The following is a 67,992-nucleotide window of genomic DNA, read 5'->3' on the forward strand; positions in this document are numbered from 1 at the left end:
TATTCTGTTGTTACTCTAGTAATTTCCCCAGCAACACCAGTCAGACGCTTGGTAACACTATTGCTAACAATATTGATAATGCCACAAGGGTAATGTGTTTAAAGACAGTGACTCAGCAGGTATATTTTATGACTCAACACGTATTCAACAATTGTTACAAAAAAATGGAAATTACCTAAGGTGCTTTTAAGACAATTTAAAGGCCTACTGAAATGAGATTTTCTTATTCAAACGGGGATAACAGGTCCATTCTATGTGTCATACATGATCATTTCGTGATATTACCATATTTTTGCTGAAAGGATTTAGTAGAGAACATCGACGATAAAGTTTGCAACTTTTGGAGCTGATAAAAAAGCCTCGCCTTTACCGGAAGTCGCAGACGATGACGTCACAAAGGGTTAGGGCTGCTCACGTCCTCACATTGTTTTTAACGGGAGCCTCCAGCAGCAAGAGCTGTTCGGACCGAGAAAACAACAATTTCCTCATTAATTTGAGCGTGGATGAAAGATTTGTGGATGATGATATTGATAGCAAAGGACAAGAATTTTTTTTTTTTTTAAATAAAATAAAAAACGACGCCTCCGGGCCGCGGCAGTGTGAGTGTTTCAGATGTAATTAGACATATTTACTAGGATAATTCTGGAAGATCTCTTATCTGCTTATTGTTTTAATAGTGTTTTAGTGAGATTGTAAAGACATACCTCGAGGTCGGATGGCTGCGGTGAACACGAAATGTCTCAGAGAGAAGCCGAGGAGCCAAGCTCACAGCTGCCTTTTAAACAGGTACTGTAGGAGGACGAATAATCCAATGATGTCTCCGGAAAGATATATATCACAATTTTCCCATCCAAAAACATGCTGGTTGACATAGAGAAACATGTTCGCTTAACCGCTCTGTGTTAAAAACAAAGAAACACCGGCTGTGTCTCGGTGCTAAAGACAGCTGCAATACACCGCTTTCCACCAACAGCATTGTTATTTATAGTCTCCATTATTAATTGAACAAATTGCAAAATATTCAGCAACACAGATGTCCAAATTACTGTGTAACTATGCGATGAAAAGAGACGACTTTTAGCCGTAACTGGTGCTGGGCTAATATTTCCTGACAGTCCATGACGTCACGCGCACGCGTCATCGTTCCGCAACGTTTTTCAAAAAGAAACTCCGCGGGAAATTTAAAATTGCAATTTAGTAAACTAAACCGGCCGTATTGGCATGTGTTGCAATGTTAATATTTCATCATTGATATATAAACTGTCAGACTGCGTGGTCAGTAGTAGGTGGTTTCAGTAGGCCTTTAAAATAGCAAGGAATAGTTTAGGGAAACAACAAACACACCTTAGCACCTTAGCAAGACACTTTAACAAGAAACTAGACAAGTGTTTGTTACTCGGGAGTGTCAGACAGGTGTTGCTCACCTGTGAGTAAGCCAGGGCTCATGTCACATGTCTTGACCTGCTGGGCTCACATGCTCACAGCCTTGCGCAGGGATAAGAAAGTACAAAGACGGTATTTAGCATTCAAGGGGTTGGGCTACTTTGTTACATTGTGCACATTAAAATGAATTCAACCGGTGATTCTCAAACTCTTGATCTAGTGGATCACTAAATTAAATATTGTAATGTAACAGTTTTGATTTGCCACAGTAAAACACAGTGTTACAGTTTTCTGGGCGACTACACGATACTGTATTTTAATTATGGTTGTTACGGTGGTACTTGGAGAGCCTAACTGATTTCTAAGTAGTTACTTGGTGAAAAAAGTTTTAGAACAACTAAATAAACTCATCCAATGTAGGTCAATATACTGTATAGTATATATAATTCATCATTAAATTACAATTAGAAGAGCATACTAAATGATAACACTGACCTTCTTATATTATACAAACATTGTTTAAAAATGAACAATATTAACATCAAGTAAATTAACACATTCATTCAGGAAAATGATCATACTGGGTACCATTTTATTTAAATTAAATTAGAATAAACATACCAAAACTATCTAGCTAGCTGACTTGAGTAATTAAATTATGAACCAAATATAACATTTTACTAAAGTGTTTACAATGGTATCCTTTATTGTTAACATTAAAGTATAATTATATATATATATATGTATGTAGTGTGTATGTATGTATATATATGTACATACAATAATACTATATATATATATATATATATATATATATATATATATATATATACATCCATCCATCCATTTTTTACCGCCTGTCCCGCTCGGGGTCGAGGGGATGCTGGATCAAAACTCAGCTGCATTCAGGCAGAAGGCGGCGTACACCCTGGACAAATCGCCACCTCATCGCAAGGCCAACACAGATAGACAGACAACATTCGCACTCAGGCATGAGATGGTGACTTGTCCAGGGTGTATACCGCCTTCCTCCCGATTGTACCTCAGATAGGCACCAGCGCCCCCCGCGACCCCAAAGGGAATAAGCGGTAGAAAAATGGATGGTTGGATATATATATATATATATATATATATATATATATATATATATATATATATATATATATATATATAATAAATAAATAAATGATAAATGGGTTGTACCTGTATAGCGCTTTTCTATCTTCAAGGTACTCAAAGCGCTTTGACACTACTTCCACATTTACCCATTCACACACACATTCACACACTGATGGAGGGAGATGCCATGCAAGGCGCCAACCAGCACCCATCAGGAGCAAGGGTGAAGTGTCTTGCTCAGGACACAACGGACGTGACGAGGTTGGTACTAGGTGGGATTTGAACCAGGGACCCTCGGGTTGCGCACGGCCACTCTCCCACTGCGCCACGCCGTCCCATATATATAAAAAACGTTGGATAGTTTATGAACCAAATCCATATTTTACTCTATAGTGTTTACAATGGTACCTTTTGTTGTTGACATTAAGGTATAATGATAATAAATTGATAATGTATATATATATATATATATACATATATATATATATATATATATATTACTGTAAATCATATTTTATCTAAATTACATTAAAAGAACATACAGCTAGCTTTCTAACCTCAGTAGTCAAGCTATGCACCAAAATCAACATTTTACTACAGTGTTTACAATGGCATCTTTTGTTGTTCAAATTAAGATAGAATTCAAATGAATATTATTCATAGTATATTACATTATATTAAGATTAGACTGAGACGAACAAATCACAACCATCTAGCAAGATAATGTGGGTCGTTTAGCTATGAACCAAATGTAAGGTTTTATTAGTTTTGTTGTTGGCGTTTAGGTATTATGTAATTAATTGTATTCATTTTTTATTAGCATTTGTGTATCAGTAATGAATGTAGAAAGCAAATATATATTAAATTGTGCTTGTTGTTGTGGCGGGGCGACAAGTGGCGACCGTCAGCTCCTACCTGCTGCAGGTGTAATGTCCCTTACATGTTGCGTGAGACACTTCGGGAACTTTCGACAGCTGAGCCCCGCCCACCCGTGGGAGCTCAGCTGATGCAACCGATGCCTGCCGCTATAAAAACTCGCCGCTCTCTTCCTTGAGGACTCCATTGAGAACTCATCCGATACATGGACAGCTTAGCCGGTAACCGCTGGGAGGACACACGGGAGGTCTCCACACACGACCCGGGATGGCCTATACCATGGCTCTGCTTTTCGGACAAGGGGAGGAAAAAAGCCTCGTCGACATGATAGGAAAGTACTTCGTCGGGCGTCAAGAGCGGAGCTTCGTGAGACGAGGAAGCGTCGAAAGTTGCGAGGACATTTCGCCCCGTAAGTATGAAATGTTTTCACCATGCCTTCCGCTAGCACCTGACTCCCAGTGGGTGGAGGAACTACTTCATGCGGAAGGTTTGCTGATGAAGTGATGCGGTTATTGGATCAGCTGATGATTTGCTGAGTGGATGCGCGCTTGGGTCTGCTGACTCGGCAGTTTCACGGCTTTACCCAGTTTGTGGCGATTAGAAGAAATATACACCAATAAACGAAATAAGACATACTAGCGAGGTGCAATACCACTGATTCTTTTTCCCGATCTGACACCGAGTCAAATCCAGACTGGTATCGGCGATAACGACCCGATATTTTATCATAAAAGATTAAAAAGACTAGAGGTGGCTCCTGCGACCCCAAAAGGGACAAGCGGTATAAAATGGATGGATGGATTTTAGTAGAGAGAAAAAAATACTAACAGGTGACATTAACTATACTTGCATATACATATTTTTTTACTGGATTATTCTAAAAATTAGCATGGCAATTCTTAAATTAAGCATCCTCAGATGTTGCAGCATCTTTAAACTATTTGATAAATAATAAATAAATGATAAATGGGTTATACTTGTATAGCGCTTTTCTACCTTCAAGGTACTCAAAGCGCTTTGACACTACTTCCACATTTACCCATTCACACACACATTCACACACTGATGGAGGGAGCTGCCATGCAAGGCGCTAACCAGCACCCATCAGGAAGCAGGGTGAAGTGTCTTGCTCAGGACACAACGGACGTGACGAGGTTGGTTCTAGGTGGGATTTGAACCAGTGACCCTTGGGTTGCACACGGCCACTCTCCCACTGCGCCACGCCGTCCCTGTGTGTGTATCTTGATTGAAGTCACAGTTAAAGTACCACTTTAACTGTGAGCCTGTGTGGTATAATTACCCTCTGCATTTGACCCATCCCCTTGTTCCAGCCCCTGGGAGGTGAGGGGAGCAGTGAGCAGCAGCGGTGGCCGCACTCGGGGAATCGTTTTGGTGATTTTACCCCCAATTCCAACCCTTGATGTTGAATGCACAGTCTTTGGTTTGAACTCACGACCTACAGTTATTTTCTCAATTTTAACATTGTTAAACCATAATGGAAACTATAATCGTTTAACACTAAATTGGCCCTAGTGTGTGAATGTTGTCTATCTGTGTTGGCCCTGCGATGAGGTGGCAACTTGTCTAGGGTGTACACCACCTTCTGCCCGAATGCAGCTAAGATAGGCTCCAGCTACCCCAAAAGGGACAAGTGGTAGGAAATGGATGGATGCTCAAATGAATTGTAGTCAATGACCAAAATTAAGTAAATAGTTCTTATCCACTCAGTGGCCTGGTGGGTAGAGTGTCCGCCCTGAGAGAGTCATGAGTTCGAATCCCGGCTGAGTCATACCAAAGACTATATAATTGGGACCCATTACCTCCCTGCTTGGCACTCAGCATTAAGGGTTGGAATTGGGGGTTAAATCACCATAAATGATTCCCGGGTGCGGCACTGCTGCTGCTCACTGCTCCCCTCACCTCCCAGGGGGTGATCAAGGGTGATTGGTGAAATGCAGAAAATAATTTCGCCATATCTAGTGTGTGTGTGTGTGTGTGTGTGTGAGACACACAATCATTGGTACTTTAACTTTAACTTATAATTATAGCTATAAGTTAAAGTTATAACTAGAAATGTCCCTATAACTATAGGGACATTTCTATAAAATGTTAAATCCTGGCAAGTGGCAAATAATTAGTAGTGTGCCGAATAGCCTACTATTGAAAGATACGTATACTTACTGTTTTGCAACACTGACTCTTTAGAATTGCCAGTCATTTTCAAGCTTGTGATTCAGTTACCTAGGCGGCAGAAAAAGTAGTTCCCATCAATCTCGTTTCAGTCAGACACAATTGCAATGATATCAACTTACCACTGTGTTACTAATGATCCTAAGTAACATCGTTAGTTCAGTATTGATGCCTACATTATAATTTCACGTAAACTAAAGTTAATGCTGACCTTGTGGCCCTTGCCCCCCTCCCCACAGACCCCAACATGGATGCAGGTGTGGAGCAGGAGAAGCTCCTTCAACAGGATGTGACTCGCCACATCGAGCGCTGCCTGACCGAGGCCAAGGCGTCCGTCCTTCACTGCCAGGCGCTGCTGCTTCCTCGCCAGATGACCGCCAGGGTCGGCCGGGATGTGCTGAGCGCCGCCACAGACGAGCCGTGTGGGCTGCGGGGTGCCTCCATCAGGGTCTACGTGGAGACCAAAGACGGCGTCAAGTCTTTAGGGAACATCCGCCCCGACCCCGACGTCACGTCCACATTTGAACTTTCCTTGGTGCTGAAGGCGGACCAGGCGCACGGCTGGCCGCCACTCAAGAACATCTTTGACGGCAATAAAGTGATGAAGCTGAGACCAGAGTACAAGTTGGTGAAGAGGAAGCTCTACTCTTCGGCCAGTCCTGTCATCCACCAGTTTAACTAAAGCCTGTTGCACTCTTTTTTTTCTTCTTCCCCCTGGGACTTTGGAAAATGTTTCATTGTAGCAAACTTGAGCACTATTTTGCACAAATGTCTTAAAATGTGTTTATTTACTTGGATCCTTGTTGGCTTCAACAGAAGCTGTTATTCTTCCTGGAGTCTGCTGAAAGAAAAGACTTGTAATTATGCAGAACAAATTGTACACTTCATTATGTAACAAGTGGAGGCATCATGTCTGGAAGGGGCAGGTCTCATTCCTTAGACGTGCTGGTCAATAAAACCCTTTTTTACTAAATATGATTTGTTTCAAACATTTCCTGAAGCATTAAAGCAGGTGCCCAAAATGCGGCCTGGGGGCCATATGCGGCCCGTTCTAAAATTACAATTACAAAAAAAAAAAGAGCATACATCCATCCATACAGGTAAAATACATTGAACATAAGTTGCAATGCTGATTAATTACAAAACACTGCCATGCAGGCATTTTTTTTTAAAATATAAAATTAATGTTATCAATTAAAATATTTGAAGCTCCAATTACTTATCTTTTTCTAATGAAAATAATGCATATTTTGTTTGCCATTAAAAAAAAAACAAGTTTTGAATGACAGGAGCATAAAACCATGGAATCTTATATTTACATACCCATATAATTGATGGATGGATCTGAATTTGATCTAGATTGAAGCATTGAAAATAATAAAAAAAATAATGTACTTAATACTTTTGTGAGTAGGGCCCTTTTGAACCCCTGAAAGTTTTATCTAGATTTTATTTTCTTTTTTAACTAAGTTCAATTTAAGGTCCCGGCGATGCGACACACACACTAGGTGTAGTGAAATGATCTGCACTTGACCCATCCCCAGGTTCACCCCCTGGGAGGTGAAGGGAGCAATGAACAGCAGCGGAGGCTGTGCTCGAGAATAATTTTGGCGATTTAAACCCCAATTCCAACCCTTGATGCGTACTGCTAAAAAAGAAAAATGAATGCATATCAGTATTGTTATGACTAATTGACTAAAAGGCTCCAATTACTTCACATTATACATCCTACTTTGAATATTGTTTGAAGGAAAAGTTTGCAGGTTAAGTTTTTGCCACTAAAAAATAGGGTTGTTTTTTTAAACGAAGGGCCATACATATATATATATATATATATATATATAGATGATTTCATTTTCCAGCATGATCTGGCACCTGTCCACAGTGCCAAAACCACCAGTAACTGGTGTACTGACCATGGCATTACTGTCCTCCATTGGCCTGCCAACTCCCCTGACCTGAACCTCATAGAGAATGTGTGGGTTATTGTGAAGAAGCTGAAAGACACCAGGCCCAATAATGCAAATGAGCTAAAGGCCGCTATTGAAGCATCCTGGGCATCCATAACACCTCAGCAGAGTCACAGGCCGATTGCCTCCATGCCACACCGTATTGATGCAGTAATCCGTGCAAAAGGATTCCCAACCAAGTACTGAGTGCATTAATTGACATTTTCAAATGTTTGATTTTGTTTTACTGTTATAAATCTTTTTTTTTTACCTGGTCTGAGGAAATATTCTAATTTTTTTAGATAGTATTTTAAAGTTTTCTTAAGCTGTATGCCATGATCAGCAATATTAAAATAATAAAAGGCTTGCAATATTTCAGTTGATGTGTAATGAATCCAGAATGTATGGCATTTTCATGTTTTTAGTTGCATTACAGAAAATAAAAGGACTTTATCACAATATTCTAATTTTCTGAGACGGTCCTGTATATAGCAGGGCCCCTGTCCAAATTTTTTTAATCCAATGCGTCCCCCATATCCAAAAGTTTGGGGACACCTTATTTAAATTGTAAACAAACATAATTACAAGTAAAATCTGTGCACAAAAAAATAAAACAATACCCGATACATATATTTTCTTAACAAATACAAATTAGTTTATAAATACTTTCTGAATTATGTATGATAAATTCATCTAAAAGTATTTTTTTGATAGGGAAAAACAAGAAAGAGGGAATGACCACAGATTAGAACAAATCTTTTATTTAACAAATGTACAACAAAACATACACTATGATACATAAATCAGCTATGCAAACTCTTGATGGCCAATTACACGAGTAAAAAAAAAAAAAAAAAGGTGTTTTCTGACTTTCATCTAGAACACATTACACAAGCTGTCTGATGCTATCACGCCACACACTGGAGTCACCCTAAAAGTGATAGGTGGGGGACACATCGATACTACTTCAGCAACAACTGACTCGCCTTATTTTCCACTTTCCCCCCGCAAAGTGCACTATCAAGCACGTGATGCTAGCTTGAAAGGTTGGATTCGTTTTCAGACGTTCTCCTAGTCAAGTCATGGAAACGGTGATAAATCACTGACACGGAGAGATAAAAAGTGCAGCGATTTGTCATGATTAGCAACTTGTAAAAAACACCTCTAAATAAAATATATTAAAAAACTAAATAGCGGACATACAGAAACATGTTTGCATTGGTTGGTGGGAAAATGAAATGCCATTTAAAATTGAACACTTTCACATGTCAGTGAACGCACCATCAAAGAGATGCCTGAATACGATCCGAGGTCCTAACTGCAAACGAAAGAAGATGCAGCTCTAACATAACACATCATATCCGCACACGCAACGCTCATCTATAGCAAACAACAATTGCACTAGCACAGATGCTACCACGCTAGGCCCGCACACTGAACTCTCTACTCAAACACTACACCTCACTTCCACCTTCTCTGCTCCCAACGTTCTGCCTCCCGAGGGTCAAGTTTATTTCTTCATTTTCAGGTCGGCCTCCATTGCACTACGGCGACCCCTGGTGCCCCCATCCTATGGTGGAGAAAGAGGTGAGGGGGAGGAGAAAGAAGCGGGGTCAAACAGAAAAGAGCAAGAAAAATAATTAACATTTAAGTTGGGAAAGGTCAAGGGTTAGCTGGACAGAGTGAAGTGGTGACTGACGCCCTCACACGCATAAATAGCACAACAAAAAGGTCCACCTGACGCGGCTTCCTCCTCAAATGAAGAACAGAAAAAAATGATGATCACATGAAAATTCAACTGAAGAGAAGAAAATAAATTAGATCATGCCGACACACACAAAAACACAAGAAAGCATTATGAGTCTTTATCTGCTGAATGGGGTTACGTCACTGGAGCAAATTCCAAACCGTTTGTGGATATTTTTATGAGAAGAATCACAAGTTGTATGGCTCTACATGTTCTGGTGAGGGTGCAGTTACAACAGCACTGTGGATGACTTGTGATGGTCTTACAACAACTCTGCTTTTAGTTTAACTTGAATGCATTCCTGTTGCTGCTGCTTTTCAAAAGCGCAGAAAAAAACACAATCCCAATTGCACACCACCTCACTCTGAAAAATATCAAAGTGATGTTGAAGATTGTGAAACTTTTAGCAATGTGTGTGACATAGTGGACAGGAAATGGGTACATTTTCAATGGGAATTACCGTCGGGGTGCTAATTAATTTAAAACCTCTTCTCACTCCTGCGCTCACCAAAGGCATGCGGTAAAAGTAAGCATGCGCTAATTATTTTAAAACCTCTTCTCACTCCGGCACTTACCAAAGGTATGCAGTAAACATTTAAATGTGATGTAAGCTTGGACCTTAAATCTTACTGAATAGCTCTAAATCTTCTTCCCTTTATGCGATTTCAAATTACCGATATTGAAATCAACTTCCTTCATTTTGAAAATGATGACAGGGGAAATGTCACTCGTGACATCACGAGTTTGACCAGGCGGTAATACTAAGCAAGCGCTAATTATTTTGGGAAGCGAGTCTGACCCGGCAGTAATTCTATGCCCTGTGGCAATTCAAGGAAATACGGTACTTCGCTTTCACATGCAATAAAACTGTGTTCTACTTACAGATGGCCTATACAGCCTAAAATCTACATGATATATATACACTGCAGCCTCCTGCGATAACGATATATATCACATTAAATTTTTTATATGTACCGGTTATTTCGGACTATAAGTCGCAGTTTTTTTTCATTGTTTGGCTGGGGGTGCGACTTATACTCAGGAGCGACTTATGTGTAAAATTATTAACACATTACCGTAAAACATCAAATAAAAATATTTAGCTCATTCACGTAAGAGACTTGACGTATAAGATTTCATCGGATTTAGCAATTAGGAGTGACAGATTGTTTGGTAAACGTATAGCATGTTCTATATGTTATAGATATTTGAATGACTTTTACCATAATAGGTTACCGTATTTCCTTGAATTGCCGCCGGGGCGCTAATTAATTTAAAACCTGTTCTCACTCCTGCGCTTACCAAAGGCATGCGGTAAAAGTAAGCATGCGCTAATTATTTTAAAACCTCTTCTCACTCCGGCACTTACCAAAGGTATGCAGTAAAAATTTGAGTGTGATGTAAGCTTGGACCTTAAATCCTAATGAATAGCTCTTAATATTCTTCCCTTTATGCGATTTCAAATTACCGGTATTGAAATCAGCCTCCTCTATTTTGAAAATGATGACAGGGGAAATGTCACTCGTGATGTCACGAGTTTGACCAGGCGGTAATACTAAGCATGGGCTAATTATTTTGGGAAGCGAGTCTGACCCGGCAGTAATTCTATGCCCTGTGGCAATTCAAGGAAATACGGTACTTCGCTTTCACATGCAATAAAACTATGTTCTACTTACAGATGGCCGATACAGCCTAAAATCTACATCATGATATATATATACACTGCAGCCTCCTGCGATAACGATATATATCACATTACATTTTTTATATGTACCGGTTATTTCGGACTATGAATCGCAGTTTTTTTTTCATAGTTTGGCTGGGGGTGCGACTTATACTCAGGAGTGACTTATGTGTTAAATTATTAACACATTACCGTAAAACATCAAATACAAATATTTAGCTCATTCACTTAAGAGACTTGACGTATAAGATTTCATTGGATTTAGCAATTAAGAGTGACAGATTGTTTGGTAAACGTATCGCATGTTCTATATGTTATAGTTATTTGAATGACTTTTACCATAATAGGTTACCGTATTTCCTTGAATTGCAGCCGGGGCGCTAATTCATTTAAAACCTCTTCTCACTCCTGCGCTTACCAAAGGCATGTGGTAAAAGTAAGCATGCGCTAATTATTTTAAAACCTCTTCTCACTCCGGCACTTACCAAAGGTATGCAGTAAAAATTTGAGTGTGATGTAAGCTTGGACCTTAAATCCTAATGAATAGCTCTTAATCTTCTTCCCTTTATGCGATTTCAAATTACCGGTATTGAAATCAGCCTCCTCTATTTTGAAAATGATGACAGGGGAAGTGTCACTCGTGACGTCACGAGTTTGACCAGGCGGTAATACTAAGCATGGGCTAATTATTTTGGGAAGCGAGTTTGACCCGGCAGTAATTCTATGCCCTGCGGCAATTCAAGGAAATACGGTACTTCGCTTTCACATGCAATAAAACTGTGTTCTACTTACAGATGGCCGATACAGCCTAAAATATACATCATGATATATATACACTGCAGCCTCCTGCGATAACGATATATATCACATTACATTTTTTTATATGTACCGTTTTTTTTGGACTATAAGTCGCAGTTTTTTTTCATAGTTTGGCCGGGGGTGCGACTTATACTCAGGAGCGACTTATGTGGGTAATTATTAACACATTACCGAAAAATATCCATCCATTTTCTACCGCTTATTCCCTTTCGGGGTCGCGGGGGGCGCTGGCGCCTATCTCAGCTACAACCGGATAATATTATTTAGCTCATTCACGTGAGAGACTAGACGTATAAGATTTCATCGGATTTAGCAATTAGGAGTGACAGATTGTTTGGTAAACGTATAGCATGTTCTATATGTTATAGTTATTTGACTGACTCTTAACATGTTACGTTAACATACCAGCCACCTTCTCAGTTGGTTATTTATGCGTCATATAATGTACACTTATTCAGCCTGTTGTTCACTATTCTTTATTTATTTTAAATTGCCTTTAAAATGTCTATTCTTGGTGTTGGGTTATATCAAATACATTTCCCCAAAAAATGTGACTTTTCCTCCAGTGCGACTTATATATATATATATTTTCTTCTTTATTATGCATTTTCGGCAGGTGCAACTTATACTCCGGAGCCACTTATACTCCAAAAAATACGGTGAATGATAATACAAGCATTTCAAAACGGGTTACAAAAGCTCATAATTTAGCTGCTGACATATGCGTTAACATATTGCATCATTTTCAGTTGTATTATTTTCTCAAAACAATTACTGGTATTACTTCTACCAGTTAATTTACAGTTACTGTCTGTTGTAACATTTTTTCATACTTCTGTTAAAATATAATAAGCACTTATTGTTCTGTAATTTCTATACTTAACATTAGTTTTGAGTGATACGACACATTTGGGTAATGATCCAATACCAACCAGGAGCAGTATTGCTCATACTAATATTTCTCAGAAATACAAATCAGGTAAAAACACAGAAATGTGGTGTCACAATATCAATAAAACATTTATGTAATTTCCTTATTCCCTTTTATTCCATGCAATATTTGGAGCAAAATAAAGTCAATAGAGCAAAAATAAGTCAAGAAAAGCAAAATATGTTGATCTGCTATTTTTTTCTGAGTTTGTTAAAAAAAAAAAAAAAAAAAAAAAGATTAAAAAAGCAATTTTGCAACCAAAAAAAAAATAAATTAAATTGCTGTCGTATCGACTTTCAACTAGTATCATACTTGGTATCAATACGAATCAGTATTTTTATCAATTCGCCCAAGCATGTTTGCATTCAAGAGTGCTAACTTAGAGGTCTTCTATGCTTTTTTGAATCCTTTCACACTGTGTAGTTTAGCATATTTAACGATTCCTTGTCCTTCAGTGATACGACAACTTGTAAAAAAATAGATTACTTCCCGCCATGGAGGCAGGGATTAGCGATTTGGGAACTGATTTGCACTGTAGAAAAATGTTAGCCGCGAGTGAGAATCCTACGTTAAGTTGCGGGCACGCTCGTTCTCCTGTTGCTGTCAAATTTGCTGGACACAACTTCCATGTGTCATTAACATGCATTATCATGATATAACGATAGTATTAAAAGCTCTATCTCAGGCAATTTTGTATAATTTTGATCGTATATCATCTACAAACCCCGTTTCCGTATGTGTTGGGAAATTGTGTTAGATGTAAATATAAACGGAATACAATGATTTGCAAATCCTTTCCAAGCCATATTCAGTTGAATATGCTACAAAGACAACATATTTGATGTTCAAACTGATAAACAATTTTTTTTTTGCAAATAATCATTAACTTTAGAATTTGATGCCAGCAACACGTGACAAAGAAGTTGGGAAAGGTGGCAATAAATACTGATAAAGTTTAGGAATGCTCATCAAACACTTATTTGGAACATACCACAAGTGTGCAGGCTAATTGGGAACAGGTGGGTGCCATGATTGGGTATAAAAGCAGCTTCCATGAAATGCTAAGTAGTTCACAAACAAGGATGGGGTGAGGGTCACCAATTTGTAAACAAATTGTTGAACAGTTTTAGAACAACATTTCTCAACGAGCTTTTGTAAGGAATTTAGGGATTTTACAATCTACAGTCCGTAAAATAATCAAAATGTTCAGAGAATGTGGAGAAATCACTGCACGTAAGCGATGATATTACGGACTTTCGATCCCTCAGGCGGTACTGCATCAAAAATCGACATCAGTGTGTAAATGATATCACCACATGGGCTCAGGAACACTTCAGAAAACCACTGTCAGTAACTACAGTTGGTCGCTACATCTGTAAGTGCAAGTTAAAACTCTACTATGCAAAGCAAAAGCCACTTCTCAACAACACCCAGGAACGCCGCCGGCTTTGCTGGGCCCGAGTTCATCTAAGATGGACTGATGCAAAGTGGAAAAGTGTTCTGTGGTCTGAAGAGTCCACATTTCAAATTATATTTGGAAACTGTGGAAGTGGTGTCTTCCGGAACAAAGAGGAAAATAAACATCCGGATTGCGCAAAGTTCAAAAGCCAGCATCTGTGATTGTATGGGGGTGCATCAGTGCCCAAGGCATGGGTAACTTACACATCTGTGAAGTCACCATTATTGCTGAATGGTCCATACAGGTTTTGGAGAAACCTGTATGGACATCCAAGCAACGTTATCATGGACGCCCCTGCTTATTTCAGCTAAACAATGCCAAGCCACATGTTACAACAGCGTGGCTTCGTAGTAAAAGAGTGCGGATACTTTCCTGGCCCGCCGGCAGTCCAGACCTGTCTCACATCGAAAATGTGTGGCACATTATGAAGCGTAAAATACGACAGCAGAGACCCCGGACTGTTGAACGACTTAAGCTCTATATAAAACAAGAATGGGAAAGAATTCCACTTTAAAAGCTTCAACGATTCGTTTCCTCAGTTCCCAAACATTTGAGTGTTGTTAAAAGGAAATGGTGATGTAACACAGTGGTGAACATGCCCTTTCCCAACTACTTTGTCACGTGTTGCAGCCATGAAATTCTAAGTTAATTATTATGTGCGAGGTGGCAACTTGTCCAGGCTGTATGCCGCCTTCCGCCCGATTGTAGCTGAGATAGGTACCAGGGCCCCCCGCGACCCCAATGGGAATAAGCGGTAGAAAATGGATGGATGGATGATTATTTGCAAAAAAAAATAATGTTTGGGAGTTTGAACATCAAATATCTTGTCTTTGTAGTGCATTCCCAATGGGAATAAGCGGTAGAAAATGGATGGATGGATGATTATTTGCAAAAAAAAATAATGTTTGGGAGTTTGAACATCAAATATCTTGTCTTTGTAGTGCATTCAATTGAATATGGGTTGAAATGGATTTGCAAATCATTGTATTCTGTTTATATTTACATCTAACACAATTTCCCGACTCATATGGAAACGGGGTTTGTATATTGCGCAACCCTAATTGTGCCTTTATTCTTTCTAACCGCCTCTAATTTACCTAACTGGAGAAATAACTTAAAAGCAAGGAACTCTCTTGTTGAGGTTCATTCATACAAATGTTTGAGTTAGGGTGTCCATTGATTGGTTGACAGAGAGTTTTTACCTTTGTGTTAAACATAGCACTTCCTCCAAGCAAAAAAAGATCAAACTAATGTGTACAGTTGTGATTAAAATCATTCTACCCCCACACGATTTTGGTGTTTTAGCAAGTTGGACATTCATTCCGTATTTTGTTTATAGTCATATCACATAAAGATGTGTCAAATAGACAAATGCAACTTTAATTGTAACACTGTATTTTACAAAGTACCAAAAAAGGACATTTTTCTTAATATCTCATTGACAAAATGATTCAACCCCCTAGTTACATGCGTCTTTAGTATTTAGTAGAACACCCTTTGGCAGTAATTACATCCTTCGAACGTGATAAATAACCGGACACAAGCTTCTTGCAACTATCTACAGGTATTTTAGCCCATTCCTCTTGGGCAAAGGCCTTCTTCAAGTCCCACCACAGGTTTTCTATAGGATTTAGGTCTGGCGACTGTGAAGGCCACTCCAGAGTCTTAAAACCATTCTTCTGCAACCACTCTGATGTTGATTTGGAGGTATGCTTGGGATCATTGTCCTGTTGGAAGGTCCAACGTCTCCCAAGCCTCAGCTTCGTCACTGACTTCATGACATTTGCAGCTAATATATCCTGGCAGGAAATATAATTCATAATGCCTTGAACGCGCTGGAGATTCCCGGTACCTGAGGCAGACAAACAGCCCCAGAGCATGATTGATCCCCCACCATGCTTAACAGTAGGCAAGGTGTTGTTCTCTTTGTAAGCTTCATTTTTTTCTCCTCCAGACATAACGTTGATTCATAGGCCCAAAGAGTTCCACTTTTGTCTCATCACTCCATACTGGAGTCTATTTTTCCTGTGCCTGGTAGTCAGAAGTGGGGTGAGCCTGGGAGTTCTGGCATAGATGCCTTCATCTCGTAGTGCGTGCCTTATTGTCTGGGACGAAACCTGCGTTCCCCCCTCTGCAATGTCCTGTTGTAGTTCCTCAGCTGTTACCCGGGGGTTTTTCACCTCTGTACGCTTCAAATACCGGACAGCAGTTGCACAGAGCATCCTCTTTCTACCACGCCCAGGTAGTGTTTCCACTGTGCCTTTAGCTTTAAACTTGCGAATTATGCTCCCAACTGTGTCTCTTGGAATGTGTAATGTCTTTGCTATTTTCTTATATCCATACCCTTTCTTATGAAGAGAAATTACCTCCTCTCTTGACTTTTTTGACCACTCCCTGGACTTCACCATGTTGCAAATACACCATTGACCATCTACAAGAAGCTGAGCGTCACAGTCTTTTTCAATCAGGTTAATTTGTTGCTCGTTATGGTTCGAATCACATCTACAGGTGTTTTCAACACCTGATTGAAAAGACCTTATTCAAATTCCGTTCTTAATGAGTTATGACCTTCAAGGGGTTGAATAATTTTGTCAATGAGATATTAAGAGAAATGACACTGTTTGGTATGTTACAAAATATAATGTTGTAATTCAAGTTGCATTTGTCTATTTAATGCATCTTTATTTTATATGACTATAAACAAAATACGGAATAAATGTCCAACTTGCTAAAACACCAAAATTGTGTGGGGGTTGAATAATTTTGATCACAACTGTACTTTGTAAATTTAAGTAAGTAGTTTATTTTAAAATTTACGGCTTTATCTAACATAAAGGCCTGTTTGTTAACCACAGCCTGCAGTGTTTCCAATGTAGTCATGTATTTAAGATGGGCTGCCAGCATTACAATTAGAGTGCCTAATTTAAAAAATATTTTTTTTTTTACTTTTAGATTGGCCCTTGCCTACTCTTCAGTGCTACGGTCGGTTTCTTTTCTCGCCATTCACCAAATGTTGTCTATATTGCTCACTCAATATGGGTTCAAAAAGCCAACAAACCAACCTGGAAAGAAGGGAGAATACGCGGTAGACTTAAAAATGACCATTTGCGAAGAGTAGTACGCTAATGGCGCACACATTGCTGATTTGCCTCGCAATTTCAACCATGGTAAACAAGAAGAATGTGTATATGGTTGCTGACTTTGTCAAAGCGGTAAAATATATTCGCAAGGACGGAGAGAAAGCGCAAGATCAAGTTCTAAAACTGTTGCTTGTGTGGACAGATGAAAAGCAGCCAGCAGGTGATAGCCTTTTGGAGGCATTCATTTGCGACGGAAGAACAATTTAAGGCAAGGGTGGTTCGAAAAGTTAATAAAGAGGACCAGCATCCACACACATTTGCCAACACAATTTTAAAATTATCATTAGAATTATATTTAACTATTGTAGCAACATGGTGGTTAACGTTTTGGACAGCACCAAATGGACTTAAGTGTTTATGCGCGCGTTGACAGTTACATTGTTGTGGTTTTTTATATATATATATATACATAGTATATACAGTAGAGCAAGAACGGATTAATATGGCCCCATTCCTGCGTGAGAGGAATGTGGGGGGTTAATCATTTTGCAATGCAGTCTGCTGAAAATTACGAAAAGCGCCAATCTATATAGCAACTGATGCTGTGGTCAAAGTTGGAATTGCCAAAGACACATTTTAAGATATTATGTGACCAAAATGGATGGTGCATCCCTCCAATTTGTCATGTTTCATGTGTCAGGTAAACTGCGATGAATGGGGCAATATGAATCCTATTCCTACTGTAGACACATTATATTGTCGTCAAAGGGTGCATTTTTTACTAAAATATGGATTTTTGATGAGGCTAAAACCAATTATACATGTTTATATCGTTTAAGCGGAACTCTGCTTTACTATACGCATTTTGATTTACGGACCATGTTCAAGACCAATTAAGTTCATTAATTGTCGATATTTAAATCAGTCCGCCCACCTTTGTTTACATTCATAAGCTATAGCGTGCAGTTAGCGGTTAACATATCCTCCTCTGGTGTGGAGTGTGGCATGTTTAGCTATTCTGTTGTCTGGGGTTAATACTTCCAAGTATGACACTTAGGAGGAGAGGATTGCTGAAATAGAAATGGCTTTTCGCCAGTCAAATTTGTGGGACAAAAAATGTATCAGCAACATGATTTATCCCGATGTAACGATAGTATTAAAAGCCAAAGTTGGTCAAATTGATATCATTTACATTGTTTACATCGCCCAACCCTAGCAAACAAGGTTTAAAAACATGTCATACATTTCTTATGACACAAACCAAAAAGGTCAGTGTTAACCGTTCACAGACAAACACTGTCCAGTTACACAAACTAGACTATTGTGTGGAACAGTGGCTACAATAAACTGATACGATGGGACACATTTAGGTGGACATCCTTTGGATTGAATGTCTCATATCCACAGAAACTGTTGTTGAAATGAAACATTTAATTTTATGTTAACTTGTGACTTTTGTCAGAGGTTTAAGAAGAATAAGCGATAACGAAGGATGTGTTTTAACATACTGTAAATCCATTTGTTGAGATCATTTTTCTCAATTTGTGCATTTTTTTTTTTTTGTTCCTTGTGGAATCCGGATGAGCTTGTACCTGTAGACAGGTTGTCAACATAGACAGGGTGAACTTACACGGGATCAAATGTACTTCCAATTGTCACCACTTTTACTTAGGTGATTCAAAGTGTCGTCTTCACAAAGCAAACACTGATAAGCAGTGAGGATAAAACAGACAAAATTTGCAACAAATACAAGTAGTGGTCGAAAGGTCATCGACTTATTAACTTCTGACCCTAACTTGGTCATCATGTGTCAGACATGCTGTATAATCAATGTGATTCTTTTTTGACATGAAGAAGGGCTGACAGTTTGAGGGTCACCTGAAAACTGGGATTAACTTGATTGACATTTAGTATTAGCTGTCTCTTATGACATCATGGAACACGACAACATCAGTTGAAAATTAATGACAAGAAACCGCAAAAATTGACAAAGGCTAGATATAAACTTCAAAACGTCATCTAGCGCTGACAAGAAACTTTTTTAAGGTCAAATCTTATATAGCCCCAATAGTATGTGGTGAACACTAATGTGTACGCATACCGCCTATGTATTCGGCAAGATTTTTGACTCTATTTAGCCACATAGCCACGTTATAGAATGGCTGTAAAGTGATCACTCCTCTTGGGTTTTTAATGATAAAACAACATTTGTGATATAAATCAAATACTCCACATAATATGAAAGTCACTTGTGTGTAACAAAGATGGGATTTAATTAATCTATAAATAAATGTCTTTTTTTTTTTAACTAAAAAAAAAAACTCTAGCAAGTAATTAATGACACAAATAATTTAGACGGCTCAAAATAGTCCAAAATAATAAGTTAGGGAATTGCAATAATGATGGGACAATCTAACGGGTAATAGCACAAAGGATCAGTGCGGTGAAGAATGGATGATTGCAAAGTTCTTCATTATCCTAAATAGTTTTTGACAACAGTCAAAGGATTTTGCCCAAAAGTACTTATTTCTTACACTTTATATTAGACTTGACAATTTCTAAATTAAAGATGAAATTACCCAAGCTTTCGTTTGCAACTCTGAAAATGGCATGTTGGGGTAAAAGTAGAGGTGGGATTCTTTGATCCGATTCCGATTCTTTGGGTGACGATTAAATTCCGAATCGATTCAATGCGATTCTCACAAAGTTTTACTTGTTTTATAATAAAACCTTTTCCAAACAAGTTCGAGGTTACAAAACCTTTTGATGGCTGACATATTCACGCAGTGAGTAGGCATGGGGATGGCTTAAAAATTTACTTTAAAAATTAAATTTCTAAAAAAAATAAATAAATACCTTTGTTCATCCACTTTTGGAAATTATGAAAAATTTAGAATCTGAATTGATTTTTTGAGCACCCCTAGATAATAGTACTCACTTTAAAACAATACCGGGGCAACAATTTTTGATCGGATTGATTGCATTAAAGCATTATTTGAATACGCTTTCATTCATCAAATGCATATCACTAGTACTTCTGTGACCCAATATGATCGTGATTAAGCCACAAATGTCCAACTGAAAAGAGAAGATGTGTGATGAGTTTGTTTCAATGACAAAATGCGTGCGCGGAGCCAGGCCAGCTTCTGCTGAAGTCTGACGGAGAACCTGCATACTTACAAAGAGAGAGAGAAGAAAAGCAGGAGAGGCCATTGGGACCATGTCCTGCAGGAGGACAAACATTGGAGTGAGAAAGAGAGAGGAATCTCACACACACACACACACACACACACACACACACACACACACACACACACACACACACACACACACGAAAGTGACAGTCATTGAAATCTGCGTCAAACTGGGAAGTGGAAGGGATGCGCGCCCAATCAGAAACATGTAGAGATGTACACAGCAACACAAAGACAGACATCATACAGTCATCTTGTACTGTCCATGCACAATGATGCAGGTAAAACTGAAGTAGGACATTAAAAGAACATGACACAACTGTCTTAGGACTTCCACGATAGACTATAGACAAGCCTCCAGCACAAACAACTCAACAATGACAAAACACTCAACATACAGTAAATAGTTGACAAATCGTCCGTGATTAACTACTACATAACTTTTAATGTTGTTAATATTTCAACGTTAGGGTTGTACTGAGCAGATCGATGGTGCCCAGTGAAATCAAAGATTGGTCGTAGTGTGCGCCAATTTACTCCACGACAATACAAACAGACAGAATTCTTGATGATTAAAGGTGCTGTTTGCAACTTACATACAGTAAAATTTCTCAAAGCAAAATACTTAGTTTTTTAACACAGTACATTTGTTTGACAATTGTCTGTTTTTCACAATTACAAAAAGCCTGAATAACATGATTGGTGTTTACGGCAGTCCCTCGCCCTGTCTCATCAATGTGTATGCGCATGAAGCAGTCCAAGAGAAGCAACACAAAATGTTCTGCTTGTTATGTTGCTGTTATGATAGAATATACATTCAATGACAGCTAAAACTAGCTATTTAAATTGCTATTATTAGCTAACAACACACATGTGCATGTGTTATGTACGTACGGTACGTGATTACGTCATTACGTACTAAAAGAGATATATAATATGTAAAATTCTTTGGAAAGTTGGCGCCCTTCAACCATGTGTGTAAATGTTGCAAACAGCTCCTTTACTGAGATATATCTATTCATTGGCCTATCTCTGGCAAGTACTGTAAAACCACAATTAACTGTCAAATAGTAATTTTCACCCAGTTTAATACCAATTCCACATTAGGAACATGTCAAAACTACATCTCCATGCTTAAACAAGCGACAGCTTAAATCTGTGCCAATCTAGACAGTTTTATGGTTATTTGAAACACTAAAGCGTGTACAGACTAACGTGAGGAGTTTCTGGCATCATCGTGACGTGGTTGAATAAAAGCTATTGCCAAAGCTGCTTTCGGTGTGAAAAATACTTCACAAACCCCTACAAAAAAGGATGCAAGCTCTACATTTTTATTGGTCCTTCAAATAGTGAACCAATAAGCACATAATAGAATATTCATGTAAAAGCAAAAAAACAGGAAGTTGAAGCGTCAATGGAACACAAACATCCAGACAGTCAGAGGTTAGTGAAGGGAGTCTGCATGCAGGAATCAGGTTAGTAAAGGACAATTGCTTGTTATTTTTTCATAAAGTGAAACCAGATGTGACCCAATGTGAAATGTGCACACTGATAAAAAGTTTGTATAGGTCAAAATTAAATACACTCACCCCGGGCATGAATTTTTTTTTGTTTTTATTTATTTGAACTGTTCCTTATCCAGGGTGGAATGATAATAAAACATGAATATCAATCAACTCAATAAAAGTGGTCAAACTAATCAAGCTAGAACTATTGCAGTAGTTATTGATTGCTACAAAAGTGCAGGAACCCAATTCTTGTTTTTAAAAAGGCACTAAAGTTGTATGTAGCACTATCATTGCAACCAGGATAAGAACTGTTCTAAAAGATTATTCAAAAACAAAACTACATTACATTAATGCCCATGATGAGCCTATGTGAACTTCTGGCCACAACATTACTAAAGTGGTCAACTTAACAGCCATACACAAACACTGAACAAAAAACCTCACAAGTGTGACATGCTAGGGAATATTCTATTTTATACTAAAGCACATTAGACTGGAAAATACTACTATTAGATCTTGGATAGATATTGGCAAAAAAGTCAGTCAGAATACTAGAAATAAACAGCAGAGACCCAGGTAGTATATTTTAAATGTGAGTACACCTGACATTTCTGCAAATATGTTATTTTTTCATGGGACAACACGGAATAAATGACACTTTATTGAATGATAAGAAGTCAGTGTACAACTTGGATTTGAGTTTTTTTTAAAATAACTGAACACAAATACATACAGTCTACTGTGGGCAACAAAAGTGCGTACACACCTGAGTGAAAATGCCCAGAGTATTTTGTGTGGCTATTATTTTCCATCACTGTCTTAACTCTCTTTGGAGTGGAGTTCATTTGAGCTTTACAGGATGCATCTGGAATCGTTTTCCACTCGACTACAATGTTAAAACATTGCATGAAAGAGGACGAGAGCGATAACACCAAATAAAACAAGTTCCTCATCCATATCGGAGACCTTGTAACCATGTCACATGATGCTGAAGGTGGAAAATGACCACTATTAGGTTCAATTTGACATTTTACCTCAGGCAGTTTTTCCCAATTTATACATTCTATTATACATTTGGACCGCCGCAATTAAATTTGGCACGCTTAGCGCTTGCTCATACACACATTTTATGTTTGGGACTGTCTGTGACTGCTGCTTGTTGTCACGGTGTACAGTCGATGGCATTGTAACTCTGCCTCTTAACAACTCATAAGCACAATTTGATGTCTTATTCGGGAGACCATCATGAAAGCACGTATGGCTCTCAATGAACAGCGGGTCTCAATAGCTCGCATGCACGCACGCACGCACACACGTTTTTAAATAAAAATGATCAAACTGCACATTAGACAATGTCAATAATCTGCTTTGATGTGGGTTTGCCGACTTTGTCTAATTTGCAAACTTTTATTTGTACTTTTACTTGAGTAGAGTTTAGGCACTTACTTGTATTTGTGCTTTTATACTCTGCAACCCAGTGCCACAAATATTTTGGCGTTCTTTGTGAAACACTGCTTCGGGGTTCACTAACTTTTGCTGCCGGGGGTTTAGACATGAATGGCTGTGTGTTGTTACTTATAGTGGACACTGATTATGCAAACTGTACACAGACTACTTTTAAAAAGTGTCATTTCTTCAGTGTTTAAGCTTGAAAAAACAAAATAAACCATTGGCAGAAATGTGAGGGGTGTGCTAATTTTTATAAAAGGTATACCTTATATATACACGGGTACGTACAAAGTAAGGAACACAGATGCTGAAGGCACATTTTGAGAACAAAAACAGATTTTAATCTGATACAGTTTAGTTCAAATTTAAATGTAATATTTCATAGGTTCCTATAACAATATTAATGCCATTATTAGTAATCATAATTGTAGTCATTGATCAACTTTACAAGACCGTGGGCATCAAAACTCATTAGTTTTATTAGGTCCAAGAACTTACATATAAAATATTAAGGCTAATTAGGCCATTTTAGAACTTAATAGAACCAAAAAATAATTAGCATGCATTTCAGTTATTTGCTCAATCTGAAACATATTTGAGTCCTGGTACACCTAAATAAATGCACCATTGCAGTTCAAACAACTGACTTAACATTGAAACATTGGAGGAACATTTACTTTTCCCCATTTAAGTTGCTCAACACACCTTCTCAGCTGGCTCGCCTGGTTTGCGATTTCCCTCTCTGCCACGGAGGCTCTTGGCAGAGATGGCACTCTCAGAGGTCTGCATAATGAGCTGGGTGGCCAGGAACTGCTGGACGTGCTCGAGGACATCACGCTGCATCTCTAGCGCCATATGGTATACGTCGTGGTCTGACGAGTTGTACATGACGGCATTCTGAAACATCAGCATGATGTCACGCTGGAATTCTGCCGTCGTACGGATCACACCGGATTCAATGTTTTTCTTTATTGCCGACAGGTCCATGGGTCTGAAACAGGAGCATGGTGGAGAACAGAGAGGTAAAGTTGAACTAATAAACTATGATTTACATTTGGAATTATCGGTATTAGATAATTTAGGGTATTAAGAAAAAGTGGGGATTCTGTTAAGACAGCCTCTGTATTATTGTCTTTGATGCATCAGTCAAGAGCACACTTTTGAAAGTCCAAAGTGTGGATTTCTGGGTAGATGTTCTGCCCCCAGCTTTTTTTTGACCACCAACTTTTTCTAAAAGTAAAATAAATTAATTAATAAAATATACATTGTATTATCATTTATTACAAAGCTAGCTTTGTCACCTATAACACAAAGCCAGGATTGAAATGTTTTTTTGCTCAGATAGTTAGGCAGATTTTGACCTAGAGTGGATAGGTTTGAGCATCCTTAAAGTACAATATGTGTCAAAGTCAACCAACATTCATTATTTTTGTAAAAAGTATTGACACCTCTAATTTAAAAGTTAATGTGAGTGTATGGACTGTTTGATTGTGAGAATGCACAGTGTAATCTCACCTGTGTACAATACTGTGGTAACCAGGGGCAATGTCGTCTGACACAGGCTGTAAAAAGACGCTGGCATACCTGAAAAAATATTTAATTCCAGAATTGACTAATGGGGAAGCACAATGTGACATGAGCTAGAATATTAGGTAGCTGTAGAGCTCCACCTGTGGTTAGCTGCGGCCCTCCACACCAGCATGATGGCTTTTTTCCAGATTTTCTGGGCCTGCACAGCCTCTTGGTCCTCACCACATGTAGACCTGGGGTGAAAAAAGAATGGCTGAAAAAACAATCAAAATTCACTTGAAAGACATTAGCACATCTGGCTGCTCACAGCTGGGAAGACGAGGCAGGGCTGCTCGCTAATGAATCCGCCGTGTAGCGTTGAGAGGACGGCCCATAGCCATCTTCACTCTCGCTGGCTGCTCGCTCCACCTCTGACAAATAGGGACCCTCCCCTTCGCCACACTCCTCTTTGAGCTCCATCCCTTCTTCAGGGTCACACTCACTCCCCACCTCCTCCTCCTTGACTTCCTGATGTCAACCAAATACAGCAATTACGTAAACGAAAGCATTTTTTTCCCCAAAAAACATTTAAGTGTGCAAAACGTATACACCTGGTACCTTAGACTCTTTGCCAGAGATAGAGCTGTCCTCAGAATCTGTGGATCAAAACCGTAGAATATTAAAACAACCAAAGCAAACATTTTAGTTTGTATGTAGTATGTTCACCTAGGTATGGTGGGTTTGTCTCAGGCTGGTTCCACTCTACTTCACTCTTCACGACTACATCAGTGTCCTCCTTCTCTGCAGTGCCCTCTTCTGTTACCTCACCAATAGCTGCAACATCCCCCGACGCTACCTCTCTTTCTGTCATAGCGCTGTCACAGTTGTCTTTGACCTCTTCCTTTGCGATTGTAGTTTCCGGTTGAGAATGTGTCTCCACGCCAACAGGGGTTGAGATGGACAAACTCGCCACATCACAAGGGTCCTGTATGTGGCCAGAGTCTTGGACTGTGGAAGTCTGGTCTGTTTCTTTTAATTCCTGAGTTTCCCAGGGACCCGGGAGTGTGTGTCCTTCTGAAACGGCCTCTTCACAGAGAGAGAGAGCTGCTTCCACTGCTGCTGCATCCAAAGCCTCCACCGAGTCATCAACCTTGGTAGCACAGCCAGAACCACTTCTTGTTAGACCTTATATAAGTAGCTGGGTAAAACTGTAGTTTGAAAAATGGGGTTAATTTGAGACACTTTTTTACTCAGTGCTCTACGTGTCAGTATGAATCACAAATCAGCTCTTGAGTAACACACAGTATCAAATATCTACCAGGGTTTCTCCCCTTAATGTAACTGAACGCCAAATCTTAAAATCATGGCCACACACCTTAAAACAAGATTTTGTTTTAGGTGAGAACAAATTAAATTAATATAATGCATTGTAGCCTCCAGAAGAAGTCAAAAGTCAGACCCTTGCTATTTTCAACTTTATTGAGATTCTTGTGATAACAGCCTCCCGTGCAAATGCTTTCGTCTACATGCTTCCCACGACACTCAACAACAATTCCTCATTCTCCGCCAATCTGCTTTCAGGCACGGATTTGAGATAATGGGAAATACAAACATCACATCAAAAACCAAACAAACATAAAACAATCACCACTAGCAGATTGTTACAGTATGAATAGATATATATAGCCTACTATGTGCGCACTATTTGATAGTGATGCACTGAAATGTGGCCGCCGAAAAAAGACTTTGATCATCGAAAACAGCGCTGTGATTTAAACGAGACACGCAAAATTGTCTGGAGTGTAATCAGCATGTCTGCAATGTGGACGTAACTTTAATATAGGGCTGCAACAACTAATCGATTAAATCGATTAAAATCGATTATAAAAATAGTTGGCGATTAAATTAGTCATCGATTCGTTGGATGTATGCAATGCGCATGTGCTGAGGCTCTTTTTTTTCCCCCCCGAACCTTTATTTATAAACTGCAACATTTACAAACAGCTGAGAAACAATAATCAAAATAAGTACAAAAACAGTACAAAACAGCGCCAGGGCGGCGCCTAAGCTACGTCTCATGGGGTAGCAGTAAGCCAGCCAATGATGTGTCATGTGCAGCTCACGTGACCACGCCGTATCCTTTGCAGTCGAAAAATGGCGGAGGAAAACAGGAGCGATAGTTCAGCGGAGAAACATCTTGAGGTTAATGCTTTAATGGAGAAAAGTGTACGACCGAAGTCGTCCAAAGTGTCGGAACACTTTACTTTAAAGACCTCAAGGAAGACGGTTTCCTGCAAAATGTGCAGCATGGGCATCGCGTGGCACGGAAGGATGTCGCTTCGGGAGCCTCTGTTACCTCACCACTGGCTCCCTTCATCCATGTGGGAGCCATGGATGAAGGGAAGAACTCACGGTACGTAACTTTAAGTCCACAGTCCGGATAAATTGATCCGTTGTGTCCGAGATTTTTTTTTAAGGCAGCGCTGCAGCAACTGTTGTGTAATAACTTTCAGAGTGTGAGGAACGTGTTGGAGAGTGGACGACTTCATTTTCTGTGTTGTTATGAGTGGCAACAGGCATTCTTGAGTTAAGCTCTTTTTTGTGAGTAACGTTAACATTATCCCTTTCTTGCAAAGTGGGGCTGATAATGTGTCTCCGGCACATTTGACTCCGTTTTGAGAGCAAAAACGCACGGGTAACAATTTGGAAATAAACATAACGGACAGAAATATCTCAGGTTCGTTTCATAATGGATCGATGTAGCCGGGCCCCAAAAAGCCATATAAATCTATTTAGATTTGAGTGACACTTTAGTATAATTAAACGTTATGAAGGTGCTGGAATATTTCATGCTATTATTCAGAGGCAGCCTAAAATGAATCCTTTATTATTCACAACAGAAACGTGTACAATATCTGACCCATTTCTGATCTGATGAGTTACATTTCTGTGTTGTTTTTAGTGTAATCTGCAGAACACCAGAAAAAGGTGCGAAATTTGTCATTTTTAATAAAGAAAGTCAGAAAAAGTCTGTAGACGGTTGAAAAATTCACAAGGTACAGTGCACAATAGGCTAAGTAGCAGCAATTGAAAATATAGCAAAGCCATATAATATCAAATATATTTTAATAGTGTTTAATAACATATTTGTTTTAATGTATGAACTGTATACAGTTTTGAGTCTATTTAAAGAAAATCATATTAACATAAGAAATTATGCAAATTATATGATGACGTCAAGGTGACCACGCCCCCACCAGCACAGATATCTTGGCAATATAGGGGAAACCCTGTCTACTATGTATATGTTGAGTGAGATACGTATTACTAAGGTTTTTCACAACCCATGTCTTGTTTGGGACATAAAACCGCGTAATTGTCATAAAAAATATAGACAAAGCAGAGACAGTGTGTACCTTCTCCTCGATGATGGCGATGATGTCTCCTACAGTCTCCAAATCTAGTTCATCTCCCATGTAAGATACAGCTACGATGTCCTCCTCAACTAACCCCGTCTCCTCACCAAGCTCTGCCTTCACTGCAGCTTCGAGTTCCCCTTCTGCAAATAAAGCAAGAATTTAAAACACATGTAGTAAATCACTGACCTTTGGCAAGGAAGAACAACATCAGTGAAAGAGGCCTCTCTTTTAGCTTAGAAGTTACTCTTCAGTCAACTTAAAATCTCCGAGCCGGTTAAAAAATGTAGGTGGTTACATTTTATAATGATACTGGTGCTAAATTTGTACTTTTGATTAAATAAAAAAACTACATATTTCCTTAGAAATAGAATACCTTTTTATTTTTTACAGAATTTTGTGAAATGCAGGTTCGACATAATAGTAATAGAAATCATTCAATAGTATAAATGAGGTGGCGACTTGTCCAGGGTGTACACAACCTTCCGTCCGATTGTAGCTGAGATAGGTACCAGCGCCCCCCGCTACCCCAAAGGGAATAAGCGGTAGAAAATGGATGGAGTATAAATACATTTATAACTAAGTAATACATTTGCACCTTGCTCACCATGACAGTGATTGGTACATAATGTTGTGTTGCTGTTGAAGTGAACAAAACAGAAAAACGTGCCAACGGTGAAATAAACACTGGTTGTATCATGTGATCACCTGCATCCCCAATATTAGCAAACCTTTACATGGAGGACATGGAAAAGAGAGCTCTGATTTCTTTTAAGGGAACAGCACCAAGTTATTGGTACAGCTATGTGGATGATACATGGGTGAAAATCAGAAACCAAGAAGTGTAAGCCTTCACTGAGCAAATTAACTCAGTGGACAAAAGCATCAAGTTAACATGTGAGGATGTCAAAGACAGTAGGTTGCCTTTTTAGGACTGATGTCCACATTGGAGATAACGGGGGCCTCCGTGTCGGGGTTTACCGTAAACCCACACATAGCGATTAATACCTACTTATTGACTCACACCACCCACTGGAACACAAACTGGGCATTATCAGAACCTGACAACACAGAGCTGATAATGTTCCTACCAGCCCACATAAAGAGAAAGAGCTTAGGCATTTGAGCTAAGCCCTCAAAACCTGTGATTACCTCAGCTGGTGGTTTGTGAAAAGTGCATCCAGAATTAAAAAGAACAGAGTGGATGAGGAGAAAAAAGGTGACAGTCGCAAAATTATTGTCATTCCATATGCATCAGGTCTATCTGAGAAACTCAGAATATTTTTTAACCAACACAACATTCCAGTATACTTCAAACCAAGCGACACCCTCAGACATACACTGGTGAATTCTAAAGACCAGACACCTCACACCCACAAAAAAAATCTAGTGTATGCTATCCAATAATGATGAATGCACCGATTCATATATTGGGGAAACAAAACAACCACGAAGCCGACGCATGGCACAGCATAGACGGGCAAACTCTTCAGGCCAAGACTAAGCGATCTACCAGCACCTCAGGGAGAAACACCATTCTTTTCAGAACAAAATTGCACAGAGTCTGGACAGGGAGGACAGATGGTACGAAAGAGGAGTGAGGGAAGCAATCTATGTCAAGGTTGAAAAACCATCTCTGAACAGTGGAGGTGGTCTGCGACATCACCTGTCCCCCACATAAATCACTGTCCTTTCAACTATTCCTAAAAGACTCTGCAATTTAGCCACCAGCAAATAACATGAGTTAAAAACCTTGTGGTCACAGAGGGTGACCAGAATGTCATTTGTTTACAACTAAATGGAATGCTTACGTGGGGGATTCTGACTATTTTTGACAGGTAAAATGTGACATCATGTATAATTAAAAAAATTAGGTGTCTTTAACATCATTGCTAACCAAGCAGACGAGAAAGAAACAGTATAAAAATACGTAAGCCTAGGCTGAAAGTGAGTTAAGCTAAGCTTGAGTTAAGTTTCATTGGGCATATTTACCTGTAAGGACATCATGGTCAGATGGTAATGGCATGGCGACGGCAGCAGCAGTCTGTAATCCATTGCTAAGGTTTCCAGAGGAGTCTCCGTCAGCAACCTGTAATAGCAAAACCGTGTTTTTATCCCATATAATTAAAAGCAGTTATGTAACTAAGTCTGCTGTAAATTGACAAATGAATATAGTGTGTCTGTTACTTTACACTCATATTGTACATAAACGTCTGTAAACATAATTATTGTACCGTATTTTTCGGACTATGAGTCGCAGTTTTTTTCATAGTTTGGCCGGGGGTGCGACTTATACTCAGGAGCGGCTAACGTGTGAAATAAATGATAAATGATAAATGGGTTGTACTTGTATAGTGCGCTTTGACATATGTTATAGTTATTTGAATGACTCCTACCATAATATGTTACGTCAACATAGTTCTCAGTTGGTTATTTATGTGTCATATAACGTACACTTATTCAGCCTGTTGTTCACTATTCTTTTTTTTTAAATTGCCTTTCAAATGTCTATTATTGATGTTGGGTTTTATCAAAAACATTTCCCCAAAAAAATGCGACTTATACTCCAGTGCGACTTATAAATGTTTTTTTCCTTCTTTATTATGCATTTTCGGCAGGTGCAACTTATATTCCGGAGCGACTTATACTCTGAAAAATACGGTAAGTAAGATACCGTCTGTTTAGTATGACTTCACATGATTCTCACATGCAATATAACCATGCAGGTAACTATAAAGTGCATTTAAATATTGGAGATGTAACTTTGCTTCATGAATTATGTGATGCTGATGATAAACAACTTTACATTAAAACTGCCCCAAACCTCTTCACTGTTATCCCTCAACTCCTGCCTTGAAGAAATCAAAGCATGGATGAACAACTCCTTTCAGCTGAACAGCAATAAAACGGAAGCACTCCTCATTGGTACCCCTCATCAGGTGCACTCCTCACCTATGTCACAACTTAAACTTCGACAGACAGGTCATTCTTCTCTCTTCCTCAGCAACAAACCTGGGAGTTTGGCTCGGCTCCTACCTGACTTTCAAGGACCACATAAAACATCCGTGCAAAACCTAATTTCACCACCTCTGCAATTTTTCAAGACTATCTCCCGCTTTATCTCTCCCAGAATCAGAACAATTGGTCCCTGCCTTTAATTATTCAAGGCTGGACTACTGTAACGGGCAATTTGCCAGAATACCCGGCAAGACAATACAGAAGCGACAATACAAAACAGCGCCGCCCTGTCCTGATGAGAGCCTATAAACACGAGCATATCATCCCCATTCTTCAATCACTGCACTGGCTCCCGGTCTCATCCCTGATAAACGATTAAATCTTGCTACAAACTTATGAATGCATCCATGGAAATGTACCTAATTACCTTCAATAACTCCTCACGCTACAGTTCACCACCTTCACACTCAGATCAACAAACACCCTGCTCCTACAAGTCCCCACCACCAGGCTCTCCACCGTGGGGGACAGAGCCTTCTGCATGGCCGCACCACGCCTTTGGAACAACCTCCCAATTCACCTGAGGGCTTTTCGGAGCCTGGAATCTTTTAAAATAGGCCTGAAAATCTGTTTATTCAGAAAGGCATACGGTTGCTGAATATCAATAAGATTTTAGTTCACTATCTGTGTTGGCCCTGCGATGAGAAAGCGATTTGTCCAGGGTGTAAGCCGCCTTCCGCTCGATTATAACTGAGATAGGCATCAGCGCCCCCCGCGACTCCTAAGGGGATATGCAGTAGAAAATGGATGGATGGATAGTAGGACTGCAAATCTTTAGGTGTCCCAGGATTCGATTCGATAATATATCTATTTTTTCGATTCAACGCGATTCTCGATTCAAAAACGATATTTTTTCGATTCAAAACGATTCTGTATTCATTCAATACATAGGATTTCAGCAGGATCTACCCCCGTCTGCTGACATGCTAACAGAGTAGATTTTTTTAAAATGCTTTTATAATTATAAAGGACAATGTTTTATCAACTGATTGCAATAATGTAAATGTTTTAACTATTAAACGAACCAAAAATATGACTTATTTTATCTTTGTGAAAACATTGTACACAGTGTGTTGTCAAGCTTATGAGATGTGATGCAAGTGTAAGCCACTGTGACACTATTGTTCTTTTTTTTTTTTTAACTGTCTAATGATAATGTAATGAGGGATTTTTAATCACTGCTATGCTGAAATTATAACTAATATTGATAATGTTGTTGATAATATTCATTTTTGTTTCAATACTTTTGGTTTGTTCTGTGTCGTGTTTGTTTCTCCTCTCGATTGTTCTGTTTATTACAGTTGTTGCTGGGTCAGGTTTGGTTTTGGAATTGGATTGCATTGTTATGGTATTGCTGTGTAGTGGTTTGTTGGATTGAAAAAAAAAAAAAAAAAGTTTAAAAAAAATATCGATTTAAAAAAAAAGAAGAGAATCGATTCTAAATCGCACAAAGTATTCGATTCAATTCGTATTCGAATCGATTATTCCCACACCCCTAATGTTTAGTCTCCTCCACCCTTTTTTTAACTGTGTAGCACTTTGCGTTCTAGCTTGATCAAAGGTTTATTATATATTAAATGTATTATTATTACTTAATGTTTATGAATGGTTTAATAAATAGAGGCTAAACTGGCTCTCACAAGGCGAGTGCTGGCCGAGATGTGGTTGCCTTTTTTCAGCAACTCTGAAAGGAGAGGAGAAGGTGGAGGTGTGGCCTTCTGTTGTAGGAGCCTCTTCTGTGGGGAGTCATCTATTAGAGAGGCCAGACCTCCATCTTTAGGACCTGGGCATGGACCCTCAGTCACCGGTAGAAAAATCCCTCCACCTTGGTCCTGGTAAAAACAGCAGAAGTAAAATGTTGTGTCACACAGAGATTAATACACTTTATGCAAGCATCTACTTACAGAGTGTGTACTAGTGTCATCTGAGGAAAGGCCTGTAGGGTTTAAAGGTGGCATGGGGACTGAGGAATCAGTCTGGGGCTCCATGCAGGGCGGGCTGGTACCCAGAGGGGATCGGACAGTGACACTGGGTAAACGCTTGGGGGTGTTTTTAATCGCCAGACGAGCTAGAAGACAAGACAGTTCATGAGTGGTATATCTAATAATATGACACCGATAAAACAAAATAACAACATGCAGCTGCTTCAGCAGCAGAACAAGTGGCCAACTTTTTGCAATCAAAGGGTGGTGGTTGTGGATGTCAACTACATCAACACATGCTAATGTCTTGTAGGAAGAATAATACCACGCCTGTAATCATCATTAAGTTAACCAACAAAAAAGTGGCTTTGCTGACGTAAAGAAGTATGCAGAAAAAAAAGTACCAAGTACTACCTCAAAAAACACTTGGTTCTACAAGTACCCCCATAATGACCAACATTAAAATACAGTAGCGTTGGCTTAATTATTTGTTAAAAAGAAGATATAAAATGTATTTTAATAAGTATATTTATATTTTTGGCCACTGTAACATTACACACAGTTTGAACATTAAACCTGTGTTTGAACACAGGAAAATAAAACACTGCTTAAATAATACAACAAATAAGATTAATTGCAAATAATTCAAAAATTCCTTGACGTACCACTAGATGGAGCCCGCGTGACACTAGTGGTACTTACATCACAGTTTGAGAATCACTGGTCTACATTAATGAGGGTCTATCCCAAAATTGCCAAGAGAGCGCACAACTTCAGCAGGACAAAATGCATCAACTGCAACGTTTTTTTACAAATCTACATGACATGAAGGAAAATGGACTTCGGAAAGAAGGCAAAGTACTTGTTGTTAAAGAATTCAAGGAACCAGACAAATATTAAAGATGGCCTCATCTCAACTGCAAGAAAATAAAATAGTCAACTCACAAAGATCTGATGAATATAATCAACTATAACAACTCTACAATAATGACATCTTAGGGTCGTCAAAAATATTGTTGTCTTGTTTCCTATGTGTACTTCTGCGGTACAGTTATTTTGCTGATGAATTGCGTTCTATTTTGAAGAGACAACGTGGCGTCCTTTGTTGTGTAATTTTCCCTTTTCTGTTTTTAAAAATGACAAACTGTTAGGCGGCGCGTGTGGACGCAGCGGCTACTCTCTCCCCGAGCGTGTATGAGAAATGGTTAGGGGGAGCGAGAAACTGTATTTGGATTTTTCTGTATGTCCTGCATGCATGGAGACGTTAACAATAAAACATTTTTGAACTCTTTGAAGTCAATTCCAACACACGAATAATCCATCCATCTATCCATTTTCTACCGCTTATTCCCTTTGGGGTCGCTGATGCCTATCTCAGCTACAATCGGGCGGAAGGCGGCGTACACCCTGGACAAGTCGCTGCCTCATTGCAGGGCCAATACAGATACACAGACAACATTCACACTCACATTCACACACTAGGGCAAATTTCCATCCATCCATGTTCTACCGCTTATTCCCTTTGGGGTCGCAGAGGGCGCTGGTGCCTATCTCAGCTACAATCGGGCGGAAGGTGGGGTTCACACTGGACAAGTCGCCATCTCATCGCAGGGCCAATACAGATAGACAGACAACATTCACACTCACATTCACACACTAGGGCAAATATAGTGTAGTGTTGCCAATCAACCTATCCCCAGGTGCATGTCTTTGGAAGTGGAAAGAAGCCGGAGTACCCGGAGGGAACCCACACAGTCACGGGGAGGACATGCAAACTCCACACAGAACCCAGGACTGCTCTGGACCTTGGTATTGTGAGGCAGACGCACTAACCCCTCTCCACCGTGCTGGCGCACACAAATAATGTGTATATATATATACAAACCCCGTTTCCATATGAGTTGGGAAATTGTGTTAGATGTAAATATAAACGGAATACAATGATTTGCAAATCATTTTCAACCCATATTCAGTTGAATATGCTACAAAGACAACATATTTGAGGTTCAAACTGAGAAACATTTTTATTTTTTTTGCAAATAATCATTAACTTTAGAATTTGATGCCAGCAACACGTGACAAAGAAGTTGGGAAAGATGGCAATAAATACTGATAATGTTCAGGAATGCTCATCAAAAACTTATTTGGAACATCTCACAGGTGTGCAAGCTAATGATTCCCGGGTGCGGCCACCGCTGCTGCCCCCTGCTCCCCTCACCTCCCAGGGGGTGATTAAGGGTGATAGCTCAAATGCAGAGAATAATTTCGCCATACCTAGTGTGTGTGTGACAATCATTGATACTTTAACTTAACTTTTTAACTTTAATATTGACCACAGCCCCACCACCACTTATATAATGGAAAACTAGGGGAAACCCTGAGAAGGAATCTGTATTGTATATTTAGCGACTCTGTTGCCATATTAAGTGAATTAAAAGTGAAAGAGAAAAGTGTGTCTTTGAATGAATGAATGAATGGTTTATTTTGAGCCATGCAAACAAAACAAGAGAATTAAATAAAATACAAAAGAAATATATAGATACATTATTTTTACACATACATTGACTACATTACATGTGACTAATCTTTTGTAGATGTCAAGATTGGCTCAAAAGGGAGTGGGAAGAAGTAAACTTATTAGGTCCCACCCCTATACATATACAATATATATATATATATATACAATATATAATACAATAATATATATAATATAATTCAATTCAGTGGTTGCTGCTATATATTGTCTATATAAAATACATTTAAATTCACACACACTTACATTTATACATATATACACACACACATATACAATTTATATATATATATATATATATATATATATATATACATATACACACACAATCACAAACATACGCACATGCATATACCCAAAATACACACATATCCATCACACACACACACACACACACACCTATATAAATACTATATATATAATAGTATATATAATATACACTTTTATCTAGACATTATTAACAGTTTATGGTGCCTATGGGAACAAGCTTTCATTTTGACTGTGATATTAGTGGTTAATAGTGGATCTGTGGCTGTGGAGCTATTGCCCCTGATCAACAGGACCTGAGGACCACTCTTGCTATGTGTCCTATGCTGTGCATTAAAAGAGACGAGGGGAGCCCCCTGCCAGAGGAGTTATCCACGAACATAAGATCCCCCACTCGCCTGCCCTGTACTCCAGATAGTGTACTTATGTGTCCTATGCTGTGCATTAAAAGAGACGAGGGGAGCCCCCTGCCAGAGGAGTTATCCACGAACATAAGATCCCCTACTCGCCTGCCCTGTACTCCAGATAGTGTACTTATGTGTCCTATGCTGTGCATTAAAAGAGACGAGGGGAGCCCCCTGCCAGAGGAGTTATCCACGAACATAAGATCCCCCACTCGCCTGCCCTTAGATTATGAACTCCTTCTCTGTGTTTGAAATGTATTTGAATATTGGCAGGTAGAACCTTTTTGTTTGCTTTAAATAATAATTGAGCTGTATTAAAATCAACTAGATCAGGCAGTTTTAATAATTTAGATTGTAAAAATAAAATATTTGTGTGGTCACAATACCCCACCTTGTGTAGAATTCTTATTGCACGTTTTTGGAGTGTTACCAGGGGATGTAGTGAAGTTTTGTAGTTGTTGCCCCAGATTTCTATGCAGTAATTTAGATATGGTAAGACCAATGAACAATATAATAAATGCAGAGCTGTGTAATTTAAGAAGAATTTGGATTTATTGATAATAGAGATGGTTTTGGAGATTTTGCTTTGTATATGTCTTATGTGTGGTTTCCAGCTTAATTTATTATCAATAGTGACTCCTAAGAATTAAATTTCTGACACCGTTTCTAGAATCACGCCATCTATATTTATTGCTGGTCCTGGATTGGAATAGCTGAATAACATAACTTTTGTTTTCTTTAAATTAAGGGATAATTTGTTTAAATTTAACCATGTTTTTAATTTTGCAAATACATTATTTAGGGTGGATACAAAATGTGTATAATTATCGTTAGAATAGAAAATATTAGTGTCGTCTGCAAATATGACTAATTTTAATACATTTGATACTGTAAATATGTCATTAATATATAAGTTAAATAACTTGGGACCAAGAACGGATCCTTGTGGAACCCCACAAGCAATGTCCAAATGCCCAGATGTGAACTCGCTCATCTTCACAAACTGCTGTCTTTGTGTTAAATAGCTCCTTATCCAAGTCAAAGCTACTCCCCTTATTCCATATCTGTATAATTTTTTCAGTAATATTTGATGATTAATGGTGTCAAATGCTATACTCAGATCCATGTAAATTCCAGCTGCATATTTCTTACTATCTAAGCTACTGGTTATCTCTTCTACTGCATCAATTATTGCCATAGATGTTGACCTTGCTGTCCTAAAACCGTATTGACTTTCATTAATTATCTTATGTTTATCTATAAATTTCTCTAATCTAGTGTTATATAATTTCTCTACGATTTTGGAAAACTGCGGGAGCAAAGAGACAGGTCGGTAGTTTGTGAAGATGTGTTTGTTCCAATTTCTATATATTGGTATTACCTTTGCGATTTTCATTTTATTAGGAAATTGTCCTGTTTGGAAGGACAGGTTAAATATATAAGTTAGTGGTTTGGTGATGGAATGTATGTTTTTTTTCACAAGTGTCATATCTATGTCAAAACAATCAGTAGATGTTTTATTTTTGCAATTATTAACATCCATCCATTTTCTACCGCTTATTCCCTTTCGGGGTCGCGGGGGGCGCTGGCGCCTATCTCAGCTACAATCGGGCGGAAGGCAGGGTACACCCTGGACAAGTCGCCACCTCATCGCAGGGCCAACACAGATAGACAGACAACATTCACACTCACATTCAAACACTAGGGCCAATTTAGTGTTGCCAATCAACCTATCCCCAGGTGCATATCTTTGGAAGTGGGAGGAAGCCGGAGTACCCGGAGGGAACCCACGCATTCACGGGGAGAACATGCAAACTCCACACAGAAAGATCCCGAGCCTGGATTTGAACCCAGGACTGCAGGAACTTCGTATTGTGAGGCAGACGCACTAACCCCTCTGCCACCGTGAAGCCCGCAATTATTAACAACATCTATTATTTCCTCTTCAGTTACTCCCAACAGACTCATTGGATTCATTTCAATCAGTGGCTCCATTTAATTTAATTTCGTATGCATTTTTTTTTGGTAATCAAAGAAAGCGGTGATGAAGGCAAAGTATTCACCACTTAAGTGAAAGCGGAGACCCGCCTCCACCAGCCTGGCAGGGAGTGTGAATGACCACCGCAAGCAAGGTATGCAAAAAAACCTCTACAACCTAGTTGTAACCCAAAATTCATCACCATCATAAGTGCTAAGAAGACAGAGCTTTGAGACACGTAAACCAGTGTTCATAGTGTGGCCTGGGCGCCATTTGCAGAACGCAACTCTTTTTGTAAGGCACAAAATAAAATTTTTTAAAAACAGCAAAACCTTTTAAAATCAGGGTACAAATGCATTAAATAAGGCTAAAGGCTAAAATATTGATACTAATAACCACAAATATTTTGTGGGGCAACATTACTTACCACACATGCATGGCTCGCCCAAACTAAGGAATACATGTCAGAATATTGTTTTAGTTTTAGTTAAGGAATAGTTAATCACAAAAGAAAAATAAATACCTCTGATTTACAAACACTTTTAAGACCTCTTAAAGTGAAAGATGAAAGTATTGTAAATATTTTACATTGCAACCAAACTCACCTTGATATGCCATTTCTGTTGCTTTCCTCTTCTGTTCTGCCTCCTCCTCTTCCTGCTTCTTTTTTCTGTAGTTGTAGATTTGCAGTTTAGTATATAAGGATGACAAAATATGAACATTAAAAACGGAGGGAACTAAGACATGTTGAACAAGTCATCTTACAGTGTGTTCTCTGCCCACAGCTCCTTCAGCTGGGGGTCCATGTGACCTGTCTGTATTAGATCCACCTCCTTCTTCAACTTTCTGCACAGGTCGATATTACAGGGTGTAAAAGTTCACCACACAAGTGGTTAAAGGGCTTCCTTTTAAGGATGCTGCTTACCTGTACTGCTCTTGTGTGTTTCGTAGTAGTTTTTTCAGCTCCTCTATTCTCTCAGTAGTCAGCCTGCGGACTATTACATCCTCAATGGTCTCAACTACCTCGCCCTTCTCACCGCGCTTACGCCTGGAACATAAAACAAATTTTCAACTAGTCTAAAGTAAACAAAATGTACCGCAAAGTTTCTTAAATTTGTTGGTATGACTGATAACTGACTTAGGAGCTTCTGTTGCTTCCAGCAGCTCGGAATATTGTGAGGCACAGTGCTGAAAAATAAAGACATGATTGAATCACAAACCTCACAACATCTCTGTAAAAACAGACGGAGTCTCTTACTTTCTGCGAGAACCAGTCAGGTGGGCGACCAGGCTCAGAAAAAGGCTTGATGGCTCTACTTACAGACACCCTACAATCATAAGAGGACCATTTACTTCACTTTCTTCAGAAAATCGTATACAGGGGAAGCTCGATTTACAAACCCTTTTTTTTGCCAACTTTTCAATTGACAAACTTTCCGGTTTGCTTAAGTATGCCTCTATGGCGACCCATATCTCTGTGTACCAACTTTTCATTCAGTCATTCCTTTTCGTGCTACAGGCAAAAACGCCCGGTGCATCATGGTAGCGAAGGCACAGCCTTCTACTCACTTCCTCCATAAGGCACACTCACTTCTCAGTGCTTTAGTTTGTGTGCCTTGTTTGTGTTTATACCGTTTGGACTAGTTTTGTCCACTTTTCTAACGCAATACGAGTCTCAAAAAGCAAACAGACCAGCGTGGGAAAAAAGACGCAATACCTGTGGGTTAAACAAAAAAAAAGACTATTTGCAAAGAGTAATGTACTGTACATTAATGGGGCTCGCAAGTATAATTCACAAAGATTGACGAAGCAGGCTCTGTGATCGTACCACAACAAGTTTTAATTGTGAAGACATCGGCCTTTTTTAGAAAAATATGCCAGAGCACACTTATTGCAAAGCAAGGATAAGATACGACAGGTACCAAGCACACACAGGATGGGGGTGCTCTTCTTGATGTTCGTAGATTTCACTTTTTTAAATGTTTATTGTTGCAGCAATAGGGTTGTTAAAGTTAAGGATGCATGATCGTTTGGGAGGGCACCATGGTGGCTTTTCTGTGTGTGCACGTGTAAGCAGAGCAGCTCATACAGCACAGTTCAAATTGTTTTTGAATAAAAAGTTGATCCATTGTTTGATATACAGTACTGTAATACAATGTATATTGTATTGTGTTCAAAGTCTACTAAAAGGCTGGAAACCAATATTCATATTTACTTAGCTTTAGGGCTGGGCGATATATCAAGTTTGTAAGATATATCGATATATTTTTAAACAAGATAAGAATTAGGAAAATATCTTAATATCGATATAATTTATTTCACGTTATACCAAACACCGCTTATATGTTGTGTTCCTTGTTCTCCCCTACTCCCACTCCATGGGCAACTAAACCCCTCCCCTTCCTCCTTCCAAGATCTGCTTGCACTATAAGAACATTTATATGGTTGGTTGTTTAAGATGGAGAGTCACAATTGGTTAGAGACAGGCCAATAGGAAGCAAGATAGGGCAGGTCAGCGCAACCAGGAAGGGAAATCACAAAGTGCCTGCCTGCAAATGTTTTTGTTTTTTTATCTGTGTATGATTCAATTTGTATTAGTTGCGCAGCTGTTTTATTTATTTTACGTATGAATAATATTTATTTTATTTTATTTATGTTATGTAATTCTGCATAACTTTGTTTATTTTCTTTGCTGTTAGTACCCATCTTGCCTAACTGGGTTAATAAAAGTGCCACTGACTGTTTACAGTGCAGTTGTCATTCACTTTAATTTCACTGAATATCGCTAAAAAATAAATATCATTATATGTATACTTTCACCGAAAAATATATACAGATATGTATCGAATATCGAGTTTAAGTAAAAATATTTTGATATATACTTTTTCATCCATATTGCCCAGCCCTACTTTGTTTCTTATGGGGAACTCTGCTTCACCATACCTAATTTTGGATTTACAAACTATGTTCAAGAAACAATGAAGTTTGAAAATCGCGAATCCACTGTACATTTATAATAATTATGGGTAAAAACACAGTACATTAAAAGGACATTAGTAACTATTAATCATGTATTGTTGTTTTAATTACCAGTTTTGGTCACCACTCCTCATAACAGAGGAGGCCAGGCACAGTTTTTCCCTGACCGACCAGGGTTCCGTTGGCCCCACATTCAGAATCTTATGTTCTGGAACACAGAGAAGAAACAAACAGCATAAAAAAACACGCCGAAAGGAATATCAATTCATACTGAAATAAATTGTATACGCAACACTATAAATGAAGGGTATAAGTCAAAAACTGCTTGCAGAACAGGAAAAATAATAGTGTAATACCAGGACAGAGAATGATTTTTGCATCCTAGTCATCAATCCATCCATCCATCCATTTTCTACCGCTTATTCCCTTTGGGGTTGCGGGGGGTGCTGCTGCCTATCTCAGCTACAATCGGGCGGAAGGCGGGGTACACCCTGGACAAGTCGCCACCTCAACGCAATGTCAACACAGATAGATCACATTCACACACTAGGGCCAATTTTAGTGTTGCCAATTAAACTATCCCCAGGTGCATGTATTTGGAAGTGGGAGGAAGCCGGAGTACCCGGAGGGAACCCACGCTTTCACGGGGAGAACATGCAAACTCCACATAGAAAGATCCCAAGCCCGGGATTGAACCCTGACTACTCAGGACCTTCGTATTGTGAGGCAGACGCACTAACCCCTCTGACACTGTGAAGCCCGCATCCTAGTCAGTAACTTTGAATTAATATTACACACTTTAAATGACAGATAAAGGAACAGAACATATGTAGTTAAGTTGGGGAGAGTGAACATTAAATATTTGCAGGTAACTATATCAGACTACTGCGATTAGGTGGCGACTTGTCCAGGGTGTACACCGCCTTCCGCCCAATTCAGGCATGTGATTTGACCACAATGAAAAAGACTGAAAACATTTCCGGGGGTCTGGGGGCAACGCCCCCCGAAGCTCCTGGTTTTTCACCAATTTAACATACTAAAATTAACAAAGACAGCACCATTTGAAGAAAATATTTTAGTGTTTAAAGACATGAAAATATAAATAATAGAACATACATACCCCAATTATCCTAATCAATCACTGTATATGGTTCAGTCCCAACAGTATTTAGTCACTAATATTTACATCTTGTGTTCATTTCACATCCACAGGTGTCACATTGATCAGTGTAATTATCTACAGTTTGTTTTTTTTACAGTATTACCACATTACTTCAGTTCACTTCACACATTAACTTGCTCGGAGAGCCCTAACATGAGCTTTCCTTGCAAATTTCTGAGCAGCCTGCATTTTCCTTTTGGTCTCTGCTTTTGTAGCTTCTTTTTTGGATTTCACTTCCAACATCTGCCTCTTGGACTCTCTCTCCACTTCCAACTGTTCTAGATCATCCCTGTACCATTTGCTTGAGGTTCTGATCTTGAGACACAGTTTTCCGTTGACAGGGTCCATGACAATGTCTTTCCTTGAGAAATGTTGAACTGCTGAGTCCTTTGAGACATTTGTGATTTGGGGCTATAAAAATAAGATTGATTGATTTCTTTTTAGCTCTTAGGCCATACTGTACTATCTCAGCTACAATCGGCGATTGTAGCTGAGATAGGCACCAGCGCCCCCCGCGACCCCAAAGGGAATAAGCGGTAGAAAAAGGATGGATGGGATGGCTTTATCAGACTACTGCGATGAGGTGGCGACTTGTCCAGGGTGTACCCCGCCTTCCACCATAATGCAGCTGAGATTGGCTCTAGCCCCCCCTCCCCCCCCCCCGCAACCCTAAAAAGGGACAAGCAGTAAAAAATGGATGGATGGATATATCAGACTATAGCAATGAGAAAATGTCCATTTCCTGAGAAAATGTCCATTTCCTGTTACAAATAAGAATTATGACTAAAACATGTTTACAAAACACACGTAAATGGGCGATGAAGCACGAAACACTAAACAATTTGTTGAAGTTTTATTCACACTAATTTAATGTAGCGTAATCATGAAAACATAAGCGCACAACTAATAATGCAATCAAATCAGCAGAAATGTGTTTTTACTTGTATTTAAGACTACCGTAGGTAGAATGTTTGATAGAAGCTTACGTGTCATTTATTTTGAGTGGAACAACATTGCAGTTATTACAGGTTAAAATTGTTCGAAAAGAGTAATCGCAGCAAAATATTTTCATACAAAAGGTGAGATAAAGAGTAACAAACTGCACATATTCCATCAACATTAGCTTGGCGTTAGCTAAGCGCTGTTATTAAGGGGGAACACAATCATGAGACACATACAGCTAAGCGATGCAGCGTTTCATTAACCAAACTAATCTCTTCTTTTTTAACAAAGTAAAATACGAAACGCAATCCACGTTGCACGTCATGTAGGATTGGGCCGTAAACTCAATAGGAAAGACTCGAAGAAGTAATAAAATAATACTCACTGCCTATCCCGCTCGCCATTGCTTTTGTGACAACAAGGCCTAGGCCTCAACTTCCGCCGGACACATTTCAGTGGTACACGAGTTTCCCTTGCGAGCGAACCGACGGAAGTGCTGCACTGCATCTCCTGTACGGTACAGTATTGCCCCTTTTCGTGGGGAGGGTGAAACAAATTTAAAAACTTAAATACTGGCAAATGTCTTGAATTGAGTAGGGTGGAGGAGGAATTAAACCAAAACCTGACATTTTTAACATTTGTTTAAAATAAAAAAATTAAATAAAATATAATTACCGTATTTCCTTGAATTGCCGCCGGGGCACTAATTGATTTAAAACTTCTCACTCCTGCGCTTACCAAAGACATGCGGTAAAAGTAAACATGCGCTAATTATTTTAAAACCCTCTTCTCACTCCGGCACTTACCAAAGGCATGCAGTAAAATGTTTAGTGTGATGTAGAATAGAATATAATAGAGTTTTATTGTCATTATTGCAATGAACAGGTTCAAATAACAACGAAATTGGAGCAGCTCATCCTAAGGTGCATATACAATATGGTAGTATAAATAGTAAAAAAAAAGATAGAGATGACAGATGTATCTATGTATATGTATATGTATCCACACAGATGCATATCTGCATGCATATGAATACATAGACACACATACATAAAATATTATTGCACATTGTAGTCCGAAAAAATAGAAAAACATTTAAACATTACACATGAGGACATGATGGACATATTGTGCTCACTCAGTGCCTGTTTAATGCTACTATGGCTCTTGGGTAAAAGCTATTTTTTAGTCTATTGGTGCTCGCTTTTAGCACCCTGTAGCGTCTGCCTGAGGGTAGCAGTTCCAGGTGGCTGTGCCCGGGGTGGAATGGGTCTTGGACCTTAAATCCTACTGAATAGCTCTTAATCTTCTTCCCTTTAAGCAAATTAAAATTACCGGTATTGAAATCAGCCTCCTCCATTTTGAAAATGATGACAGGGGAAGTGTCACTCGCAACGTCATGAGTTTGACCAGGCGGTAATACTAAGCATGCGCTAATTATTTTGCGAAGCGAGTTTGACCCGGCAGTAATTCAAGGCAGGCGCATACTATATGCCCTGCGGCAATTCAAGGAAATACGGTATTTTAAGTGACGGGCATTACGGTGGGACAGGGATTAGTGCTTCTGCCTCACAATACGAAGGTCCTGAGTAGTCCTGAGTTCAATCCTGGGCTCGGGATCTTTCTGTGTGGAGTTTGCATGTTCTCCCCGTGACTGCGTGGGTTCCCTCCGGGTACTCCGGCTTCCTCCCACCTCCAAAGACATGCACCTGGGGATAAGTTGATTGGCAACACTAAATTGGCCCTAGTGTGCGAATGTGAGTGTGAATGTTGTCTGTCTATCTGCGTTGGCGACTTGTCCAGGGTGTACGCCGCCTTCCGCCCGATTGTAGGTAGGCTTCAGCCACCCCCCCCCCCCCCCTGACCCTGAAGGGAAGAAGCTGTAGAAAATGGATGGATGGATGGAGAATTATTTTGAAGACGAATTGCCGCAGGGCATATAGTATGCGCCTGCCTTGAATTACTGCCGGGTCAAACTTGCTTCCCAAAATAATTAGCGCATGCTTAGTATTACTGCCTGGTCTAACTCGTGACGTCACAAGTGACACTTCTCCTGTCATCATTTTCAAAATGGAGGAGGCTGATTTCAATATCGGTAATTTGAAATCGCATAAAGGGAAGAAGATTAAGAGCTTTTCAGTAGGATTTAAGGTCCAAGCTATTGAATACCGGTATGCTAAAATGAACAGTAAACAGCTATGTTTTATTAATAAACCTGTGGAGCCGACGGTCCGACAGACAGGCAGGGCATGCTGGAGCCCGGCCCAAGATGGCGGCGAGGAGACTGCAAGCGAGCGGAGAGGAGGAGCGGAAGAGCGACCTGGACTGAGGTTTTATTTAAAAATAAACAAAGTCAAACTGCTCAAGCCATGTTCTTCCTTGGTGGTCCTGGGAACCAGCAAGACAACGGCTTGAGACCGTCACTATACCATAGCTGCGTCTGTCAAATATGAGTCATAAAATGATTCCTGCCTCCTGGTGGTAGAGGGCGCTAGTGATCCTTCTTGCAACTACTCGGCTGCAGAAGAAGTGAAATGAGTGACGTGATATGTGCTGGAGGAGGTAATAAAGGAAGATCTCCATCGAGACAGAGAGACTTTTAAAACTGAAGAAAGATAAGGAAGACTTCTAAAAACAAGTTATTGATGCTTTTGATCAGAAGGAGCTGGGATGGACTATATTTATATGTAAAGGTAAGACCATAATAACGTTTTTTTTTAATTAAATGTGCATTTCATGATCGTATCCTTACATTACACTCAAATTTTACTGCATGCTTTTGGTAAGTGCTGGAGTGAGAAGATGTTTTAAAATAATTAGTGCCTGCTTACTTTTACCGCATGCCTTTGGTAAGCGCAGGAGTGAGAAGAGGATTTAAATAAATTAGTGACCCGGCAGCAATTCAAGGAAATAGGGTAGTTTTTCTTTTTAGAAACTGCATGGACTTAATGGTTATGTTTTTGTTTTAAAAAATTGTTGAATGTGTAAGCAATGTTTTTGGCCCAATAATAAGTATATAATAACATTTTGTTACATTGTTGTCACATTTCAATATTATCAAACATAACTGATTGATTGATTGAAACTTATATTAGTAGATTGCACAGTACAGTACACATTCCGTACAATTGACCAATAAACGGTAACACCCGAATACTTTTTTCAGCTTGTTTAAGTCGGGGTCCACGTTAATCAATTCATGGTAGTATAATAATAATAATAATAATAATACAATAATGTGCAGCTGGGACAAGCGGTAGAAAAATGGATGGATGGATAGATATTTTTTTTTAACATTAACATGACTACTTGTTACGTAGGGTGTAATGTAAACAACAAAATACCACTCTCCCAAATGACGGTAATGGATTTTGACTAAAGAAAATACATGATTCAATGCAACACATTACTCTTTCAAAGTTCTTAAAAGCAAACAGCATGAGCATTATTTTAATTCCTAGTTACAGTGCATCCAGATAGTTTCACAGAGCTTCACTTGTGTCTCATTTTTTTTAATGGTTGAGCTATTCTAAAATGCCAGCCGTCCATGTTCGATGCCGCTTGTCCCTCTCACCCTCTCGAGGTCGCGGAGCCTATCCCAGCTGCATTTTGGTGGAAGGACATTCTAAAATGGATTAAATTAATTACTGTCCTCAACATTCTACAGACAATACCCACAATGACAGTGTGAATTTTTCTTTTATTTTGCAAATAAAAATAATCATAATAATCACATGTATATAAGTATTCACAGCCTTTACTCAATACATTGTTGATGCCGCTTTGGCAGCAATTACAGTTTCAAGTCCTATCTTTGGGCAGTGTCACTCATTCTTCTGCAGCACCTCTCAGGCTCCATCTGATTGGATGGGAAATATTAGTTGCCATCCAGTCTTCCTGCTAGTTGGACAACAAAACACATAGAAATCATACAGAGAGAGGTGCAATGTCCCTTCTTCAGGGGCGAAGATGAGCTGGCAGGCGCGTGTCACTGCCATCTTTCTACAATGAGGCACAGCTACAAAAGTGGGAACTTAATGCTAAACAGTAGCACAAATACTTTGTTTCAGTGTTCTCTCCAACACTGAAACAATCCCCCTCCCCAGTGGTAGATTAATTTCAACATAGTAGAGACAATATTTTTTTTTATGATTGACACAATAATTATTGCTTTTAATGTCTTTACTAGCCCTCCATAGTGGTTTCAATCACACTTCTATCATTGATCAAAGTGAACTAAGAAAATAATAATCTTATAGCCCAAAAGTAACGGTTCTTATTTTAAAGTCTCACATTTTATATCCGTTTGTGCACAGCTATTTGTTTAATAAAATAAACATGTATATATATAAAAACATATACATATATTTATATATACAGTACTCAATACAATACCGGAATATACTGTACTAAGTTTAGGAAAAAACAGACGGGCAGGGAAACCTGCAAAACAGGCTTGTGGGGATGAAATAGCCTGTTTTTTGCTGACCTATCGCACACACACACACACACACACACACATTATATATATATATATATATATATATACATACATACATACATTTATATATAAAATTGTATATATGCATACATTGAATATATACACACATGTATACATGTGTATATATATGTATATATATACATACATGCACACATACATACATTATATATATATATATATACATATATATATATATATATATATATACATATATATATATATATATATATATATATATATATATATACATATATATATATATATGTGTCCTAATTGGATTATCCAGAAAATAGTGCTCGATACCGTGGTAGAGCGCAATATGTATGTGTGGGAATAATCACAAGACTACTTCATCTCTACAGAAGGGTTTCATGAGGGGTTCCCTCAATCGTCAGGAAATCTCCTGACGATTGAGGGAACCCCTCATGAAACCCTTCTGTAGAGATGAAGTAGTCTTGTGATTTTTCCCCACACACATATATATATATATATATATATATATATATATATATATACAGTGTATATACATATACAGTATATATATATATATGTATGTGTGTGTGTGTATTTATACATACATATATATATATATATATATATACATATATATACATACATACAATACACACACACACATTATATATATATATATATATATATATATATATATATATATATATATGTACACAGTTTGCGATGTATTCGCTAACGATTCATTTTATTTGTAGGTAAAATGTAATTATTTACAGCAGATGGCGGATGACCTTTACCTAACACAAACAGTTTCAGTGCAGTGTCAATACAGGTAGTCAGTGTGCCGTACACTCACTGTATTTTTCAAAATAAATGTTTGATTTGTATGAAAGCCCACTTTTTCATCTGGAACCAATTGAAAGAAAACAACAACAATGAAGACATTCACAATCAGATAAATATTGGCAGTCTTTATTTTAACAAGACTAAGAAATGTTGTTTAATATACATTTTTTCTTACAATTTAACATCTATCTCATCTTGCTCTTCCATAACTTTTAGGAGATACTCTGACAAGTAAAAATCTGGTGTACAGTTACGGCCTCTTTTAGAGACATCTAAAACGGCTGCTCTTTATTTACACTTCTCTTAATTCTTTTCAGTCGTTCACACGCTCTCTCCTTAGAGTCCATTCTGTTTGACGGAAGGCTTTCAAGCACCTGTCAGGTTCAAATAAACAGCATCCTGCAGCGGGACCGACTCCCGCCAGTCGGAAAACGCTGCTGTGGCCGGCAAGCACAGACATATTTCCCAAAACGTTTACTCTAAAAGTTGCCTTTTTTGGGGACAAGGGGTTGGGGTCCTTACTAAACACCACTTTTCCACATGTCATGATGACATACACAAACCTTGTTGGTGATACCTAAGTGGGGAGTATGAAAGAAAAGCCAAATCATAATCTTAAATTAACAGTTTGCATAGGGGTTCCTTCAAAGTGAGACAACCTTCTCACTGGTTCATTCCCAGTCATAATAACTGGACTGCTCACTTATTTTGAAGACATTTTGATGTGAGCTTACAATCAACCCGTCAAATTCAGAGGCAAAAAAAAAAAAGTTGTAGATTACTTTATGCCCGTCATTACCATGGAGAGATGTGTAAGGTCCATCATTATGAAATCATAAAATGCATATTTTAAATCCCCCCGAGTATAATACAATCTGTGTGAGGTGGACGTGACAACGAATGCTTGTGGATAGTCTTTAGCCGATTTTAGAGAATGACAACAAAGAAAGACATAAGTTACTGTACAAAGGCTGCATGAGGCAGCACAATTTTACAGATGAAATTAAAAAAACAAACAAAGCCTATTATTGTGCTTTTTAGCTGGTAACAAATGTAAAACCCTTGAGGGAAATTCAGCACATGACAGAAGTCATACAACCTACATTTGTTTCACCTTAAGATGTTGCCATTTCTGTACCAAGTTGAAAAACAAGCAAATAAAAAATAAAAAAAATAAGGTATGAAGCACCACTCATGGTATTAATTTTGGTAGCACTTGCGACATTGAAACAGTGAGACTAGGTAGATTCATAAGGTGTCCAATTATACTGAACAGGGCCATTTACGTGGTACATCCATGGTGCACACTGGCCAGTTCCACCACCCTAAAATTAGCATTTCAAACCCAATGTAGTACCTAAATTATATCTTCATTATCATACCAATAAAAAAAAAAGGCTAAAAACTTAACACGAAAACCCTGTATTAAAAAAAAAAATCCTCGATTTCATTTGATCAAAGCACTCTTTTGGTTCTCTTGTCTAGTTGAACATGAAACATCATTTTTCAAACACGGGAGACTGTACAAAGTCCGATCTTCAGTCCTGAACTGAGTTTACAGTACACAGAAGGGGGCATTGGGGACTTGCCAGCGCTGCCTTCTTCTTTAGGGGTAACACCAGGGGGAGCCCCTGTCCTTCTCAGACACATATCACATCTCCATCACACTTTCAATTCCTGCATATGACTAGATTGCACTGACAAAGATAATGAATGAGGTATATAACCGCACTACTTAACTGCTGAGCAGAGGAAACGTGGAAGCCAGGTAACATATTTAGATTAGAAAATGTCCTGTCTTTCCAAAGAAAATATAACAAAAGGCCTTCACTGTTTCTTAACTGACAGAAAAGGAGTGAAGACTCTCTATTTTGCAAATAGCGTACTGGCGGATGAAGAGATTCACAGTTTGCACACGGCGTGCTGGATGACTGTTTTGAAATATAACATCTTTGTGGGGACATGAATGATGAGGAAGATGTTATGTGTTAAGTATATAGACGGCAGTCACTGAAAAGGCACACATTTGAGTTTTAAATTGCCAAAAGAAGACGTGTTTCTGTTGTGTAGCTCCAACATATCCATGGCGAATAAAAGTTGAACATTTCTGGGTAAGATTGTTGAACACTGTTGTCCTTAAAACATGCAAATAATTAAAAGTGAAGTTGTTGTAATATTAAGAAGCGTCTCACCCCCACCCCACCCGTCCCCTCCCTCGACGACAAACTGTCTGAGGTCCTGAAGGCAGTCCTTTTAAAGTATTTCTGACAGTTTTCCCCTTCACTCCATCGTTCTCAGTCATTATTTTTTTCTCACGGCACTTTTATCTCAAGTGGGCAAAAAGCAGGGCCAGCCCGCAGAGCGCCAGGGCCACGCTGCCCTGCAGGGCTGTGGCGGCCGATTCACTGTGCACCATTTTAACTCGGGGGTCGACAGGGTTGGGTGGAGTAGAGAAGTAGATGTCCCGATCCGTGTTGCAGGACGATGAATCGCAGCCACTGCCGCTCTCCTCTCCCCCGCTGGCTTCCTCGTCTGAAAAAAACAACACAACAAAGAGTGAGGTATTTTTCCAGGACTTGTGATGAAAAAGGAATACTGGGAAAGCATCTTCACCGTTTTCGATGGAGATGTCCTTTCCGCCGTACGCAGCTTTGAGCCAGCTCGTCATTTCCTTCAGAACGGCAATCTGACTTCGTATCACAATGTCTGGCTTGGTAATGTCCACGTCCACGTCAGGGTTGGACACTTGATTGGCCAGTCCATTTCCAATCACCACCGACTCATACCTTTGGAAAGTCAGCATCAATATCAGTCAGGATGTTTGGTTTACAAAGCAACAGCCTGCTCATTGGCCTTGTGGTTAGAGTGTCCGCCCTAGGATCGGTAGGTCCTGAGCTCAAACCCCGGCTGAGTCATACCAAAGACTATAAAAATGGGACCCATTACCTCCCTGTTTGCCATTCAGCATCAAGGGTTGTCACCAAATCACCAGGTGATTTAACTTTAACACAGCTGAAGTCAACACAGCTTTCCCTTAGTAATGCGTTCAAAAATTTCGGGACGAATAAATGAATCGTACGAAAATGTTTCCCATGAGAAATAATATAAATCCAATCCATCTGTTCTAGACCCCAACAAATATGAACACAAAATATTTTAAAATAAATAATTTTAGTAATGCTGCAAGAAAACCTGAAATACAATAAATGGATTGTATAAATTAACATTTAAAAAGACATGAAGGAAAATCGAAGGCCCAGAATTAATTGTAAATACAGTAAATTCCAGACTATAACCAGACACTTTTTTTCTGTTTATGAAAAAAAGTTAAATTTATGAATTTCTATTCACTAACAGCAATAACAAAAATAATAAAACATAAAGAAAAACAATACTTCGAGGAGGTTTTATTGTTTGTGGTATGGTGCCTTCTTTTGGATGAGTTCGCTCACTGCAGCTGCTGCAGTGACCTTCCATTTATCGGTAGCCTCAGTCTTCTAGCCATCCATAGCATTTCTAATCATATGGATTCTTCATTCATCACTCTGAGTAACGTTTCAAAGTTTTACTAAACCATCCCATGTGTGATGTCTGTAGGAGTGTTTTTATGCATATCTGTACGTGCTATCGTAATGTAATGTAATGACGCTAGCGTTGGTAGCGTTAGGTAATATGCTAACACGTTTACAAATGTCCGTGTTAGTATTAATAACTTACATCGGCATTATTTTTGTCTTGCTTTTGTTTCACAGATTTCTCCGTAAAGTCACCGAGACGCACTAAAAAACCCAGGAAGTGGTTTAGCTGATTGGAGAGCGAGCTTCCGCAGCTATTGGGTCCATGGCGATAACTTGGTTTGTTTGATCAGCTGTTTTACTTCTGTGTTACAAGCACCGTTCGGAAACAATAAAAGTATGTAAATAAACAATTACAAAATCTTATGGTATATTAATTTATTCACTGCTCTTTCACATTGAAAAACTAAGTTTAAAATATAATTAAAACACCAGAAGAGTCTCTACTGTGAAGAAATATTTGCTTGGAATCCTGAAATAAATATTGTCAAACATTGCAATAGCCATTTTTCTGATTTGCTATGGAATTCCAATACCTCCACGCCCAATGTTACAAAGGGTTCCGGCAGAATACTGGCGAATAAAGCACAATAAAATATTGACTGTGAGAGGGACTGTTAGCATCACTGCAGAAGCTAAATGGTTACATTTTGCAGTGTTTTCGGCTGTCAGAATAGAATACACCAGAAAAACACACCTACAGTACTCCCATCTGACCAGAGTTGTGAAAAACAAGGAGCGCAGACAGAATAGTTGTCTAAAAAGAAAGATGATATTATAAATTGCAAACCTCAAACTAAATTTGATCGGAACAATGTGGATAAGATTTACATTTGCTCAGCTCAAAACTACATTTTCCCTGCTTATAGTAAATTATTTGCGAAAATATTTAATATAAAAAATAACCAGTCATAACTTGAACATCATTTTGTCATGTTAATCTGCTGTAAGTGTACTAATAATAGTCATTACACCACACATAAATTATCATGCATACTGTACGTAACAGTATGATTTCACTGGGAAACATCTCATTTGGATCTTCTTTAGCAATAAGCGCCACTTTACCCATATGACGCTCCTTTAAGTCTATCACTGTACAGCTGTGCAGGGGTTTGTGGCGTTTTAACTTATTTGACACAGGCATATCCTATATTTTCGACTTTTTAATTTTCCTTCTATTCACTTTCACCGTACTGTTTCCAAGCACTGCCCTAAACGATGGCTCCTGACCCAAATTGTGACGTTGGTAAAAAAAAACACCTCTATACCAGGGGTCTTCAACTGAAATTCAAATAGGTCCAGACTCCAGATACAGAACCTTTTTTTATGCGAAGGTCCGGGAATCCCTGACCCCCTAAAAAGGTGGCCTAAAAATTTCCCCTTGGCCGCTCTTTGAGAACTACAAATTTAAAGATCACTTTAGGCTTTGCGAGTGCCTATTTTTTTCTGACATCAGTTTAAACATGAGTGTAGGCCTGGCCGATACGACAAAAAAAATGGTCACAATTAAATTTTTCCTGTCATCCGATGGCAATTAATATCCCGGTTATAAATTATTATTTTTTTTTTTTATTAAAAGGCGACTTAACCCCTTCCAGGGTTATACCTAGTACTGTTGCATCCGCACTGTTCACTACTGCAGTATCTTTTAACAGACATTTCCACCATGTTTGTTCAAGGTAATATATGCTAACAGCTGACAACTGTCATTTTGTTAATGTGTATTATTGTGTTTAATCGAGGTGCAATGGTACAGGTAACCCATGCAACGGCCCGTACCTTGGTTTTAGGGCCATGGTTTCGCTTTTTTTCCCTCGGTACGTTTTGTGGGGATAAAGACAACTATTTTTCTTCTCAAAATTCTTTTGTTATTTTGCTTGTCAAAACAAATTCCATTCTGCAGTAAACAAAGTATTTTTGGTGCTCTGAATACTATAATACTTTTATTTCAAGTTAACATTTAGTAAAAATTATTTTCAAATGGTAAATTATTACTTTTAGTCTTTGATTGCTAGTATACATCAGTACGTCTTACCAGTGTTCAGCAAACAGCAAGTCAAGTTATATTTATTGTAAAGTGCAGTTTGAATTTGAGATGGTGTAAAATAATGTGTACTAACACATAAAACATGTTGAATGATATTGAAAATATTGTTGATCCACAAATTCTAAACATTATTTGAACAAAAAGTGTCTGTAGTTATTTAGTACATGTTAAATAAGAGTAGTTCAATCAGAGCAAATACAAAGTGATTGGACATCAATTACGTCGTGAGAAGCTTGACTTTTGCAATAGAGGACAGGCATGGTCGCTTACATACATTGACACAAACACGTACACATACACATACACAGACAGGACAAGGGTCAAAAAAGGCGGAATGTTCTGTGCAGGATTAGACTGAGGATCGTTGCTTGCGTCCCTACGAGAGGTGGGAATCTTTGGGCAGCTCACGATTCGATTACGATTCAGGAGCTACAATTAGATTAAAAATCAATTATTGATGCATCTTTTATGTATATTGATGCAGTTTTACATTATTTTTCGTTTCACTAAAAAGGCGTTTATCACTTGTAACTTATAAAAATAGTGCTTTTGTAAAAAATAATTCCCATCACATTTATCTTTCGGTGAAGTGGCTTGCTGCAGACAGTCAAATTTTAGAACTGGCTGCATTACTTTATTTAACATAAATAAATCGATAACCGACGTTTACTAATCGATTTTGTAATTTGACCATGTCTGAAATTCGATGTATCAAAAAAAAAAATCGGTTATTCGCCCCACATCTATTCCCTACTGTTTACTACTGCGGTATCATCTAATACAGTGGTCCCCAACTCGATTGGTACCGGGCCGCAGAATAATTTATTATTATTTTTTGTTTGTTGTTAAATCAACATAAAAAACACAAGATACACTTACAATTAGGGCACCGACCCACAAAACCTCCCTTTTTCACAACAAAAAAATAAATAAAATAAAATAAAAATACAATCTCTTCTTAACTCGCATGCTATTGGTCAGTGTATTTCCTTCATATAGCGAATATATAAGTTAAATCACATACCTGCTCTTTGCTGTGCCATTCCAGCAATCGTCACCAGGTGCAATCCTCTCCCCCACACACACAGTGTCTGACAACGTGGACCAGAACTTTTTGGCATGCTTCAGCTTCTTCTTGACATCACTTGTCTGTTGTAGGAAACACACAACTAAATGCACAACGTACACCTGAAGACACAAGGTGTTCTAGCAGTGTGTCGTCTTAGCCCTTACCAGCCTATCTAAGCTTGTCCCAGCGGCAGTGGTAGGTCTTGCATCAGGACTGTAGGGGCGGAAGCGGGGAGTAAAGCCGGTTTCCTTGACAGAACGTTTGGAGCGGAACGCCATGCTCGGTTTAGGCTGGCCACAGCCATGGAAAACCTATATGCAAGTTTAAAAGGTTAGAACAAGTAAATCTGTGATGTGCTGCATATTTAAGAGGCGTAGTAGATACTGACTTTCTGTGAAACTTGCATGCTGTTCTCCTGCATGTTCATGATTGCATCGGAAATCTTCACATCAATGGGATCCATGACGGACTCGAAATTGAAAGGACCCTCCAGCCTCTCAGCCAGACTAAGCATGGCATCTTGGGATTAAAAATACTTAAATCACTCATGGAAAAATAGTCCATTCTTTCTTGATGTTACAACTTTCGTCCAATAGGTGGCAGCAAAATATTAATCCTTGACACCGCCACAGAGTCAGAAAGGCAGCAAACATCTTTTTGTTTGGGTTTGTTTTATAGCAACAGAAACGATGGAGGAAAAATATGCTCCCAGTCGGTTTGAAGAGTTTATGAGGCACTCATGTTGGAGAAAATAACTGTAATTTAAGATTTGACGTCAGGAATTTACACAATAAATGATTATTATAGTGCTGAATGAATAAGTATTGTACGCATTATTATATATTGTACTTAAAGTCATAATATTTGTATAACACCTATTCATCAGAATTTTCTATACCATTTATGCACTTCTGAGTCACGGGTAAACTGGAGTAATCCCAACTGATTTTGGGGCGAGGGGCAAGGGGCAAGGTACAACCTAGATTGGTTGCACATACAGACAAACAATTACATAATCTTGCATTCAAATCTTGAGACAGTCTCTAAATTAAGATTCATCATTTTGGAATGTGCGAGGAAATCACAAGAATAAGTAGTAATACCGAGGAAGTATGACAATATTTGTTAAATTAATAAATAGAACATATATAAAGTTAAAATTATTACAATTATTGTATGTAAATATGTTATTAATGTATTCATAGAGCAGGTAATTTGTTTGTTCTGTGTACTGTGAGTGACTTTTGTTTGACCTTATATGTTTTTGTATGTACCACAGTGCAGTATATTGCTTTACAAAAAGCTACACAACATTCAGTCACAAAAAAAAGAGTTGTAACCAAGTTGGTTTATGGCTTTGCGGTTATGTTCGTATCTAAATAAATCACCTGTGAGCTATCAGTTAATACCAACAGAACTGAAACAGCAAAATATAAACCAATGTAGCGTTTTGTGTTTACAAAACAAAAACTAACTGCTTTCACTGTGAGGCCACAACATGCAGAGCGCCCTTAAGAATAAAAGGGCAAGTATATACACGATGGTGACAGTAAATCTATGGTGTTTCTATGGTGCTAAAATGTAAACAGCCACAGCTAAGCCTGACTCAACCAAGAACTAACCAAGAGCAAAATTAAATGAAATGACAGGCAGCCTCTGCTGGTGTTAGTTTTCCCCACTATGAATCGGTCACATGTGTAAAAACGCCAGCAGATGGAACACACTAAGTAATTGTTGGTTAAGAGATTGAAATAAACACTTTGCCTAAATATAAATGGTAAATAGGTTATACTTGTATAGTGCTTTTCTACCTTCAAGGTTCCCAAAGCGCTTTGACACTATTTCCACATTCATTCATTCACACACATATTCACACACTGATGGCGGGAGCTAACCACGACCCATCAGGAGCAATGGTGAAGTGTCTTGCTCAAGGACACAACGGACATGATGAGGTTGGTACAGTAGATGGTGGGGATTGAAACAGTAACCCTCAGATTGCTGGCACGGCCACTCTCCCAACTGCGCCACGCCGTCCCCCTAAATATATGCTTTATCTCAATGGGCATATGTGAATATAGTATCTAACAAAAGTGATAACACTCTAATTTTTATGAGAGTTTTAAGGGGGAATTGTAGAAATAAAGTTTGCATATACTTTCAAGTAGTCAGTAGTGATGGGTCAAACAATAGTGAAGCATCAATGCCTTATGAAACAAGTACTGATATTGTGTTTTTGATTGATTGATTGAAACTTTTATTAGTAGATTGCACAGTTTAGTACATATTCCGTACAATTGACCACTAAATGGTAACACCCAAATAAGTTTTTCAACTTGTTTAAGTCAAGGTCCACGTTAATCAATTCATGGTGTCCCTTGATGCATTGATGTGTATTTCACTTGAAGAAAAAAAATCATGTGACTGATATAGATGCCGTGTCATTTGACTGAAGTGCCAAATTGAAAGTGTTTCTTCTGGCTCACGAGTGACTGCCTTTACTAAAAGAAGTCGGAAGAGTCACGTTTGACATCGGTTTTCATCCCCATCATCGGTCTAAATGGAACTACAAAAAGTGTAGGATAATTTAAATCTGACGGGCTAAATTATATAAATGTTCTTATTTTTCTGTTTACTATTTGGCTCATTGAACAGAGCTGCACGTTTCACATTTAAAATAAAACTAATTATATTTCCTAACTATAAATTGTATTTGCAGGTCATATGTAGTGATTTTCTTAATCCAGCAGATGCTTGATATCGATTATGAAAAACCCACACCGTATCAGAGCAGTGTCAATACAGGTAGTAAGTGTGCCATACAGTCAGTTAGGCGTCATTTACCCCTCACTAGTTGTCAGTGCACATCAAATAGAGAAAGTGTAATTTTTATGGGAATTAGAGACTATTTGCATTGGTTAGGTCTTCAGCATAAAACATTTTTAACTCTCTTTTTCTCATGTGAAGGCAGGAATAACAGTTTTATTCTTGGCCTTACAGCAATAACAGTGTACTTTGTTGTGGCTAATAAGGCCTATTTGCAAATTTTTGGCTGCCATGTTGGTAGGATACTTTTTAAAAATGTTTTATGTTTGTTAATTATTTACGTATTCTTCAACACGTTTTTATTCAAATCGCAGCAATTACTGGCAGCATTCCCTTTCTCCGATAATTTTATCAAAACAAGTACCAAAAAATTTCCATTCTAATGTGAAAACCAGGTTTTATAAGCTTTGATATCGTTTTTATTAAAAACATTTTAAAGAAGGTGCAAGAATTCCCAGGGGGCACTTTTTAATATTGGGACTTACCAAGAAAGTTGTTCCATTCTGTGTCCAAGTCAGCCTGGTTGGCCAAACAGCCCCGCATGACATTCAGACAGTAATTCTGGCAGGGCTTCAGGGCCACTTGGCCCGAGCAGTAGGGGCAGTACAACATCTTCATAGCCGCTCGCACACAGCTGGGAGATGCACTGACCTGCAGGGCAGTTACAAGACAAACATTGACTCAGTAACATACTTTGACTCTGACTATTTAGTTCACAAGCCATTATTTCACAAAACAGTATAATCTAATCATCAATTAATCACTTGGTACAGTGGAAAAACATGTCACAGCAGAGAAAACAAAATGGTTTATGTTTTCAGAGCTTGATGGAGTCGTAGCCAAGGAAGATATGCGGTCAGAAAACACAAGACAGCGTTCCGAGAGAAAAGTTTATCACTGACTTGTGGATAATAATGACAAAGGTTCCTTTCCTCCTTACCGTTGAAACTTTATTCACCACCTCTGGCATGAGGTTTAGGCCACGCACAAAGGTGCGTGCAGCAATGAAGCCACGTGTCAACTGGATGCGGAGCTTGCGGGGCACGTCGCCAAAGGGCTGCAGCTGCTCTGTGTGGCGGCTGACGCACTCCATGTAGGCATCGCTGAATTCATACTGCACATTGACCAAGCGGAACATCCTCTCCAGGAGGTCGGCCCAGAAGTCAGACAACATGGATTCCAGGTTGATGGCCGAGCTGCCGGACACGTAGTACCTTGTCAGGGCCTCAAAAAAGTTCTTGAACAGCTCGGCGTTCTGCACGTACATCATGCCGTACGTTCGTACAAACATGTTGTGCAGTGAGAGCTCAGCCTTTTTCAGAAGCTCCCGGAAAAACTCTGCAGAAGACAGGAAGGGAGTAGAGATTTGTGTCATGAATAAAGCTCAAAACGACATTAAGTATCTGCACAATAATTCACAAATATAAATTCATGTTTAAGCTTTCTCTCTTGTTATTTAAAGGGACATATTTTCTACTTTTAAAACACTTCTTTGTGGTCTACATAACATGTAATGGTGGTGCTTTGGCCAAAATGTTACATAGATTTTGTTTTACAGACCATCTGCAAGCCGCTTTCTGACTGTTTGTTCAGAATGTGCCATTTAGTGGGCTGACTAATTTACTTACTGAAGCGCTCCGTCAAGCAACTGGGTTTCACTATGTAAAGCGCTTTGAGTCATTCCCATTCTTGTTTTATGTAGAGCTTCAGTCGTTCAACAGTCCGCTGTCGTATTTTACGCTTCATAATGCGCCACAAATTTTCGATGGGATACATGTCGGGACTGTAAGCGGGCCGGGGAAGTACCCACACTCTTTTATTACGAAGCCACGCTGTTGTAACACGTGGCTTGGCATTGTTTTTCAGAAATAAGTAGGGACGGCCATGATAACGTTGCTTGGATGACAACATATGTTGCTCCAAAACATGTATGTACCTTTCAGCATTAATGGTGCCTTCACAGATGTGTATGTTACCTATGCCTTGGGCACTAATACATCCCCATACCATCACAGATGCTGGCTTTTGAACTTTGCGCCTATAACAATCTGGATTGTTATTTTCCTCTTTGTTCCGGAGGACACCACGTCCTCTGTTTCCAAATATAATTTGAAATGTGGACTTGTCAGACCATAAAACACTTTACCACTTTGCATCAGTCCATCTTAGATGAGCTCAGGCCCAGCGAAGCCGGCGGTGTTCCTTGTTGTTGTCGATAAATGGCTTTCGCTTTGCATATTAGAGTTTTAACTTGCACTTACAGATGTAGCGACCAACTGTAGTTACTGACAGTGTTTTTATTAAGTGTTCCTGAGCCCATGTGGTGATATCCTTTACACACTGATGTCGGTTTTTGATGCAGTACTGCCTGAGGGATCAAAGGTCCGTAATATCATCGCTTACGTGCAGTGATTTCTCCAAAATCTCTGAACCTTTTGAGGTTTTTACGGACCGCAGATGGTAAAATCCCTAAATTCCCTGCAATAGCTTGTTGGGAAATGTTGTTCTTAAACGGTTTGACAATTTGCTTACAAATTGGTGACCCTCGCCCCATCTTTGTTTGTGAATTACTTAGCATTTCATGGAAGCTGCTTTTATATCCAATCATGGCAACTGCCTGTTCCCAATTAGCCTGCACACCTGTGGGATGTTAAAAATAAGTGTTTGATGAGCATTCCTCAACTTTATCAGTATTTTTTGCCACCTTTCCCAACTTCTTTGTCACGTGTTGCTGGCATCAAATTCTAAAGTTAATGATTATTTGCACAAAAAAACAAAAGTTTATCAGTTTTAACTTAAAATATGTTGTCTTTGTAGCATATTCAATTGAATATAGGTTGAAAATGATTTGCAAATCATTGTATTCCGTTTATATTTACATCTAACACAATTTCCCAACTCATATGGAAACGGGGTTTGTAACTAAAGCAAAATATGTCACGGAACTCTCAGATTTGGTGCAAATATGGAAAAAGGTAAAAGTGTTTTATAAATATCCCCGCCATGGTTTGGTTTCACATTTTCTGGACAAATGGGGATCCGAAATACACCAAAACAAGAACCAATAGGTAAGGAAAGTATGTCCCTTATGGTGTTGTGCGCAGGACATTAATGCCAAGTATCAAGAGGCAGGCGATAGCTGACTAAAATGTAGTCCTGACCAGAAATTTAAAAAAATATGAAAAAAAAAAAGAAATCAAAAGTAATGTTAATTATGTTAAAAGGGAAATAATGCTTAACAAGATGAATTATGTGCACTGACACTGGTAAAATAATGTAATATAATGTAGAAAGTTGAGTCAGACAAATTACCAGAAAGCCAAATGTATGTTGACCAGACTCTTGCAGATCCAAACAGTAATGTCACCTTTTTTGTCAAAATGAACCATTTCCTCACACATTTTATTGGATAAGAACAATGCAGTTGAGTTTATATTAACACGTGGAGCCATAAGATAAACTCTTGTAATATAAATATCCATCAATCAAATTGTGCATGTTGAAAAATTAAGAGCTGAGACGGAGCCACGGAGCCCTTCTGTCTGACTCTCTGCTCCCCGTCTTCGTAGACCATTCAGCAGAGATGTCTCACAACATCAAGCCGCTTTACACTGACCATCATCAATGGCATTTTTCTGTTGTCACATTCCATTCGCTTTCCTTTTCTTCGGGCTTCTCTTGGACTGTCCTTCAGAGGCATTTTCAATAGAATTACTGAATAATGAGAACCCTCTCCCCGGCCAAATATGGACCTGTCCCCCCCCCCCTCCCGCCCACCACCACCCACCCACCAATCCCTGAGTCTCCCTCCTTACACTGCTTTCACTTCATCAGTTCCTTCAGTACGCTCTCTTCACTAGACAAGGAACAATGACCTACTTCATCCTGAGGAATGTCCATCACCCTCCTCCTCATCTCACCCTCCAATAATCCAGCCCCCCATAACCCCCCGACTCTCTTAATCTGAACAAAATGAGAATTCCACAGAGTCACTGAAAAATGCTTCACCTTCAGTCGTGCATGCAAGCGCGCGTACGCTCTGCCCTCTTTCACACATCTCCTTTCTATCCACACACGCTCCTCTCCTCCTGGCTGCTCTGTGCACACAAAACTTCTATCTCGCTAGAGTTTCTCCGGGCGACCTCTGTTCGCTTTTGAAATGTAAAGTTCCCATGCTCTCACAGAATTAGACACTAAACGCTCCCTGCCACCAGCATGCGCGCGCACAAACAACCCCCTCATGATGCTGTCACTTCCACTCCAGACTGACACACTAAAAAGAAAAAATGAGGAAAAGGGAGGGATGAGGGCAGCATGGGGTGGGTTAAATTGAGGGCTTTTTTAACTCCAAATCCCCACTGTGTTGCCAAGGATACCGGAAACACTGCAGCCCCCGAGTCACTCACAGTCTAACACACACAGCGGAGGACAAGAAACCGTGTTCCACTCTTAATTGACTAAAACAAAAAGGTCCACCCCTCCGATGGTGGAATGTTGTTGTGACAACAAGTTTAAAGTCAGTGAAGAGGGATGAAGAAAATGTAGAGACACGACAGCTTGCATTGTCATTATCGGCTAAGGAACTGTGGTGTGGTTGTTGCAAAATGACTGAAAGGTTACACAGGATGTGTAAAATGCAGACAAAAATCTTGTGTCAAAATCTTCACGAATGAAGCATAGGAGTCCTAAATTAAGAGTAATGATTTTAATCAATCACAGGAACAGGGCAGCGGAACTCCTCCCACTCCAACCTCCTACTTCCTCTTCCTCACATCCCCAACTGAGTTCCTTTAAACTTTGCTCCTCCCCATCCCAACCCAAGAAGTAATTGCACCCCTATTTGTGCCAATTAGTCCTCGCTCCTGACTCTTTTCTCATGAGATGTGATTCCGTCCCTCCTGCTGCTGGATCTCAGGCAATGGGTGTGGCTTGTAAGAAGCCTTAATCCGCATGCTTAAGTCCTACATATAGGCCTGCGCTGCTGGACAGGCTGAGGCCATGGCGAACACAGAAGGAGGAGAACTATTTCTGGCTCCTAATTGGCCATGACTTCCAGCTCCAGGCGTACGGTGAGAATCGGCCTAATCACACACACCACTTCCTGGGTTTGTTAGTGCGTAAGGAATGGAGTTGTGTCTGTTTTCATTGACATTTGCAGCTGTGCTTATACACGTATGACATCACTGTTCCTGTCATCTTCACCAACAGTTAATAGAAAGAGATGCACTTTGTGTGCCAGCTGCCCAGACAGAAAGCTTTACTTCTGGGTGTCTTGGCATGTAAAGAGTAAATAATAACACAGCCACCTCAACATGTCAACATGGGCCTGTTTAATACAGTACAAAAAATTAAACCCCGCTTTGAAAAGCTTCGCACTACAAAACGTGCTTATTGCTTATTGTAGTCATTAAACCTGACTTTCTCATTTTGATGAAAAATACAATCAGCGCTAATTGTTTTATTTATTTTTGTTTTGTAGGTTAAGTGAAGGGTTGCCTTTTAATGTTGATTGTGGCAGCCCATCACAGCAAAAAAAAAAAAAAAAAAAAATCTGCCACACCTCAGAAATAAGGGTTTTTTAATAAAAATAAAAATAAACAATACATTGTTTTGTAGCCTCCAGAAGAAGTCACATTAAAGTTCACAGTCTTTTTAACTTGTATTGCCAATCTTATGCTAACTTCCCAATTCCAACACGTATCCCCTACCATGCACAAACTTCCCTCATTCGCAGCCAATCCCCTTTCATGCACGTGTTCACGATCATGGGGAAATGAATGTCAATAATACATGAACAGAGACATTATCTCTATCAGGTTGTTAAAGTCATACCAAAGACTTTAAAAATTAGACCCATTGCATCCTTGCTTGGCACTCAGCATCAAGGGTTGGAATTGGGGGTCAAATCACCAAATGATTCCAGAGCGCAGCCACCGCTGCTGCTCACTGCTACCCTCACCTCCAAGGGGATCCACATGGGGTTGGGTCAAATGCAGAGGATAATTTTACCACACCTTGTGTGTGTGTTGTGTGTGTGTGGTTGTGTGTGTGTGTGTGACTATCGTTGGGACTTTAACTTTATTTGTTCCGCACTATTGACCAGTGATGCACTGCCGAAAAAAGACTATCATCACCAAAAGAGCACTGCCAAAACATAATGTTGTGATGATCTAAGCAATACGCACAAGATTGTCTGCAGCAGAAGATGCATGTCTGCAAAATGGAAATGCAAATTCCAGAGCTTGTAACGGTGGAACGGAAAAGGAGCGAATGAGTGAAAAATAAGCACGACTACTAGAAGTTTGGGATCTTACCATGGTTGCTCCATTTTATTTGACACATCGCTAGTATGCCGATTCAACAATCCCTGAACTCAACAAAAAATAAGGCATATGATTTCCCCGTTACCGTAACAGGACGGAGTCACAGAATTGGCTATCAAAAATAAATTTGTTGTTAAAAGTAAAATATTGCGGAAATTTACATAAATGTAGGTGAAATCCTGTCAATTTGAGGAGAAGGAACATTTGTTTGGTAAAATGTGTCCGGGACCACTCAATCCTCCTCTAAACACGCAACCGCCACTTAGTCACTTGAAACCGACTAAAATACAAGGCTAAAACTAGCAAGAACAATCCACAAACTCACAAAACATGTCATCTGCTTGTGTTGTTGTGAACGACATCATCGATGTAACATCAATTTACAAACAGAACAGCAGTTACAACTTAAGAGGCGCTGTCGCTATTTCATTTAAACAGCCTCAAGTCGCCTCCACACATCAAACTGAGAACAGCAGCACATTTCCCCCCTTCACAATAATAGTGCGGTTCGCTACATCCAGTCTGACTGCGCCAACAAATTGAACATTTCAAAAAAGTACCTTACACAAGCATGATGAAGTTAAAACATGTATTGATACATTTAAACAATTATCATGCGTTGACCTAAAATACTGGTCAAAAGTGTCTGAAGATATATTGCACCAATAAATGTGAAAGATTTTGTATTTAGTTAACATTCTATTGTGGTAAAATATGTGTCAAAGGTAAAAAATGTAACTAAAAACAATTAAAACATAAAAATGTTATGTTATTGTCCAACAGTCGATCCAACATCAAAACATGTCAAGACACTTTCTCAAATCAATTGCACACTTTTACGTCTTCAAGATAAAAGCGCAACCACGCCATTTGTCCAGTTTAACTACATTTACAAAATAAAAATGTCTTTTGTCAATAGGGTTGGGCACCGGATTCGGTACTTTTTTGGTACAGACCAAAACCAGCCGGTACTACCGGGCACTGATTCACATAAGAGCTAGCTGTGCCAGGCTTCGGTGCCTGGTTTGCGCGTGATGTCGCTTCTGTTTGAAATTGACAATTGACACTGGCGAGTACTTGCTAGCACTCGAGAAGAAAACAGGTGATTTCGAAGCATAAATGCTCTTAGTAATCTTGCAATCCATCAGTGTTTGATGACAAAAACCCAACCATGCCAAAGAGAAAACGCTCAAAAGTGTGGTTTGTCTTTTCTAAATGCGAGGCCGATGCAGATTACGCTCGCTGCAATATTTGGGACGCCAAAATCAAGGCAAGTGGCGGGAATACTTCTAATCTGAGGAAGCACTAGGATAAACACAGGATTTTTCGCATGGCTGAATAGTGCAGCCAAGTTAGATGTACGACTGCAATTCCTGCATTTGGGGGGTTGGTGCTAGCGAGGTGTATAATGTAGCCCGGAAGAGTTAGGGATACATGAGATTCTGGGTATTTGTTCTGTTGTGTTTATGTTAAGTTACAGTGCGGATGTTCTCCCAAAATGTGTTTGTCATCTTTGTTTGGTGTGGGTTCACAGTGCGGCGCATATTAGAAAGAGTGTTAAAGTTGTTTATATCACAACCCTCAGTGTAACCTGTATAGCTGTTGACAAGTATGCCTTGCAGTCACTGTCGTGTGTTAACAGAAGCTGTATACTACATGTGTCTGGCCGACACGCTGATAGCACGGTGTATAAGCGGGCGCGACGACATGTATTAGAGTACTAAAGGCATTGCCATCACGGCACGCCCTCAATATTGTAGTCCGGGTGAAAACAGGAGAATGTTAGCCCCGGGTGATTTCTGGGAGAGGCATTACAATCCGGAAACCTCCCGGAATAATCGGGGGGATTGACAATTATGCAGTTGGGCCACATCAGAGTGATCAAAGAGCCGCGGGTTGCCGGCCCCTGATATAACATATATATATATATATATACACATATATATATATACACATATATATATATATACACACACACACACACACACACACACACACACACACACACACACACACACACATATATGTATATACATTAGGGTTGTAACGGTACGTGTATTTGTATATTTGTATTGAACCGTTTCGGTACGGGGGTTCCGGTTCGGTGCGGAGGAGTACCGAACGAGTTCCACACTAACATATGAAGTAGCCGCTTATGCTAAAGTCTCAACAAGCTGCTCCGCTCTGTTCTGCCTCTGTCTCCTGCACAGCACCCTGCATTGCCCCTCCAACACAAACATCTGATTGGGGTGGTATAGCTCGGTTGGTAGAGCGGCCGTGCCAGCAACTTGAGGGTTGCAGGTTCAAATCCCGCTTCCACCATCCTAGTCACTGCCATTTTGTCCTTGGGCAAGACACGTTACCCACCTGCTCCCAGTGCCACCCACACTGGTTTAAATGTAAAAATTAGATATTGGGTTTCACTATGTAAAGCGCTTTGAGTCACTAGAGAAAAAGCGCTATATAAATATAATTCACTTCACACTTCACTACAACAGTAGCGATAACAAGCCAATCAGCAGTGCGTATTCAGAGCGCATGTAGTCAGTGCTTCAGCGTCGAGCAGATAGGCGTTTAGCAGGGGAGCAACGGACTCTCCCCAAATTATACTAAACACTTCCAAGTCAACTACTTTCTAAACATCACTATGAGGCCGTTGACCTTCTAGAAACAAACTGCAGCTCAGCTCACTCACAGTCCTGGCTTTAGGTGAAGGCTAGTTAGCTTTTAGCATAACGTTAGCTCATTTTGCGGTGTGTGCGCGTGTGTTTCTGTGTGTGTGTGTGTGTGTGTGTGTGTGTGTTGATTGAGGTGTGTTGAAACAGCGAAAAAGGACATTATGTTAAATGAAGAGTTTCTGTCTCTGATAGTGTTTATAATAATGTAAGTGCATCATAAAGCCTACATGACCTCCATGGTGTTCAGGGATGAATAGTCTCTCCTATTGCTATCGTACTATTTTTCAGCTATAGTTACATTAATCATTAGTAATGTAGCAGCCTAGTTCTGAATGGCAGGGTCCCTGCTCTTACATGTTGATACAAATATAACATTTACATAATAACAAATCAACTACAGGCTTCCCCAATGCTGTAATAAATTAAACAAGATGAGTTGACTTGAAACTGTTTAATGTTGCACTTTTTATATTTAGAAGAAAAGTTGTGTCATTTTATTTCATCCAAGCAACAACTTGAGGCATTTTAATGTGGATTAGCTTGGGAAAAAATATTATAGTGTTCCCAATGTTAAAAGGATCAAGCCATTGTTTACAAATTTGGTAAATAAATAACCAAAAACATTTATATTTT

At 39.1% G+C, this 67,992-nt stretch overlaps 3 protein-coding genes across 6 annotated transcripts in view; 1 reads left to right on the plus strand and 2 right to left on the minus strand.

Annotated features, from left to right (window-relative positions):
* The first annotated feature begins 3,540 nt into the window (after nucleotides 1-3,540).
* On the plus strand, nucleotides 3,541-6,541 carry si:ch211-39i2.2 (DNA damage-inducible transcript 4-like protein-like). Its single transcript, XM_061901674.1, has 2 exons — nucleotides 3,541-3,787; nucleotides 5,808-6,541. Exons 1-2 carry the CDS (start codon nucleotides 3,646-3,648, stop codon nucleotides 6,248-6,250), a joined length of 585 nt encoding a protein of 194 aa, XP_061757658.1. The 5' UTR covers nucleotides 3,541-3,645; the 3' UTR covers nucleotides 6,251-6,541.
* A 1,721-nt stretch (nucleotides 6,542-8,262) lies between these two features.
* Nucleotides 8,263-44,041, minus strand: brd8b (bromodomain containing 8b). Of its 2 annotated transcripts, XM_061901675.1 has the most exons (19): nucleotides 43,904-44,041; nucleotides 41,526-41,622; nucleotides 39,694-39,763; nucleotides 39,574-39,623; nucleotides 39,361-39,483; nucleotides 39,201-39,281; nucleotides 39,041-39,105; nucleotides 33,236-33,399; nucleotides 32,972-33,163; nucleotides 30,306-30,402; nucleotides 28,314-28,456; nucleotides 25,624-26,047; nucleotides 25,516-25,553; nucleotides 25,226-25,425; nucleotides 25,059-25,151; nucleotides 24,904-24,972; nucleotides 24,094-24,379; nucleotides 20,418-20,462; nucleotides 8,263-9,087 (listed from the first exon to the last, which is right to left on the minus strand). In XM_061901675.1, the coding sequence occupies exons 1-19, from the start codon at nucleotides 43,920-43,922 to the stop codon at nucleotides 9,028-9,030; spliced, it is 2,316 nt and encodes a 771-aa protein (XP_061757659.1). In that variant the 5' UTR covers nucleotides 43,923-44,041; the 3' UTR covers nucleotides 8,263-9,027. The 2 variants fall into 2 exon arrangements, with proteins under 2 accessions (XP_061757659.1, XP_061757660.1); XM_061901676.1 differs by lacking the exon at nucleotides 20,418-20,462.
* A 4,907-nt stretch (nucleotides 44,042-48,948) lies between these two features.
* The window catches only part of gpc4 (glypican 4), a 71,525-nt gene continuing 52,481 nt past the window's right edge, over nucleotides 48,949-67,992 (minus strand). For 2 of the 3 annotated variants that reach the window (XM_061901680.1, XM_061901678.1), the window contains exons 3-9: nucleotides 59,299-59,696; nucleotides 58,844-59,009; nucleotides 55,921-56,051; nucleotides 55,697-55,843; nucleotides 55,488-55,612; nucleotides 51,452-51,624; nucleotides 48,949-51,370 (exon numbers count right to left, since the gene is read on the minus strand). In XM_061901680.1, coding sequence (XP_061757664.1) covers nucleotides 51,162-51,370; nucleotides 51,452-51,624; nucleotides 55,488-55,612; nucleotides 55,697-55,843; nucleotides 55,921-56,051; nucleotides 58,844-59,009; nucleotides 59,299-59,696 — 1,349 coding nt within the window. In that variant the 3' untranslated portion in view covers nucleotides 48,949-51,161. Of the gene's footprint in view, nucleotides 51,625-55,487; nucleotides 55,613-55,696; nucleotides 55,844-55,920; nucleotides 56,052-58,843; nucleotides 59,010-59,298; nucleotides 59,697-67,992 lie in introns of all 3 variants that reach the window. The other variant, XM_061901677.1, reaches the window with a different exon arrangement.

The sequence above is a fragment of the Nerophis ophidion genome, linkage group LG05, assembly GCF_033978795.1.
Source record: "Nerophis ophidion isolate RoL-2023_Sa linkage group LG05, RoL_Noph_v1.0, whole genome shotgun sequence".
Lineage (NCBI taxonomy): Eukaryota > Metazoa > Chordata > Actinopteri > Syngnathiformes > Syngnathidae > Nerophis > Nerophis ophidion.

Coding starts and splice junctions, on each gene's coding strand:
- brd8b (XM_061901675.1), bottom strand. Junction 39,624..39,693: donor CTGACTGGTTCTCGCAGAAA/GTAAGAGACTCC, acceptor TTTATTTTTCAG/CACTGTGCCTCACAATATTC. Junction 24,973..25,058: donor AGGGCCGCAGCTAACCACAG/GTGGAGCTCTAC, acceptor ATATTTTTTCAG/GTATGCCAGCGTCTTTTTAC.
- si:ch211-39i2.2 (XM_061901674.1), top strand. CDS start 3,646: ATGGCCTATACCATGGCTCTGCTTTTCGGACAAGGGGAGGAAAAAAGC. Junction 3,788..5,807: donor TTGCGAGGACATTTCGCCCC/GTAAGTATGAAA, acceptor CCCTCCCCACAG/ACCCCAACATGGATGCAGGT.